The following is a 68,036-nucleotide window of genomic DNA, read 5'->3' as shown; positions in this document are numbered from 1 at the left end:
GTGTGTGTGACACACTGTGTGACACTGTGCCCCACTCACACTGTGGTGTGTGCAAGTGTGTGGGTGATTTGTGCACACAACACACCTGTGTGTGTTGTGACACACACAACACACCCACACATGTGGAGTGACACAAACACACTAACACCACAAACCCACTGACTGTGCCACACACACTGACACACACAAACACTGACACACACACAAACACACCCACTGACACACACAAAACCCACTGACACACTGACACACACAAACACACACACACACTGACACACACACACACACACAACTGTGTGTGACTGACACACTGCCACACTGACAACACACACACACACACTGACACACACTGACACACACACACACACACACTGACACACTGTGACACACTGACACACACAAACACACCCACCCACTGACACACTGACACACACAAACACACCCACTGACACACACAAACACACACACAACACACCATGACACCACAACCCACTGGTGACTGACACACTTTGGGTTGGACAGTGTACTGTTGGCCTGACACACTGACACCACAACACAACCAAACCTGTTACACACTGTGTGACACTGTGTGTGGTCCACTGTTGTGTGTTTAACCACTGACTGTCAACATGGGTTGGTGACTGTTGTGACTGTCCACACCTTTGGGTGACACACAATGGTTGTGTCACCACACTGTGTGTGCTGTGTGTGGATGACCTGTGTGACTGAACACACTGTGTGTTTCTGGGTGACTGTTTGTATCCTGACACACACAAACCCACTGAACACACACACACACTGTTCTGAGAGGAGAGAGAGAGGAGAGAGAGGAGACAGAGAGAGAGAGAAAGAGAGAGAGGTGAATGAAGGGGCGACTCCCCCCCTCCCACCCCCACTCACTCGATGGAATGATTTTACTGCAGTGCACATGCAAGGCAAACGCTGATGAATGGAGCGCATCTCCACACGCAGTGCTGATGTGGAAAAACTAGCAAAGCCGTGTGAGAATATAGCATCAAAAAACATCATTCATAATCACAAAAAAAAACATCTTCTTCTTCTTCTTCAGAGAAGAATGACAGAAGAAGGAGATTGCTTAGTCTTCATACTTAACTATTTTGAACGGTATGGTGCCGTTCTGGTGTTAAACTTTACAACTCAAGACTCCTCTTTACAATTAAATAGACTGAGGAGAAATGTGGACGCACTTTACATTTCCAACCTGCAGTGGTTTACTTCTTTCCTCGGCGCACACAGACACCACCACTGCACCAACACACACACTTGCATACACACAGACAAACACACACTGAGACACACTGGAATCACGCACACACACACACACTTGCATTACATTTCAAACACACACATACACATATGTGTAAACCTGTGTGGAACAAATACACCCACACCCCTGTGTATGTTAACACCTGTGTATCCACTGACCACACTCGACGGGGTGCTTTTTGTGTGGAACATACTGTGTACTGTTTGCCACTGGGAATGGGACCACTCACACACTGGACAGCACAGACTGACACACACATACACACAGACACACACACGAACAACCACACAACTCTTACACAGACACACTGACACACACACAGACTGAGACACACAGACACACACACACACACACATCAAACAGCTCTTGCAGACGCGTTTTGTGTCGCTTCCCTGTGTAAACACTCGGATGAGGCTGTGTTCATAGGGGACACCTGTGCAAACTGACCCGTTTCAGGGTTTTTTTTTTTTTTTTTTTTTTTCTGTTGTTTGGCCAGAGAGGAATGGCTTAACGGAGGAGGCTGGGGCTCTGTGTCGCTTTTCCTTTGTGCAATGCACGGGCAAGACATGATCCGGCATGACAGGTAATACAGCGTCTTCTACACAATACCGCAGAGCACAGCATTCAATCAATAATAATAATAATAACAATAATAATAATAATCATAATAATAATAACAATAATAATAATGCAAGTGGCATCTACGTGTGCAATACCCGACAGATTTCGGTCGGTACACACCCCCATTTCACTCAAACGCAACATAGCTTAACCCTACCCCCCCCCCCCCAAAAAAAAGAAAAAATGAAAATCACAGAGAGAGAGAGAGAGAGAGAGAGAGAGAGAGAGAGAGAGAGAGAGAGAGAGATAGACACACACACACACACGCCTTTCAAATAAATAAATAAAAACACACTGAATGTAGCTAAACAATTTTTTATTTATTTAAATAAATCTATGCCAGAAGGATCTTCCTAGAGCTCTTTCTCACTTTCATATATATATATATATATATATATATATATATATATATATATATATATATATATTTCAATTTTAAAGTTAGGTTAATATCCAAGCATACATTGCAACACCCGTCTTAGCTGCGTGCTTCCCTGCAAATCACCCCCCGGTGCAGAACCGCACGGCACGGCACAGCCCTGGCAAGCTCCAGCTTTGCTCTTCCCTTTCGGTACAATGCCAGATGCATGCATGAGAGGTTATATAGATAGACAGATGGATGCCTTACGCTTCTCAGCTCCTGTGTGCGGTCCTTCATGGTGACAGACGCCCGGCAGCAGGTCGTTCTCTGGTGGTGAGGGTCTGGCCGGCGCTCGCTCGATCGTGTGTCTCTCGGTCTTTATTGCTATTATTATTAATATTATTATTATTTATTTTTGTTTTGTTTTGTTCCCCGCTGGCGGTGCTGGGTAACAGGGTAAGGGGGGGGATGCAGTGCTGCGGCCGCTGAAGGTGATTCTCACCCTGGTGCTGATGCTGCAGAGCGATGCAGGGAAAAAGCACTGCGCCTGCGCGAGTGACTCACACACACACACACCACACACACACACACACCACACACACACACCACACACCTCTCCTCTCTCTCGTGAGAGGAGAGCAGAGAAAGAACAGGCGCCCCACCTCCTCACACCCCACCCCCCCCTTCTTCCTCCTCCTCCTCCTCCTCTCTCTGTCTTTGTCCACCGTCACTCTCTTGCCTCTGCAAATGCAAAGGGCTGTGGGTATTGCAGTTTTCTCCTGCCTTGGTTCGTTCTCAGTGATGGAGCGGTAGATGGTAGCGGGTCTTCTTATCAGTTTACGTGCAGCTACTTGACATCACCACAGAAACTGGTGGTGGTTCGTTCAAAGCATATATTTGCATGAATGGCATTTTAACCACAGACTCACTGTCTCCTAGTCCCTCCTCTGCTCTGCCCACTAGAGCCAGCCTCTCTCCCAGTCCCTCCTCTGCTCTGCCCACTAGAGCCAGCCTCTCTCCCAGTCCCTCCTCTGCTCTGCCCACTAGAGCCAGCCTCTCTCCCAGTCCCTCCTCTGCTCTGCCCACTAGAGCCAGCCTCTCTCCCAGTCCCTCCTCAGCTCTGCCCACTAGAGCCAGCCTCTCTCCCAGTCCCTCCTCAGCTCTGCCCACTAGAGCCAGCCTCTCTCCCAGTCCCTCCTCTGCTCTGCCCACTAGACGCCAGCCTCTCTCCCAGTCCCTCCTCAGCTCTACCCACTAGAGCCAGCCTCTCTCCCAGTCCCTCCTCAGCTCTACCCACTAGAGCCAGCCTCTCTCCCAGTCCCTCCTCAGCTCTGCCCACTAGAGCCAGCCTCTCTCCCAGTCCCTCCTCAGCTCTGCCCACTAGAGCCAGCCTCTCTCCCAGTCCCTCCTCTGCTCTGCCCACTAGAGCCAGCCTCTCTCCCAGTCCCTCCTCTGCTCTGCCACTAGAGCCAGCCTCTCTCCCAGTCCCTCCTCAGCTTTAACCACTAGAGCCAGCCTCTCTCCCAGTCCCTCCTCTGCTCTGCCCACTAGAGCCAGTCTCTCTCCCAGTCCCTCCTCTGCTCTGCCCACTAGAGCCAGCCTCCCTCCCAGCCCCTCCTCTGCTCTGCCCACTAGAGCCAGCCTCTCTCCCAGTCCCCTCCTCAGCTCTGCCCACTAGAGCCAGCCTCCCTCCCAGCCCCTCCTCTGCTCTGCCCACTAGAGCCAGCCTCCCTCCCAGCCCCTCCTCTGCTCTGCTCCACTAGAGCCAGCCTCTCTCCCAGTCCCTCCTCTGCTCTGCCCACTAGAGCCAGCCTCCCTCCCAGTCCCTCCTCTGCTCTGCCCACTAGAGCCAGCCTCTCTCCCAGTCCCTCCTCAGCTCTACCCACTAGAGCCAGCCTCTCTCCCAGTCCCTCCTCAGCTCTACCCACTAGAGCCAGCCTCTCTCCCAGTCCCTCCTCTGCTCTGCCCACTAGAGCCAGCCTCTCTCCCAGTCCCTCCTCAGCTCTACCCACTAGAGCCAGCCTCCCTCCCTCCCAGTCCCTCCTCAGCTCATATGTACATAGAAAATGGTCTGCCAGCCAAGATGCATGTATTTTATTTGACAGACTGTAAAGAAAGCCGTTTCTCTAATTGAGATTCATGAGGTGGACCTGCTCCCTGCAGCAGGCATTGTGACTGGATATAAATCGACTGCATTAGCAGAGGCCAGGCATTGAGAACAAGATAACAGCGGAGCTGCATCGAGTCAGCTTGCGTGAGGTCAGGAAGACTGGACTGAGGCGCAGGGAAATGTTTGTTGCAACTATAGAACATATTAAACAAAGCAATCATCACCCTTACAGATGATTCCCACAGTAAAAGCACAGCAGAAGGTAATACTGTGCAAGCACAGGGAAGCATTGTAAAGCACAGAGAGGTCTGGTAAAGCATAGGGAAGCATTGTAAAGCACAGAGAGGTCTGGTAAAGCATAGGGAAGCATTGTAAAGCACAGAGAGGTCTGGTAAAGCTTAGGGAAGCATTGTAAAGCACAGAGAGGTCTGGTAAAGCATAGGGAAACATTGTAAAGCACAGAGAGGTCTGGTAAAGCATAGGGAAGCATTGTAAAGCACAGAGAGGTCTGGTAAAGCATAGGGAAGCATTGTAAAGCACAGAGAGGTCTGGTAAAGCATAGGGAAGCATTGTAAAGCACAGAGAGGTCTGGTAAAGCATAGGGAAGCATTGTAAAGCACAGAGAGGTCTGGTAAAGCATAGGGAAGTAAAGAGAGGTCTGGTAAAGCATATTTAAAAAACAAAAACAAAAAAAAAACAAAGTAAACTACCTTATAAAAGTTTGCCATTAATAATTAATCATTTCAGCAGACGCTGTTATGCAAAGCGACTCGCAGAGACGGGGGGGGGGGGGTCACTTCCAATAGGCACTACCACACTATGAAGGACAATGCAAATTACTGAAAGGCAGCTTGATATCAGTGGCGAAGTTATATAAAAAAAAAAAGTGACAATACGACCCTAGAAAACACGCTTTGAAGGACTGAAAAAAAAAAAAATCGTTGAAAAACGCATTTCCCCTTTTCAGGGCAGTGTAGAACCGGGGCGCCATCTAGTGGACACTTTGTATATCTCAGCTGAAAAAATTTAACCCTTTCACAGTCCTGGGGTTTTTTTTTTTGTTGTTGTTGTTTAGTGTTTTTTTAATTTACTATGAAAACAGACCAACATTATTATTATTTTATTATTATTATTATTTTTTTTTTTTTTTAACACTTTAAAAAAATATAAATAGTACAGTGCAAAAATCAATAAAATAAAAAATAAAAAATTCTTGACTGAAAAAAAGTTCTCAACTTACTTGATACAGTAGAAACAATAAAACACAAACATATTTACAGCTCTTAAGGAAATAACAGAATATTATAATATTGTAATATACGCAAAATAAACAAACACAAAAACAACAACAATTAGAAGCTGAACACAGAGGCGAAAAAAAGTATTTATTTTAATACAGATAGTATAGATAAATAACAGGTTGTCTTTAAGATGGGAATCGTGTCTATAGCCCTTTGATGGGGAGCTGTAATCAGTTGCTGGCTTAAGCTAACCCACTTTAAAACCTTGCAAAGAATTTGCCACAATATAACGTTACTGGTCCAAACGATCAGAACTTCGCACACGTACCATTCTGAACAGTTCTGAATTCCCGAAACTAAGACTCTTTTTGTGGAACTGTGGACAGAGACAGAGGCAGGGAAACGAGACTCCTATTGCACAGCAGTGTGATCCAGTCCAGGTTTTACAACCAGCTTGATCAGCCCCCAGTCTCGGTAACAAGCTCAGGTGTGTCTTATTATTAAACTCCTAGTGAAAGCAGGACTGGATCACACTGCTGTGCAGCGGGAGTCTGATTATTAAACTCCTAGTGAAACCAGGACTGGATCACACTGCTGTGCAGCGGGAGTCTGATTATTAAACTCCTAGTGAAAGCAGGTGGATCACACTGCTGTGCAGCGGGAGTCTGATTATTAAACTCCTAGTGAAACCAGGACTGGATCACACTGCTGTGCAGCGGGAGTCTGATTATTAAACTCCTAGTGAAAGCAGGACTGGATCACACCGCTGTGCAGTGGGAGTCTGATTCCCAGCCCTGGTTTGTGTAACCCTGAAGATTCAAAGCCACACAGAAAGAAACAAATGACAAATTAATGTATTTGGAAGCTTTTATTATAAAACCGATGAAGTACAGTGTAATGCAGCACAATATTTTACATATATATATGAGAGAGAGAGAGAGAGAGAGAGAGGCTTCAGTGAGTTACAGGGAAATAATTCCATCTCGGGCTTCTGTGAATTCATAACCCATAAATTACAACACAGATGGTCGAGTTTGTAAACTGTCACATATGATAGACAAAGAGAAGGAGATGCGACACCTTTTACTGAACTAAATAATAATTATTCACAAGCTTTCAAGACCTTGAAGGTCTCTTCTTCAGGGGAAAGACGGGAAAGAGAGATTGGCGTTTATATTCATTCTGAATCATTCTGAATCACTACAATTTTTATGCAAGGGAAAAGATATCTGCAGAGAGCCGGGATGGATTCCTGCAACTCTCTGAAGAGGCGCGTCTGTTATTTTTTCTGATCCTCGGACCCCCCTGCGATGCTGATGTTGAAGAAGACGAGGTTCAGAGGGTCAGTCGGGTGTTTTTTTTAAGTGTCGTGTTTCGGGGCTGTGCAGGCGGTCCGTCTCGTTATCCGTTAGCGCTTCGGCTTTATCCCCCCCCCCAACAAAAAAAAATAGAATCTTGCAGGTTTCTGCATTTCCACCTTTTGTCCACTGGGGGCACAACAAAAAATAATCAGGCAATGCAGATGCCCCCCCCCCCCTAACCCTGAAAACTTTTGAACCCAGTGTGTACACTGTCACAATTTGCATAACTGCTAACAATATTCAAACTGAGTATCTGGATAAAGTTGAGCTGGCAATAACTTTAAATCACCCTAGATAGACATCTGCTCAGGAATATATAATAATAACAACAATAATAATTATAACAAAAGGTCTCCAAGTGTTCTCTAAGACAGAGTTGGCCACCGGACACAATATGAATGAATCAATCAATAAACATGTATTTCTTGTCATGATGCATGTGCATCAACTTGAACTGAACAGGTATGAGAAAAGCAACAGGCAAGTGTAAATAAGACTGTAATAATAAAATAACAGACAAACTAACGTTATCAAACTAACCGAATAAACCGTTAAGTGTGATGAGGAATTAACAGGTTACAAAACAGTACTGTATCCGTTGTGAACAAATCGCTAGCGGTTCCAAGAAGATATTGTTCCAAGCGAACTTTCTGTTCCTTTAGCCGGAGCGTTTACAATGGGAAAAATCAGCTTCACCACGAGGGTGTTCGCTTAGGAGAAGTGTTCTCTCAGGAGGTGTGTTCCTATACGCGGAGACGGCTGTACCAAGTTATTTAAAAACCTCTAACATGTCAAAAAATAACAAAAGGATGGTACTTTGAATGTCATTTCATTTGGTAAGGGTACAGTTAGCACATGGTGGTACATTGCAGCTGCCCTACACTTGTGCCACTGTCTGTCTGCATTGCCACTGAAGATCATTGAGGGTATAGTTGGCACGCTGTGGTCCCATTCTACCAGCCTCGCTCCATTGCAGATGCCCTAATTTAGAGATTGTGTTTATTTTAATTTGCCCTGAATTATAAACTCATTAAAAGAACATGCACAGATATCCGAAGAGCAGATTCCGGATTCCGGAACAGACCGGTTCCGGATTGTAGAGGATTGGAACGCGCCATTCGTCTCAGTGAGGGGGGGGGGGTAGGAGCTGAAAACCAGACTACAAAGTAGCGCCGGTTTATAGATGAATTAAACAGGCTTCACTGCTAATAAAATCGCTTACTTTTATTCAAATATTCTGTTCTCCCTCCACCCCTGTATTAAACAGTATCTGCCCCATCAAGCTGATACTTGATCTGGTTCAGCTCGTCGATCTCCTGCCTGTGGCGGTCAGTCTTGTGGCCGACCAGACTCCTGTAAAAGTGAAGAGCAAAAGCCACGAACACAAAACCCACGGGGACCATGATCACAGTGGAGACCAGCGCCACGCTCCAGCCAGCTCCTGGACCCCCCGCGGGAGAGGAGGGGGCTCCCAGGGGCAAGAACTTGACCCAGCACAGGAGCACCACCTCGGCCAGGAAGAGCAGGATGCCCAGGGCGGTGGAGAAGCCCCAGGCCAGCTCGATGTAGTGGTGCATTCGCTCATGGGGAGACTCGCACACAGAGTTCAGGTTGTGGATGTTGCTGACCGCCTCGATGTGGGGGAGGATGCATGTGCTGACCATCAGGGCGAAGAGGTGGACGGCCACCAGCACCGTCGTGCACACGCTGAACGCCATCAGCAGACCACTGGGGTAATCGTAGTCGTTGTCAAGCTGCACTTCCACCATGGCCACCTGCAGGGGGAGACAGAGAGAGTTTTGAAAGCAGCGATGTGCTCTGTTGCATAAATTCACCTTAATAAGTCCACTAATTAGATGTGTTTATTTTGTTTGTTGTTTGTTTGTGGCTTTTCGAAACAGGTGCAGATTTGCAAAGATTATAATTTATACCATAATGTTGGATTCCACACAGCAGTGGGTGCAGGGGATGGGAATCAGACTCCTGTCGCACAGCAGTGTGATCCAGTCCAGGTTTTACTGCCAGCTTGATCAGCCCCCAGTGTGTCTAGGCAACAAGCTCAGGTGTGTCTTATTATTAAACTCCTAGTGAAAGCAGGACTGGATCACACTGCTGTGCAGCGGGAGTCTGATTATTAAACTCCTAGTGAAAGCAGGACTGGATCACACTGCTGTGCAGCGGGAGTCTGATTATTAAACTCCTAGTGAAAGCAGGCCTGGATCACACTGCTGTGCAGCGGGAGTCTGATTATTAAACTCTAGTGAAAGCAGTGAAACCAGCGGGAGTCTGACTGGATCACACCGCTGTGCAGCGGGAGTCTGATTATTAAACTCCTAGTGAAAGCAGGACTGGATCACACCGCTGTGCAGCGGGAGTCTGATTATTAAACTCCTAGTGAAAGCAGGACTGGATCACACCGCTGTGCAGCGGGAGTCTGATTATTAAACTCCTAGTGAAAGCAGGACTGGATCACACTGCTGTCTGATTATTAAACTCCTAGTGAAAGCAGCGGGAGTCGGGAGTCTGATTATTATTAAACTCCTAGTGAAAGCAGGACTGGATCACACTGCTGTGCAGCGGGAGTCTGATTATTAAACTCCTAGTGAAAGCAGGACTGGATCACACTGCTGTGCAGCGGGAGTCTGATTATTAAACTCCTAGTGAAAGCAGGACTGGATCACACTGCTGTGCAGCGGGAGTCTGATTATCAAACTCCTAGTGAAAGCAGGACTGGATCACACTGAGGTTCCAGGTTTCACATATATTCTGGGAACTTATTATTATTATTATAAGCGTTTTAATATCGTACTCTGCAACAGTGCGGTTTATAAATGCACACGTGTCCAAGCAATTAAACACACTGCCCATTACAACCTATAAACCTGCACTGGTTTTTATTAATAACGCTTCTTACATTATTATTAATTGTTATTATCAGTTAGCAATTCTACATCAGGAAACGCGTCATCAGCTAGCGCGTTTCAGTATTACGCAGTACAGTTATCAAGAAATAAAGAAACCTGGCGAAGTATAAAACGTTATTATGATTACTTCCAACTGATAAATTATATATATATATATATATATATATATATATATATGAATGAAAAAAAAAAAAAAAATATATAATATACAAAAAAAAAAAAAAAAAAAAAAGTTATAAAAACAAAAAATGGTTTTTTTTTTTTTTTCGATCAGCTGCTCTCTTGGTGAGGGGGGCCGAGGGGGGCCGACCGTGGGCGGACGTGGGGGCGGGCCTGACTGGGGGGCCGTCCGTGGGCGCGGACGTGGGGCCGGGCCTGACCCCCCCCCGGCTCCCCTCACCATCGCAAACCCGGAGAGGAGCGCAGATGTCCGGCTGGACGCTTTCAGCTTGGCCCGGCTCAGGTACAGCTTCCTCCAGTTCAAGGCGTGCACCGAGTGCTGGTTGGCGGTCATCAGGTCGAGGTAGGTGCTGGTCACGAAATCCCGGTAAGTCGTCGTTACCGAGCCGTCTAGGTCCGGCGAGTCGGCCCCGGGCCCCGGTTTCGGCTGCTCGATTTCACCGACCACTCCGCGGGGCGAGGCGGAACAGACAGAGGCGGCTCCGGGATGCATCGGGGCCAGAGTGGCGCAGTCGGTCAACCGGCCTGTCCCGGTTGTTGAGGTGCTGCAAAGGCAGTTGGCAACACCGAGAAAAAAAAATAATAATAATTACCCCAAAAGCGTAAAAAGTTGCAATGCAATAATCTCCAGTCACCACCAGTAACTGGAGACTGGCAACATTACCGGAGCGTCAGAGCTGGGTTGCATCATAAGGGAGGGAAAACGGAGTCAAAATCTGCAGAGGACAGCTCCCTTAAAAGGCAAAACGCACTTTATTTTGGGTTTTTTTTTCCCAGATGTCGTGTAAAAGTTGCCCTATCACCCCACTGCCTCTCTCTCTCTCTCACACACACAAGGGGGCAGAGCACGTCATAAAATACATGAATATTCATGAGCGCACCCTGCGTAATTTTAATGAGATTAATTTGGGTTTTCGTATTTATGACGCTTTGCTGATCGAGTACAGATACCCAGTTAATATTACACAATGGAGCTATGTGTCTCAGACGTGTATTTATAGTGTAAATATAGAATGATCTCACTCAGCTCCATAGAGTCCAGTGAAAGCTGCTGAATAATGTTCCCTTGTTAACATATTGAATTGCACCCCCTCTATATAGAATGAACTCCCTCAGCTCCATAGAGTCCAGTGAAAGCTGCTGAATAATGTTCCCTTGTTAACATATTGAATTGCACCCCCTCTATATAGAATGAACTCCCTCAGCTTCATAGAGTCCAGTGAAAGCTGCTGAATAATGTTCCCTTGTTAACATATTGAATTGCAACCCCTCTATATAGAATGAACTCCCTCAGCTTCATAGAGTCCAGTGAAAGCTGCTGAATAATGTTCCCTTGTTATCATATTGAATTGCACCCCCTCTATATAGAATGAACTCACTCAGCTTCATAGAGTCCAGTGAAAGCTGCTGAATAATGTTCCCTTGTTATCATATTGAATTGCACCCCCTCTATATAGAATGAACTCCCTCAGCTTCATAGAGTCCAGTGAAAGCTGCTGAATAATGTTCCCTTGTTAACATATTGAATTGCACCCCCTCTATATAGAATGAACTCCCTCAGCTTCATAGAGTCCAGTGAAAGCTGCTGAATAATGTTCCCTTGTTAACATATTGAATTGCACCCCCTCTATATAGAATGAACTCCCTCAGCTTCATAGAGTCCAGTGAAAGCTGCTGAATAATGTTCCCTTGTTAACATATTGAATTGCACCCCCTCTATATAGAATGAACTCCCTCAGCTTCATAGAGTCCAATGAAAGCTGCTGAATAATGTTCCCTTGTTAACATATTGAATTGCACCCCCTCTATATAGAATGAACTCCCTCAGCTTCATAGAGTCCAGTGAAAGCTGCTGAATAATGTTCCCTTGTTAACATATTGAATAAAACATCCCCTCTAAATAGAATGAACGACCTCAGCTTCATAGAGTCCAGTGAAGTGAAATTATATTTTAATAAGCGAGTTAAATTTTAATAAACAGCGGCGCAGGGGAATGTTTACGATGCGACTCCTCACCGGAAGTAGAATGTGAGGGGATAATTACAAATAAAAACCGGAACCATAATTTATAAAGTGACGAGAGAGAGAGAGACGTTTTTTTTTTATTTTAAGGAATTTGTTTAAATTAAAACTATCCCAGCGAAACGAAGGAGAAATACGACCTAGTATTTAACCGGCGTGTTTGTCAACAAGTGAAATTATATTTTAATAAGCGAGTTAAATTTTAATAAACAGCGGCGCAGGGGAATGTTTACGATGCGACTCCTCACCGGAAGTAGAAAAGTCTTCTGTTTACAAAGAGACCAGGGAGCGAAAAAAAAAATAAAATCTTTTTTTTTTTTCATAAATTACTTTAAATGTTTTTTTGTTTGTTTGTTTTTAAACCGGCATGATGATTGCCGCGTTTAGATTTATTGCAAGCGTTTGTTGAGTTAGGAGGCTTAGGAAAACGCAGAGGTAAGCTTTCGCTAAAAAAACAAACAAACAAACAAAGAGATTTATAATCGTTTTAAAAAACTATTTTTACATTGTTTTTTTTTAAAAGATATGTATTTATTATAAGTGAGGCGGATGCTAAATTACGTGATTTTGACGTCCTGATTGAATAATAATAATAATAATAATAATAATAATAATAATAATAATAATATGCTTAATAGTTCAGCCCTGGTCACACAAGTTTTGCATCACCCCCTTTATATAGAACAAACTCACTCAGCTTCATAGAGTCCAATCAAAGCTGCTGAATAATGTTCCATTGAAACAAGACTCCCGCTGCACAGCAGTGTGATCCAGTCCTGCTTTCACTAGGAGTTTAATAATCAGACTCCCGCTGCACAGCAGTGTGATCCAGTCCTGCTTTCACTAGGAGTTTAATAATCAGACTCCCGCTGCACAGCAGTGTGATCCAGTCCTGCTTTCACTAGGAGTTTAATAATCAGACTCCCGCTGCACAGCAGTGTGATCCAGTCCTGCTTTCACTAGGAGTTTAATAATCAGACTCCCGCTGCACAGCAGTGTGATCCAGTCCTGGTTTCACTAGGAGTTTAATAATCAGACACACCTGAGCTTGTTGCCTAGACACACTGGGGGCTGATCAAGGTGGTAGCAAAACCTGGACTGGGTGACCCTGCTGTGCAATAGGCGTTCCATCACACTTTGAGATTAAGTATATACCTAGGGGAACACATGCAGTCTATATCAGTTTGAAGAAAAAAATTAACTTTTTTTTTTTTTTTTTTTTTTTCCAGGTCAGAGGTGCTTAAGAGAAGCCTCCTTGTCTTGGTTTGCGCCTGTGTGCGTCGACAAGGCAAGCATCAGAGATGGAACCTGCCTGCATCAAAACAGAACCACTTGAACTTGAACCCGTGGGTCTTAAACAGGAGCCAGGACCTGTCCACACCGAAGAGGACCTTCGGGACACCGTCCTCCTCAAAGAGGAAGCACTCCGAGTTGTCCACGTCAAAGTGGAACCCGCGGAACTGGATCCTGTCCACGTGGAAGAGGACCCTTTGGAACCAGAAACTGCCCACGTCAAAACTGAACCAGCACCCGAGGACGTGTCTGAAGTGGATCCTGCAGAGACTGTTGCGGAGAGTATAAACGAGCTGGGGCTGATCCTTGTTAAAGAGGAGGCACACGAACCCTCTCCACCCCTGCTGCCTCAGACTTCATCCTCCAGCCCGCTGCCCAAGCGCCCGGGCGGGCTGTTCCAGTGCAGTGAATGCGACAAGAGCTACGTCGACGGCAGGAAGCTGAAACGCCACCGGCTGGTCCACGCGGACAAGCCTCACGGCTGCCCGGTGTGCGGCCGGCGATTCGCTCGGGCGGCCAACCTCTCCAGGCACAGGGAGAGCCACTCCGAGGAGAAGCGCTTCGCCTGCGCGAAGACCCGCCCGGAGTCCCACGCCGGGGGGGAGCCATACGACTGCCCCGAGTGCGGCAAGCGCTTCTGCTACCTGCGCAATCTCAGAGCCCACCAGCGGATCCACACGGGGAGAAAGCCGTACCTCTGCACAGACTGTGGGAAGAGCTTCAATCACTTGGGGACGCTGAAGTCCCACCAGCGTGTCCACACGGGATCGAAGCCCTACGCTTGCAAAGAGTGCGGGAAGAGCTTCAAGCAGCTGGGGCACCTGAACACGCACGGGCTCCTTCACACGGGGGAAAAGCCCCACTCTTGCGAAGAGTGCGGGAAGAGCTTCAAGCACACGGGCACCTTGGAGTCGCACCGGCGCCTTCACACCGGGGAGAAGCCTTTCCTTTGCAGCCTCTGCGGGAAGAGATTCAGGCACGTGCACAGCTTCAAAAAGCACCAGCGTTTTCACACGGGGGAGAAGCTGTACCACTGTGACGGCTGCAGCAAGACTTTCACCTCGACGGTGAAGCTGAAAAGCCACCAGTGCAGCTTCTGAGAATCGACGGGCGCGGGGCAGGGCCAGAACCATCCGTAAAGTGGAATGAAAGCTTGGTGAATAATGTTAACATCTTGAATAGCATATGTGGTTTTCCAGATACTTAACAGGGGAGGAAAAATACTTTTTTTTAAGTGAACATGAAATACTTACTGGACTTCCTTTGACTACATCACAATGTTAAATAAAATATCTAAATTATATATATATATATATCTATCTGATCTTCAGCAACGTCAGTTTATTATTGAACATGTGTGGTTTTTCATCTTCCATGAAAAGGGTTTATAAAAATGTTAGGGTTGGGTTATTAGAGACATCTTTTCTCTGCAAGTGACAGCCTTTCTCTGATAATGAACCGCAGGTAGACTTAAAATTCTGCGCAGGTCTTTCGACTTGTGTTCTGTGTCATTTTTATGGTCCAGTTGAAATACTGATGCTCGGTGGTTACTATGGCCAAAATCACATTGATCAACACTGCGTGTGAAAACAGGGAGTCTCATCTTGTGATTAGTAAATAGCTTTGAAAGGGTAGCTCCAAAAGTCACCTTGTACACTGTCAGTGACATGAGATATATTATGCTACCTATATATATATATATATTATATATATATATATATATAAAAGTATATATATCTATTATATATATATACTTATGTCTATCATTGAAAACTGAGAGACTGATAAAGGATTTGTCGCTCTGAGTCTAAGACAGTAAGGTCGAAAAGCAAATTTTTTTCATGTTAAAATGTAGTTACCGCGGCAACGAGCGATGCGATATGTCATATGTCTTTTTAGAAACGTGTTCTAGTTCACGTTTTGAGGACGCCACGACAAAAATGAGAGCGTCAGATAATTTGGTGTTTGGTTATGCAGCTGGCTATTCACAAAGCACTGTTTGCAATGTGGCAGGAATTTGAAATTTATCTGTATATAGTATATTGATTAGAAAAATGAATCAATAAAACAGTCATTTAAAAAAATCAGATTTCAGTTAATTTGGATGGGACCTTGGACTGACTGAAAATTCTACAATTTGCAAAAAAAAGCACTTTTGTTTGTTTTTAAAGAAAAACTATAAACATAACATGCATTATTTAAAATACATAAAATGCACACTGACACACACACATTGACACAGACACACACTGACACACACACACACACACACACACACACACACACACACACACACACACACTATATGTATATATTAACCCCGCTGCATTCCCAGCAGCCCGTCACTTCAACAGTGATGGGCTGAACACATCGCAGTCTCTGTGACCAGTCAGTGCCGCGGAACACATGCTGCTCGGAAAAAACAAACGGAACGAGAGTTTATCTTCAAACTGGGAGCTCTGGAACCTGTGGGAATGAGCGTCCTATTCGAATAATCACGACACGCCGGCCGCAGAATTTCTGTATCATTTCAATAACTTGAACAACGACAAGTTTACTGCACTGTGCTCGCTTTTCTTTATAAAGAGATGAAGAAACATCCTGAAAATAAAAGATTTTAAAAAACCTTTATATATAACATATTAGGTATGGGGACAAAAAGTGCTAGCCATCTTCTTTAATGATATTATTATTATTATTATTATTATTTATTTATTTATTTATTAGCAGTCTCCCTTATGCAGGCCGACTTACAGTTGTCACAAAATATCACATTTCAGATCAGGAGCCGTCACAAAATGCAGTGAAAACAGTATCGCAAATAAAATCAGATTAAAATAACAAAATAAAGAATTACAGTGAATAATTCCACATGAGAGCGAGTTCGACTGAGAGCAGTTAAACGCTATCGCTACCCCCACGTCTACTGACTTTTGCACCGCGCTCTGTTTTGTAAAGTCGAGGAATTACACTGGGGCAGAAGCATTAGTGGAATCTAATGAGTTACATCGAATCTCCGCTAGACGGCAGAGTTTGTGAGGAGAGTGGGAGGTGATCGATAAATGTTCTTTTTCTTGTAGTTCTGTAGCTGGGCTTGAATCCACTGCTAGAACTTTGTTCACCTCCTTTGTTTAGGTGTGTTAATAAAAACGACCAGCTGGTGGCGCAATCTTACCACCGCATGAAATAAGTCCCACTGATCAGCCAGTTCTGGTAAAAGTCAAGACTATTGGCAAATCTCAAGATTTACCGATACATGTCAAGAATAACCAAGAGTCTTTGTATTATCTCCGAAAAGCCTTCTATATTCATAATTCCAGACGTTTTACTGCAACATGTGTATTAGTTCTAGCCATCAAATCAACAGCTACTTAGGGCTGAGTTTGACATTTTCTATATTGCCTGCAATGCACAGGAGATGTGTCTGCCACTGGCATAGAGATGCTATTAGATAAATTGCCTTCTAGTGCAAACCTGTAAGCTTGCTGGTTAGAGAAAAGGGGTCGTGCTACCAGGAGGTTCAAATCCCAGCTCAGCCACTGACTCGCTGTGTGTGTGTGTGACCCCCAGCGTTATTAGTAAAGCAACAGCCAAGGTATTTGTGATACTGTGGTGAAAATGTGGTGAGGAAAACAAAATTCAGTTTTTTTTAATCGCGTGTCGAGAACTATGCAGTTTGTCACGATGGAAAATGTAACCAAGCAAGCAAGGGAAACAAATTCAAATAAGACTTAGAAAAGCCTATAATCGAAGTGAACTTGTTATCCTCAGAGTAAGAACATAAGAAAGTTTCCAAACGAGAGGAGGCAGTTCGGCCCATCTTGCTTGTTTGGTTGTCAGTAGCTTATTGGTCCCAGAATCTCATCAAGAAGCTTCTTGAAGGATCTCAGGGTGTCGGCTTCAACAGCATTACTGGGGAGTTGATTCCAGACCCTCACGATTCTCTGTGTAAAAAAAAGTGCTGCCTATTTTCTGTTCTGAATTTCCCTTTGTCTAATCTAATTGTGACCCCTGGTCCTTGTTTCTTTTTTCAGACCCTTGGGTCGACATTGTCAATGCCTTTTAGGATTTTGAATGCTTGAATCAGATCGCAGCGTCGTCTTCTTTGTTCAAGACTGAACAGATTCAATTCTTTTAGCCTGTCTGCATGTGACATGCCTTTTGAACCTGGGATAATTCTAGTCGCTCTTCTTTGCAGTCTTTCTAGAGCAGCAACTGTTCATGCAAACAATCGTTGATCTCAGTGACTTCACAAAAGGGATGTAACATTGGCTAGTTAGTTATAAGGATTGGCTCAGAGTTAGGGCTGCACGATAGGGCTATTGGAATGGAGCCTGAAATCAGGCACTGATGATCGGGCGAGGGGGGCTGGTGTCGATCGGGCTGATTCCACCCTTCAGAGTGAATTAAGAAGCAGCTGCTCGGGTTTGCGTGGGTCGCTGTTCTCCGCAGAGTCTGAAGAAAAAGCAGCGATCGTCACAAACCCGAGCAGCTGCTTCTGAAGGCTGAAATCAGCCCGATCGACGCCAGCCGCCCTCGCCCGATCGTCAGCCCCTGGTTTCTGCAGAGAGATCCGTCCAGACAATCCAGTAACCGGTTCGTACAGCTGTTAAGAAGTGCGGTTTAAGAATTCTCTTTAACGCTATTAATAAACATGTGATTGATTCATAATATTAAGTATGTGAAGAGTGCCTGTTAGCAGCTCTCGCTGTAATGTCCTTTTTGAATTATTGTCTTGGTAAAGGATAAAGCTGTATCGCAAAACTCTAGACTTATATAATAAGCAGGCTCAGTAAAGACGGCAAGGTTTGAAATGTGCATCTTTATTGCTAAAAGCGCTTTGCAATTTTCTTTTTAAACATACAAAGAAACAAATCAAGCGAACCCAGCCAGCTTCCTCTTCCACACCCAGGAGCTCCATAGTGGATGTCGGCGTGCTACCAGTCTCTGGTGGACAGCGGCCAGCACTGCAGGTGTCCTCTCTGACGCAGGGTCCGCTGTAGCGCGATGAGGAGAAACAGACCCGGTTGGTTTTGTGTCCCGTTCTGTGGAGCAATTGCTACATATAAGAAGGTGCTAGCTGAAATGTTTCTCTAGCTGACGTTTGAGCATTTTGCAGTTAGCACCCTATATAGTGGGGGAAGCATTATAACACTGCTAGAATGAGTTAGAGATAATAATGCTTTTTCTAATGAAAATCTAAGTATGGAAATTTTACAGCTTTGGTTTGCGTGGCTTTTAAAGTAAAAGTCACTTCGGGGAGGGGAGGAGTGGGGAGAGTCTGTCTTGCGTCAATCACTGATCAGCCAATACATTTACTAACCAGGGGTAGTTTCTTCAATCCTCATAAACTAGCCGTAAGCAAAGCCTGCAAGCATGACTCTCAAACTGGGTTGACCCGACTCTGGTTCCTTCCAGGCTGGCTACTCTTCCCTGCTGCGGTTGCCGCTGGCGCTCGAAGGGTCCAGCCCGGAGTAGCCCTTCATCATCTCTGCCACCAAGCTGCGAGGGAGGGGCACGGCGTTCCTGGACACGAACCTCTTCATCAGCTCGGCGCTCATGGGCGAGGGCACGTACTCCCCGCAGGTCGGGCCGCCCAAGCTGGGTCCGCACTCCAGGGTGTAGGAGAAGAAGAGGTTCCCGTGATTGAGGGCGCACATCTCGCTTAAGTTGGATCCCCTTCGAGGTTTGATGGAACACCTCCCCAGGAGGTCGTTCCATCGCTTGTACCACACGTTATCTTCGTCCCACACTTCGAACTTCAGCTCTTCCGCCAGAGACAACGTCACTGGCCCGAAATCAAAACTGACTCCCCAGACCGGGTTGTCGTTGTTGTAGATCACGTTGGTCTGCACCGTTTTGCTCTTGTAGGAAACTTTGACAAAGGCGTCGGTTTTTGTGGTCGTGTCGCCCCACAATCCTGTGGCTTTGGTTACCACCACGATCAGCTTGGCCAGCCCCGGTTGTGTCGGACAACACTGACTGTTAATGTCAGAGCTCTCTTGGCAGACGCAGGAACAGGAGTCCCTGGCGCTAGGAGAGGAACCGCCTTTGCAATGGCCGGAGCAGGTCTTTAAAAGAGCGTTCTCCAGGATGTAGTCCTGCAAAGCCTGCTTCAGATTTTCCTTCTTAGGGCCCTTGAAGCGGACCAGGTTGTGAATTGGGAGCAAGGAGTAGAAAATAACACCTGGGGTGGTCTTTAAGCTCTCCATCCACTGCTGATAAGCTGCGGGGTCCGTATCCCCGGAAAAGAGAAGATCCGCATTGCTCACCTGCCCACCAGTGACCTCCAAGTGGCGATCACTGAACAGGCTGTGGAAGTTCTTGGCGGTCCCCAGCTTCTTCTGGTCCTTCTTGCAGTGGTGGGCTTCGGTCTTGACGTTGGCAGCCTGCCCGATGGTGGTGGAGGCTTCGAAGTCCAGGCAGTCCTTCACCTCGGTTTCGGAGAGTCCTTTCAGGGACGCCTCGCAGGTTCGGATGGAGGTGGTGCTCATCACCTTCCCCCCCAGCTGCACTTGCTTGATGAAGTGAGTCCCGTAAGTGTCGATCAGACCGCGGTAGCTCGCTCGGGTGTCCTTGTCGTAGGTCTTGGGAAGGCTCTTGATGGACTTGGAAAATTCTGTATGAAGCTGAGGAAAATCCACTATCCTGTAACTGGGAATACAAGCATGGGTGGGGATTGGATGGGAGAGAGAAAGAGAAGTCAAGAGTATATCATTAAATGTTTTTCGGAATGTTTCATTTTGTTACGTCGAAGGCTGTCCTGCCTTGCTCGGATTTACTGAGGCAGGAAAGGGTGAAAAGGTGCCCACGATGTTTAAATTCTGCTATAGTCTTTGAGCACCTGCCATTCTCCCCCAAGCAAACAGTCTGATGGCTTTGTTATGCGCCAACTAGATCGCGATCCAGCTGAACAATTTTTATGATCTACTTTAGCGTGATCTCTGCTGTATAATTACTTGTATGCTTCTACAGCGGCTTGACTAATACCCTAGTATGGTAGATTTTGTATAATTTTGTACAGTTTTCCTTAGATTTCCATTTTACAAAACGCTGCAGGGTGGAACCTTTCTGGACCACCAAGGGACGGTCGTCAACAACGGCGCGGCTTGGGAATCGCGGTTCTAATTCCGTCCCAAGCTGCTTTCTTACCTGTAATGGGTGCAGTGAATCTCGTGACTTGCGAAGCTGAACTTGTCCTTCTTGGTTTTCTCCATCGAATACCGCGCCAGGTTGGACTTGGTGCCAGCCAGCATCATGGAAGCCTGGAATTTCGGGTTGGCGTTGATATCCAGCCCTACCTTCCAGTTGTTCTCCACGCTGGACGCGCTGTCGTTCACCAGGGACTCGCTGGAGTCATAGACGGTGCTGGAGACCTTCATCTTGCAGTGGGACAGGGCCCGCCAGTCCACCACGGACAGGGGCAGCTTCTGAGCCACGTTCTCCAGAAAGGGGTTCTTGCAAAGGGTGCAGGTCCTGTCTTTCCTCTTCCAGGAGTTGACATCGATGACGTAAGCGCCCTTGCGTTCCATCTTCACGATGTCGAAGCCTTCTCCCGCCAGGTTGTACCCTGGCACGAAGTCGGCTTCTCTGCACTCGGCGGCCGTGCCAGTGGTGCAGGCTTCCGGGAGGGCGGGGCGGGACAGGAAGTGAAGGGTCCAGGACAGGAAGTAGAAGACAAGCTGCCCGATTCGCCCCTCCATCGTCTAGGCTTGTTAGACTGGGTGGGAAACTCTGCTGATTGTGCTGTCAATCTTAAAACACACAAATCAAAAAAAAAAACACTCACACAAACACTTAGTCCCTACTTTTCTAACTGGGACATAGTAAAAAGACAATACAGATGACCGACACTCGAATAGACCTCTTGTGGGATTGTCCGACTGTTCTCAACTTTCCAGTTGTGACAGTGTACTAAACGGGAGTAAATCCTTTTTAGGAGTCTCCAGCCAAACCGGTCCTGAGGAACTTTGTCATTCAGTGGTCGAGCTCGCACCTATATATATATATATATATTATATATATATATATATTATATATTTCTCTAATTTGAGGGGATAGCAGAGTTAAAACTGATTTTCTGGCACTGTACTTCACTGTAAGCAATTTGTGAATTAATACCACTGTGTCTGAAACTAGAGATATAACCAAAACGTTTTGCGTCCTCCTTCTATATAGAATGAACTCCCTCAGCTTCATAGAGTCCAGTGAAAGCTGCTGAATAATGTTCCCTTGTTAACATATTGAATTGCACCCCCTCTATATACCCCCTCTATATAGAATGAACTCCCTCAGCTTCATAGAGTCCAGTGAAAGCTGCTGAATAATGTTCCCTTGTTAACATATTGAATTGCACCCCCTCTATATAGAATGAACTCCCTCAGCTTCATAGAGTCCAGTGAAAGCTGCTGAATAATGTTCCCTTGTTAACATATTGAATTGCACCCCCTCTATATAGAATGAACTCCCTCAGCTTCATAGAGTCCAGTGAAAGCTGCTGAATAATGTTCCCTTGTTAACATATTGAATTGCACCCCCTCTATATAGAATGAACTCCCTCAGCTTCATAGAGTCCAGTGAAAGCTGCTGAATAATGTTCCCTTGTTATCATATTGAATTGCACCCCCTCTATATAGAATGAACTCCCTCAGCTTCATAGAGTCCAGTGAAAGCTGCTGAATAATGTTCCCTTGTTATCATATTGAATTGCACCCCCTCTATATAGAATGAACTCTCTCAGCTTCATAGAGTCCAGTGAAAGCTGCTGAATAATGTTCCCTTGTTATCATATTGAATTGCACCCCCTCTATATAGAATGAACTCCCTCAGCTTCATAGAGTCCAGTGAAAGCTGCTGAATAATGTTCCCTTGTTAACATATTGAATTGCACCCCCTCTATATAGAATGAACTCCCTCAGCTTCATAGAGTCCAGTGAAAGCTGCTGAATAATGTTCCCTTGTTATCATATCTTGCTTTGGAGTTACTCGCTGCGATTTATGACTTTTACATTTTTTTAAGCAATATATTATTTAGTAGTTTCTTCGATTTACACGCTGCTAATTCAAAGATTTAAATAAAGTTCAAATCGTTTTATTTTCAATCTGAAAATTCTGGTTGAAAACGTTTTGGCTGCAGCTGTAGATTGCAGCCAGGGTGCTTCTGCAGCTGTTGTGGGCTTGCTGAATTCTCCAGCTAGCTGTCTGTCAGTCAACGCAAACACCGAGCTGTCAGCTGACAGCTCTTGGTAGTGCAGGATATGGTCAAAGCTATGTTTACTGAGACCACGATGTGCTTATTAGAACAGGAAAAGAGGGTTTGTAGGTGAGATTTACAATCCTCAGCAGTGCACACTACCCAAGTCTAACTAACAAATTCACAAGCAGTTATAGCTGCTATCAAAACAGGGCTAAGGCTACAATTTCGTTGAAATGTGTCCATTCCCGTGTGATATGTAGGAAATTCACACTTATTCACACGCCTGTATTACGTTCCAGGAACCTGGATTAGTTCGACAGTAAGCAACGTCTTTCAAACCTGATTTTTCATTTATTGTGGTTCTCGTGCAGTAGACTGGACACCAGCAGTGCCTCCAGTTAATAATAATAATAATCTTTATATAGCGCCTTTCACAGTGGACCACCATCACAAAGCGCTTTACAAGAGACTAGGGTGTGTGAGCTGTGCATCAGCTGAGAGTCACTCACAACAACGCCTCACCCCAAAGACAGAGCACAAGGAGGTTCAGTGACTTGCTCGGGGTCACACACAGAGAGTCAGTGGAACTGGGGTCCTGCTGGTTAAAAGTCTGTTTCTTTAAGCGCTGGACCACACAGCCTCCTAATTAGCCACAGCGACATTAAACAGTCATGAAACATCAATGCTGAATTAATAACAAGCAAAGAAGATAGGATTGGCTAAACAGCTACATCAGTTTCTCTAGAAATTAGGTCCTATATACCAGCAGTGTGCTGATGTATTCTTATTGCAGAATAATGTTACGCTAACGTACTGAATAACATAACATTATAGGAGGCTGTGTGGTCCACTGGTTAAAGAAACAGGCTTGTAACCAGGAGGCTCAAATCCCAGCTCAGCCACTGCCTCCCTGTGTGGGATCCCGAGCGAGTCGCTTCACCTCCTTGTGCTTTCGGGTGAGGCGTTGTTGTGAGTGACTCTGCAGCTGATGCACAGCTCACACACCCTAATCTCTTGCGAAGCGCTTTGTGACAGTGGTCCACCACGAAAGGCGCTATATAAAAATAAATGTTATTAATGTGGCATTTCGAAATCTAACATTAAATACTTACTGTGCTGCTATTATGGCTTCCGGCAGATTTTTTTGCGATATCATTTTGTAGTTTCTTTGACTGCATGTGGCTAGAGAAAGAAATTCTAAATTATGTTAATATAGATATACATTAATAATATTTATTTATTTAAATGAATGTCTCAATCCTAGAGTTGTAGGTGATGCTACACTTATCTGTGCAGCACATGATCTTACATTTTTCCTAATTTGATCGCTAGCACTGCATTACCTTATAACCCTCAGTGTCCTTTTTACCAATCGAAAGCCCCCCCCTTTTTTTTTTCTGAATCGATTTTCATTTAATTCCATTCCGCAGAGGTGAAATTGCACCATTCGGGGCGAACGCTTAAAATCACAAACCCTTTGTGTAAAAGAAAAAAACAAAAAAAAAACTTGTCTTTGACTCACCTCTGTGTGTCCTGCAGAGGTAGAAGCAGCCAGGAGAGTGATCAGAGGATTTGTCTGCGTCTTTATAAGCAGGTGTTTGACAGACTGAGGCTAAACCACCAGGCTTGAACCGTTGAAGAAAATTGGACGATTCACCACAGGTTTTGACCAAACTTTACACCCCCTCCCCCAGTGCATGCTTTTGTTCTTTCTGCATACTGTCATAACTAGACCCTTCATCGAACTGATAATTTCCTTGAACAGTTTGCAGATTTCAAGTTAGCTGTAAGATTTTATAAGCAACGTGAACTGCAACTGTTTAAGAGCTGAAAACAAGTCAAAAGGTCTGTTTAAGCAAATTATCAGTTCAATGAAGGGTCTAGTTGAGTAATTGAGAGCTGGGTTGGAATGAAAACCAGCAGCCACAGCAGACAGAGGGGTCCCCAGGACCGAGTTTGAGAAGCCCTGCATTAGAACATTGCGGAAATAGAAGAACAAAACCTCAAAACTCGAACAAACAAATAAATAAATAAATAAACAGGCATGGTAAAGACACCTAGTTTGATGAATGCATTATTTTTATTGCCAAAAAGCATTTAGAAATAAACAGCGGTACAGACCGTTTAATGTTTACAATCAGAGATCTTTGAAGAAGTCACGAGGGTTGACAGAACGCTAATGTTCACAGAGCAGGGATGTTAGGGGTCTATTTCCAAAAATGTTTCTGATTCTAAAAAGATGTAAGGATACTGGCTATTAAAGACCCTTGATCCTTTTCCATTGATCCATTTTGATGGTGTTCTAAAGAGGTGGGAAGTGGAATCCATTCCTCTCTCTTTCAGTGTATTCCAGTCCAGAATTTTGTCCCAACCTCAATCAATCTAATTGAAAGTGTAGGTTCAATGAAGCAGTTGGAGCAGGTTGGAACAAAGCTGTGGGCTGCTAAATCTGGTAATTAAACAGCCACGGGCTGGAATGGATCTAAAGAGCCATGAGTGAGGAACACTGCTTTAGTGGGGAAAAAAATCACTTCGGGGGGGGGGGGGGGGGATATTTAATCTAATCAACGAAAGGGGGTAGGGGGGGGGCTATTGCCAAGATCCTTAAATCTAATAAGAAGTAAGGACATGGAATTTAAATTTGAGGTTTGCATAATGTCCTAATGCTGTTGCTAAACAGTGAAAAATAAGGTTTGCACTCCTTTAAAGCAAAAATCACTTTGATCCTCACAAACTAGCCGTAAGCAAAGTCTGCAAGCATGACTCTCAAACGGGGTTGACCCGACTCTGATTCCTCCCAGGTTGGCTACTCTTCCCTGCTGCGGTTGCCGCTGGCGCTCGAAGGGTCCAGCCCGGAGTAGCCCTTCATCATCTCTGCCACCAAGCTGCGAGGGACGGGCATGGCGTTCCTGGACACGAACCTCTTCATCAGCTCGGCGCTCATGGGCGAGGGCACGTACTCCCCGCAGGTCGGGCCGCCCAAGCTGGGTCCGCACTCCAGGGTGTAGGAGAAGAAGAGGTTCCCGTGATTGAGGGCGCACAAGTCCTCCTGGGACCCTTTCTCCAGCTTCCGAGAGCAGCTTCCCAGAAGGTCGTCGTCCCACCCGCTGTCTTCGTCCCAGACCTCGAACTTCAGCTCCGTGGCCAGGGTGAGCGTGACGCTCCCGAAATCGAAGATCTCATTCCAGCGCGGGTTGTCGTTCTCGTGCACGATTTTGGTCCGCCGCATCGTGTCCCCCAAGAAGACCTTCACGAACCCGTCAGTTTTGGTGTGGTAGTCGCCCCAGAGTTTCTCGCCCTTGATCACCTTCACCGTCAGCTTGGCCAGCCCCCTCTGGGTCGGGCAGCACATGCTGTCGATGCCCGCGCCGCTGTGACACACGCAGGAGCAGGAGTCTCCCAGGTTGCTCCGGGACCCCGTGGCGCATTTCCCGGAGCAGCTGCGTTGGAGGCCTTTTCCCATGATGTACTCGACCAAGGCCTTCTTCAGGTTATCCTTGACGGGGCCTTTGAAACGAATCAGGTTGTGCAGGGGCTCCAGTGCGTAGGAGATCATGTCCGGGGTGGTCTTCAAGCTCTCCATCCACTCCTGGTAAGCGCTGGGGTCCGAGGTGGTGGAGAAAAGGAGATCGGCGGACATGGCTTTGCCCCCGGTGATCTCGGTCTGCCGGTCGTTGAAGGAGTCGTGGAAGCACTGTTTGTTGCTGCTCCTCTTCTTCAGCTCCTGGCAGTGGTGGACTTTGGCCTGCATGTCCACTGTGACCTTGCCATGCACCGTGGCCGAGGCTTCCACGTCAAGGCAGTCCTTCACGTCGTTGGCGGTCAGCCCGTCCAGCGCGGTTCTGCAGGTTTTGATGGAGGTGGTGCTTTTTACTTTGCCGCCCAGCAGCACCTGAAACGCATTCAAGAAAAACTTCTAGTCTTAGACACATTTAGGAGTTACAATACATATACATACATATATATGTAGTGCTGAAAAACGCGTCTTTTGTTTGTTTGTTTGTTTGTTTGTTTTTATAGTCATGTTTTAAACTAACAAAGAGATTTGTTTTTGAAGAAGAAGAAAAAGGAGTTACACAGATGATCTTTTTGAAGCAAATTGCTCGACCATGAACCATCTACAGAAAATCTTTTGGTAAGCCATCTGCACTGAAAGTTTGGCTGAAAGAATTTTGAACTTTTGCAATGCTGTAGAGACTCGATGTTATGTATTAATGTTTTCCACGATTATAACAACTTTGACTGGTGTTAATACAGCTTTGTTAAGGTGAGAATAAACCAAGCATGTCATTCTACCAATCTTTAATTCACATTGATCTTCAAAAACTTGTGATCCCAACAACTCAACGTAAACTAGACGATGATACGATAATGATGAAGGAGCTATTTGGATGAAGGAGCTATTCCCAGTATGAAATCACCATAGTTTTCCATGTCTTCTTAATATGCTTTATCCTACCCTCTCTATTTATTTATTTGTTCGTTCTATTCTTTACCATACCTTTTTGGTTTTATAACGGTGGCCGATGCTCAAAGAGAGGTTTTTGAAGACGCTGAAACATTTGTCGTTGAGTCTGTGTTTCTTTCAAAATTCTGTGCAAGATTACTGATAGGCGCATATAAATAAATAAAAATCAATAGCCAAAGCTGGGTTGTTTTCGCGTCTCTTGGTTTTTGAGACATCTGGTCCTCACCTTCTTCACATAGTGCGTGCCGTACGTGTCGATCAGCTTGTAGTACAGGGGCTTGCTCTGGCCGTCGTAGTTCCTTGGGAGTTTTTTCACGGTGCAGCCAAACTCTCTGTGGAGTCTGGGTTCGTCCACTACCCTGTAACTGGAGACAGGAAAGCCACATTTGTGCATTTTACGACATTGACTCAATTGAATCAATGTTCCTAAATACCTCAATATTTATCCGCAAACATCCTCTGCATGCAAAACAGCAGCTTTTTACAAGTATTTTTTTTTGTTTTCTTATGCCACCTATTTTCACCTCCGCTGCCTAGTATGAATGTAATTTCTATCTTTCTCCTCTGCTGGACTTGCCTGACCTCAGCGCCACGTCACTGGATCCTCGGCTGATGCTCTATCCTTGCACTGTTGCACTGCTAATAATCTGTCACTATAGATATAATCCTAACTTGTTGCCTCCTAGTTCATATTGGATTCTAGCAGTGTTATTATTATACACGGCATCCAAGTTCATATTGGATTCTAGCAGTGTAATTATTATACACGGCATCCTAGTTCATATTGTATTCTAGCAGTGTTATTATTATGCACGGCATCCTAGTTCATATTGGATTCTAGCAGTGTTATTATTATACACGGCATCCTAGTTCATATTGGATTCTAGCAGTGTTATTATTATACACGGCATCCTAGTTCATATTGTATTCTAGCAGTGTTATTATTATACACGGCATCCTAGTTCATATTGGATTCTAGCAGTGTTATTATTATACACGGCATCCTAGTTCATATTGGATTCTAGCAGTGTTATTATTATACACGGCATCCTAGTTCATATTGGATTCTAGCAGTGTTATTATTATACACGGCATCCTAGTTCATATTGTATTCTAGCAGTGTTATTATTATACACGGCATCCTAGTTCATATTGGATTCTAGCAGTGTTATTATTATACACGGCATCCTAGTTCATATTGTATTCTAGCAGTGTTATTATTATACACGGCATCCTAGTTCATATTGTATTCTAGCAGTGTTATTATTATACACGGCATCCTAGTTCATATTGTATTCTAGCAGTGTTATTATTATACACGGCATCCTAGTTCATATTGTATTCTAGCAGTGTTATTATTATACACGGCATCCTAGTTCATATTGGATTCTAGCAGTGTTATTATTATACACGGCATCCTAGTTCATATTGTATTCTAGCAGTGTTATTATTATACACGGCATCCTAGTTCATATTGTATTCTAGCAGTGTTATTATTATACACGGCATCCTAGTTCATATTGGATTCTAGCAGTGTTATTATTATACACAGCATCCTAGTTCATATTGTATTCTAGCAGTGTTATTATTATACACAGCATCCTAGTTCATATTGTATTCTAGCAGTGTTATTATTATACACGGCATCCTAGTTCATATTGGATTCTAGCAGTGTTATTATTATACACGGCATCCTAGTTCATATTGGATTCTAGCAGTGTTATTATTATACACAGCATCCTAGTTCATATTGGATTCTAGCAGTGTTATTATTATACACAGCATCCTAGTTCATATTGGATTCTAGCAGTGTTATTATTATACACGGCATCCTAGTTCATATTGTATTCTAGCAGTGTTATTATTATACACAGCATCCTAGTTCATATTGGATTCTAGCAGTGTTATTATTATACACGGCATCCTAGTTCATATTGGATTCTAGCAGTGTTATTATTATACACGGCATCCTAGTTCATACTGGATTCTAGCAGTGTTATTATTATACACGGCATCCTAGTTCATATTGTATTCTAGCAGTGTTATTATTATACACGGCATCCTAGTTCATATTGGATTCTAGCAGTGTTATTATTATACACAGCATCCTAGTTCATATTGTATTCTAGCAGTGTTATTATTATACACGGCATCCTAGTTCATATTGTATTCTAGCAGTGTTATTATTATACACGGCATCCTAGTTCATATTGTATTCTAGCAGTGTTATTATTATACACGGCATCCTAGTTCATATTGGATTCTAGCAGTGTTATTATTATACACGGCATCCTAGTTCATATTGGATTCTAGCAGTGTTATTATTATACACGGCATCCTAGTTCATATTGGATTCTAGCAGTGTTATTATTATACACAGCATCCTAGTTCATATTGTATTCTAGCAGTGTTATTATTATACACGGCATCCTAGTTCATATTGGATTCTAGCAGTGTTATTATTATACACAGCATCCTAGTTCATATTGGATTCTAGCAGTGTTATTATTATACACGGCATCCTAGTTCATATTGTATTCTAGCAGTGTTATTATTATACACGGCATCCTAGTTCATATTGGATTCTAGCAGTGTTATTATTATACACGGCATCCTAGTTCATATTGGATTCTAGCAGTGTTATTATTATACACGGCATCCTAGTTCATATTGTATTCTAGCAGTGTTATTATTATACACGGCATCCTAGTTCATATTGGATTCTAGCAGTGTTATTATTATACACGGCATCCTAGTTCATATTGTATTCTAGCAGTGTTATTATTATACACAGCATCCTAGTTCATATTGTATTCTAGCAGTGTTATTATTATACACAGCATCCTAGTTCATATTGTATTCTAGCAGTGTTATTATTATACACGGCATCCTAGTTCATATTGGATTCTAGCAGTGTTATTATTATACACAGCATCCCAGTTCATATGGATTCTAGCAGTGTTATTATTATACACAGCATCCTAGTTCATATTGTATTCTAGCAGTGTTATTATTATACACAGCATCCTAGTTCATATTGTATTCTAGCAGTGTTATTATTATACACGGCATCCTAGTTCATATTGGATTCTAGCAGTGTTATTATTATACACGGCATCCTAGTTCATATTGGATTCTAGCAGTGTTATTATTATACACGGCATCCTAGTTCATATTGTATTCTAGCAGTGTTATTATTATACACGGCATCCTAGTTCATATTGGATTCTAGCAGTGTTATTATTATACACGGCATCCTAGTTCATATTGGATTCTAGCAGTGTTATTATTATACACGGCATCCTAGTTCATATTGGATTCTAGCAGTGTTATTATTATACACGGCATCCTAGTTCATATTGTATTCTAGCAGTGTTATTATTATACACGGCATCCTAGTTCATATTGTATTCTAGCAGTGTTATTATTATACACGGCATCCCAGTTCATATATTCTAGCAGTGTTATTATTATACACGGCATCCTAGTTCATATTGGATTCTAGCAGTGTTATTATTATACACGGCATCCTAGTTCATATTGGATTCTAGCAGTGTTATTATTATACACAGCATCCTAGTTCATATTGTATTCTAGCAGTGTTATTATTATACACGGCATCCTAGTTCATATTGGATTCTAGCAGTGTTATTATTATACACGGCATCCTAGTTCATATTGTATTCTAGCAGTGTTATTATTATACACGGCATCCTAGTTCATATTGTATTCTAGCAGTGTTATTATTATACACAGCATCCTAGTTCATATTGGATTCTAGCAGTGTTATTATTATACACAGCATCCTAGTTCATATTGGATTCTAGCAGTGTTATTATTATACACGGCATCCCAGTTCATATTGGATTCTAGCAGTGTTATTATTATACACGGCATCCTAGTTCATATTGGATTCTAGCAGTGTTATTATTATACACGGCATCCTAGTTCATATTGTATTCTAGCAGTGTTATTATTATACACGGCATCCTAGTTCATATTGTATTCTAGCAGTGTTATTATTATACACAGCATCCTAGTTCATATTGGATTCTAGCAGGTTATTATTATACACAGCATCCCAGTTCATATTGGATTCTAGCAACGTTATTATTATACACGGCATCCTAGTTCATATTGGATTCTAGCAGTGTTATTATTATACACGGCATCCTAGTTCATATTGGATTCTAGCAGTGTTATTATTATACACGGCATCCTAGTTCATATTGGATTCTAGCAGTGTTATTATTATACACGGCATCCTAGTTCATATTGTATTCTAGCAGTGTTATTATTATACACGGCATCCTAGTTCATATTGGATTCTAGCAGTGTTATTATTATACACGGCATCCTAGTTCATATTGGATTCTAGCAGTGTTATTATTATACACGGCATCCCAGTTCATATTGTATTCTAGCAGTGTTATTACTATACACGGCATCCTAGTTCATACTGTATTCTAGCAGTGTTATTATTATACACGGCATCCTAGTTCATATTGTATTCTAGCAGTGTTATTATTATACACGGCATCCTAGTTCATATTGTATTCTAGCAGTGTTATTATTATACACGGCATCCTAGTTCATATTGTATTCTAGCAGTGTTATTATTATACACAGCATCCTAGTTCATACTGGATTCTAGCAGTGTTATTATTATACACGGCATCCTAGTTCATATTGTATTCTAGCAGTGTTATTATTATACACAGCATCCCAGTTCATATTGTATTCTAGCAGTGTTATTATTATACACGGCATCCTAGTTCATATTGTATTCTAGCAGTGTTATTATTATACACGGCATCCTAGTTCATATTGTATTCTAGCAGTGTTATTATTATACACGGCATCCTAGTTCATATTGTATTCTAGCAGTGTTATTATTATACACGGCATCCTAGTTCATACTGGATTCTAGCAGTGTTATTATTATACACAGCATCCTAGTTCATATTGTATTCTAGCAGTGTTATTATTATACACGGCATCCTAGTTCATATTGTATTCTAGCAGTGTTATTATTATACACGGCATCCTAGTTCATATTGGATTCTAGCAGTGTTATTATTATACACGGCATCCTAGTTCATATTGTATTCTAGCAGTGTTATTATTATACACAGCATCCTAGTTCATATTGGATTCTAGCAGTGTTATTATTATACACGGCATCCTAGTTCATATTGGATTCTAGCAGTGTTATTATTATACACGGCATCCTAGTTCATATTGGATTCTAGCAGTGTTATTATTATACACGGCATCCTAGTTCATATTGTATTCTAACAGTGTTATTATTATACACGGCATCCTAGTTCATATTGGATTCTAGCAGTGTTATTATTATACACAGCATCCTAGTTCATATTGTATTCTAGCAGTGTTATTATTATACACAGCATCCTAGTTCATATTGGATTCTAGCAGTGTTATTATTATACACGGCATCCTAGTTCATATTGGATTCTAGCAGTGTTATTATTATACACGGCATCCTAGTTCATATTGTATTCTAGCAGTGTTATTATTATACACGGCATCCTAGTTCATATTGGATTCTAGCAGTGTTATTATTATACACAGCATCCTAGTTCATATTGTATTCTAGCAGTGTTATTATTATACACGGCATCCTAGTTCATATTTAGGTATTCTAGCAGTGTTATTATTATACACGGCATCCTAGTTCATATTGGATTCTAGCAGTGTTATTATTATACACGGCATCCTAGTTCATATTGTATTCTAGCAGTGTTATTATTATACACGGCATCCTAGTTCATATTGTATACTAACAGTGTTATTATTATACACGGCATCCTAGTTCATATTGGATTCTAGCAGTGTTATTATTTGCACTGACTATAAGCTACACTGTGTTTCAATATGAAGCTTGCATTGTAACCCTGCGCTGCCCTGGAACACCTGTGTGAGTCGCCTGGGATAAAGGCGTCTGCCAAATAAACGTGAAACGGTCACTTCTTGCACTGGACAGAGCGACTCTGTTGGTACTGAATTTAGAGATACTATTAACATTCACTATGGGGAAACTTTACCAAGCGGAAAAAAACAGCAAACGCTTTCCTGACCCTACCTGTAAAAATTGCAGGAGGTCTCGTGGCTGGTGAAGCTGAACTTATCGCTCTTGGTCTTCTCCATAGAGTACTCGGCCAGCCGGGAATGAGACCCCGCCAGCAGCAGGTTCCCCGACCCCTTCAGTTGTGTAATACCCAGTTCCGTTGACCAGTTGTTCTCTATGGAAGACGTGCTGGAGTTGACGAGGGACTCACTTGATTGATGGATGGTGCTGGAGATCTTCGAGCTGCACTTGGGAAGGGCCCGCCAGTCTACCACGGACAGAGGAAGCTTCTGAGCCACGTTCTCCAGAAAGGGGTTCTTGCAAAGGGTGCAGGTCCCGTCTTTCCTCTTCCAGGAGTGGACATTGATGACGTAAGCGCGCTTGCGTTCCATCTTCACGATGTCGAAGCCTTCTCCCGCCAGGTTGTACCCTGGCACGAAGTCAGCTTCTTTGCACTCGGCGGCCGTGCCAGTGGTGCAGGCTTCCAGGAGGGCGGGGCGAGACAGGAAGTGAAGGGTCCAGGACAGGAAGTAGACAAGCTGCCCCTTCATTATCTTGGAGAAACCGGGCTAGGCTAAGAAGTCTGTCAAGACGGGGGGAGGATAAAACTCTGAAACAATATATATATAAAAAAAATAAGATGTTTATTTTGCTCTTTAATAAAAATGAAGTCTATTATTATTAATATTGCAATGATCAGGAGCCAGGAGTTTGAGCAGGGTTAGAAACTCACACTACTCTGCCCTGCTGCTGCTGCTCCCAGTCCTGGGGTTCAGAGCTCCCCTCAATGAAGTCTAGTATTATTAATATTGCAATGATCAGGAGCCAGGAGTTTGAGCAGGGTTAGAAACTCACACTAGCCCTGCTGCTGCTGCACCCAGTCCTGGGGTTCAGAGCTCCCCTCAATGAAGTCTAGTATTATTAATATTGCAATGATCAGGAGCCAGGAGTTTGAGCAGGGTTACAAACTCACACTAGCCCTGCTGCTGCTGCTGCACCCAGTCCTGGGGTTCAGAGCTCCCCTCAATGAAGTCTGCTGTTATTATTATTATTATTATTATTATTATTATTATTATTATTATTGAGAATTAATTTGAGTACTGAACCCACTAATAGATCTTTTATTTAACATCATGCAATCAAAGATACTGGAAACTTGGAAAACTTCAAAGCGCTGGGTGTGGAATTCAGTATGTTAACAAGGGAACATTATTCAGCAGCTTTCACTGGACTCTATGAAGCTGAGGGAGTTCATTCTATATAGAGGGGGTGCAATTCAATATGTTAACAAGGGAACATTATTCAGCAGCTTTCACTGGACTCTATGAAGCTGAGGGAGTTCATTCTATATAGAGGGGGTGCAATTCAATATGTTAACAAGGGAACATTATTCAGCAGCTTTCACTGGACTCTATGAAGCTGAGGGAGTTCATTCTATATAGAGGGGGTGCAATTCAATATGTTAACAAGGGAACATTATTCAGCAGCTTTCACTGGACTCTATGAAGCTGAGTGAGTTCATTCTATATAGAGGGGGTGCAATTCAATATGTTAACAAGGGAACATTATTCAGCAGCTTCACTGGACTCTATGAAGCTGAGTGAGTTCATTCTATATAGAGGGTGATGCAAAACTTTTATCCATCGCTGTAGTACCAGTGTAATTTTATGCAGTACTAACTTTAGTATATACTAACTTTCTTTTGAATGCAGGGTATATTTAAAATAAGAACACAACATATACTGGGTGCATAGTTAAGAAAATCGTGGTGTACAAATAGAACGATGGAAGAAATCACAGCATGAAAGATGAACTTAAGAAAACTAGAGACCCCCCCCCCCCCCCCCCCCCCCCCCCCCCACCCACCCCACACACACACACACAACACAACACCCGGGATGGGACGAGTCCCACTACCTCTCTCCTCTGGAGCCTCACGTTTTGCATTATTTAAGGCAAACCTAAGTGATAATAATAATATTAATAATAATTTTCTTTACTGTAATAATTAAATCAAACTAAAGCAGAAATTGCATTACATCAGGTACCAATAAACTATTAAAAGCGCCACCCCTTTGCTTAAAAACCTTGTCTGTGACTCACCTAAGTGTGTCCTGCAGAAGCAGAAGCAGCCAGGAGAGTGATGAGAGATTTCTCTGTGTCTTTCTAAGCATGTGTTTGCGATAGCCTTATAGATACTAGACACTGTCTGATTGGACACATTTTCAAATGCACCAACCACCAAACGCTCAGAAGTGCCACATTTAAAAATAGCAAATGAGACTTAAAAAAAGACAAAACTGTGACTCCTCTGCGCCAAAAACTGGCAAAGCAAAAATATATGTAAAGCAATTCATTCTAAAGATAACTCAAAAAATAAATGGTATAGATGCAACAGTCTGATGAATGCATTATTTTTTTATTGCTAAACAGCCCTTTAAAATAGATTGATCCTGTGTCAAGAAAGTCTTTGACTGCAGCAACCGAGAACGCCATCACAGACGGGAGGCAGGTTTTGATTGAAGTGATGCTTGACTTGTTTGCTGAAGTGGGTGCTGTACGTTTGTTTGTTGTAGGGCTTGGGGAGCATGGCAAGAGCCTTCGAGAACTCCTGGTTGATCAGGGGGTCACTTGCAGGGCTGCATCTGTTAATCAAAAAAGGTGCAAGAGGAATTAGTGGAAGGGAAATAAGGTTGAGGACTCCCTTCAGCGTTACAGAATTACTGAGGGCTATCTGCAGCTCTGCTTGAAAAATCTGCTCATCCACTTTCTCTCTCTCTCTCTCTCTCTCTCTCCTCTCTCTTGATCTCTCGATCTCTCACTCTCTCGATCTCGGTTAATTCCCAGTTAGCTAAGTAGGGAGAAATCCTTTGTGTGGGGAGAGGGAGTTAGTTATGTGAAACTGTGTGTGTAACTGTGTGTAACTGAATTCCGACTGTAAACTCTACAGTGCAGGCGAGTGCCCTGCCAGTATGGTTTTGTGTTTGTTTTTATTTTGGCCCTCGTGTCAGTCGAGTGGCTCCTGTACTTTGTTAATAAATGTGCATGCGAGGGGTTGAACTGCATCTTAAAAAAAACCCCAAAAAACAGACTGAGGCTGGAGATAAAAAGAGACTTAAAATCATACAGGATATGGTCAAGGATGATAGGTTAGGACAGGAAAGAGCAAAGCCAAAGGCTGTGTTAGGTTCTCATGCATTTGTTTTGGTCACACACACACACACACCACAGTTCCACCACATCATGACTGTCACTCATCACTCGGGGGTTGATATCAGCGTCCAATTGGCTGGGCGTGGCCCAGGTCTAGGTTGGCCAGGGGGTCCTCGGCTCACCAGCGCCCCCCTGTGGTCCAGCCAGGTGCCTGCGGACTTGCCTACAAGCTGCCCGGAGCTGTCCTCCAACACTGTAGCTCTGAGGAGGCTGGATGGCAAGTCTGCGGGAGTAAATAGCAAAAAAGGTGTTATTTAAACAGTTTTGGGGGGGGGCGACACACGACCCCCGCTACTTACTTCCGAGTTTAATAAGAAGGACACGACAGGTTCTTTGTTGCAAAAATGTTTTATTTCAAAAGAATGAATTTCCATTGGTAGAGGAATGTGTACACAGACACCCCTTTCAATACATTCTTTAAAATATGAATAATTATATTAGAAAAATCACACAGTTAATAGGAATTATATTTGTAAAACAAAAAGACTGTACACACGTAGAGACCTTCTTCCATGTGATCCAGCTCCTGTCCTGATTCAAAGATACTTAGAAAAACATATTTCGAAGCCTAATTATAGACATATTTTGTAAATGTATTGACAGACATGTTTGTGATTTTGTTATCGTCTGTCTTGCCGAAAACTAGAAAAATCAATAGACAGTTTAAAAAAATAGTTGAAAATACTCCCTTCATAGAAAATTGTCTGTATGACTGTATGGACGACCTGTCAAGGATCAGTTTTAGAGTTTCCTAGATGCCCAATTAATGCCGGTCTAGGTCTAGCTCACCTGGCTAACTGATTTCCCTCTATTGTAGCAAAAAATATCTACAGCCAAAAGAGATCTCGTTCACCTTGTTGATGATGCAGAGTTCACCCCTATAAGTAAATAAAAGCATCTGCTGAATGACTCATTAATAATAATAATAATAATAAGAAGAAGAAGAAGAAGAAGAAGAAGAAGAAGAAGAAGAAGAAGAAGAAGAAGAAGAAGAAGAAGATAGCATTGGATAGTTCAAGTTGAGCACGAATTGGGGTCTCTCAAACCAGCTGTAAAACTAATCCTTGATAGTCTAACTTGTGACTTCAGAACTTGGGGGCGATACCCCTAACTTTCCCACTAGATAGGGGGGGCTTCTTCATTTACTGACTCGCGCATGCTGGTGTTGGAAGGGAAAGGAGAAAGGATGGGAAACACAACTCCCATGGACGCTAGCATCTCTGGAGAAATTCTCCTGGAGTTCCTCGACACGAAGCTGTTCATCAGCTCGGCGCTCACTGGGGTTGAGGTGTACTCCCCGCAGGCCGGGCCGCCCAAGCTGGGTCCGCACTCCAGGGTGTAGGAGAAGAAGAGGTTCCCGTGATTGAGGGCGCACAAGTTCTCCTGGGACCCTTTCTCCAGCTTCCGAGAGCAGCTTCCCAGAAGGTCATCGTCCCACCCGCTGTCTTCATCCCAGACCTCGAACTTCAGCTCCGTGGCCATGGTGAGCGTGACGCTCCCGAAATCGAAGTAGTGATTCCAGCTTGGGTTGTTGTTCTCCGGCACGACCGAGGTCCTCTCCACCCTGTTCCCTAAGATGACCTTCACGAACCCGTCCGTTTGGCCGTGGTAGTCACCCCAGAGGTTTTCGCCCTTGATCACCTTCACTGTCAGCTTGGCCAGCCCCCTCTGGGTCGGGCAGCACATGCTGTCGATGCCCGCGCCGCTGTGACACACGCAGGAGCAGGAGTCTCCCAGGTTGCTCCGCGACCCCGTGGCACATTTTCCAGAGCAGCTCTGCTGGAGGCCCTTTTCCAAGATGTAGTGAACCACAGCCTTCTTCAGGTTATTCCTGACGGGGCCTTTGAAACGAATCAGGTTGTGCAGGGGCTCCAGTGCGTAGGAGATCATGTCCGGGGTGGTCTTCAAGCTCTCCATCCACTCCTGGTAAGCGCTGGGGTCCGAGGTGGTGGAGAAAAGGAGATCGGCGGACATGGCTTTGCCCCCGGTGATCTCGGTCTGCCGGTCGTTGAAGGAGTCGTGGAAGCTCTGCTTGTTGCTGCTCCTCTTCTTCAGCTCCTGGCAGTGGTGGGCTTTGGCGGCCCCCTCGGCCTTGTCGCTCACCGTGGCCGAGGCTTCCACGTCAAGGCAGTCCTTCACGTCGTTGACGGTCAGCCCGTCCAGCGCGGTTTTGCAAGTTTTTATAGAGGTGATGCTTTTTACTTTGCCGCCCAGCAGCACCTGAAACATATATATAAATATACATATAAATAAACAGTCAGCACTCACATATCACATATTATAGAAGGCTGTGTGGTCCAGTGATTAAAGAAACAGGCTTGTAACCAGAAGGTTACAAATCCCAGCTCAGCCACTGACCCCCTGTGTGTGACCCTGAGCGAGTCGCTTCACCCCCTTGCGCTGCGTCTTTGGGGTGAAGCGTTGTTGTAAGTGACTCTCAGCTGATGCACAGCTCACACGCCCTAGTCTCTTGTAAAGCGCTTTGCGATGGTGGCTCGCTATGAAAGTTGCTATGTAAAACTAAAGATTATTGTTAAAGGTTATATCCGACTCTATAACAGGGGGCAGTTAAAAGAGAGCGACCTGTATCTGGTTATTTCAATTTGGCCTGTTTTAATCCTCGTCCGTTTTTTTCAGGGAACACAAAGAAAACCCGAAAGAACTGCTTTAAAACAAGTATGCTTTGGCTTTCCATTTTAGAGACATCTGGTCCTCACCTTCTTCACATAGTGCGTGCCGTACGTGTCGATCAGCTTGTAGTACAGGGGCTTGCTCTGGCCGTCGTAGTTCCTTGGGAGTTTTTTCACGGTGCGGCCAAACTCTCTGTGGAGTCTGGGTTCGTCCACTACCCTGTAACTGGAGACAGGAAATCCACATTTGTACATTTTACGACATTGGCCGAGCCGGGAATTTGTCCACAGTAAAACGCAAATGGGAATTTTCCCGGCAAGCCATTGTAAACCATCGATTAAATTCAATTACACAAACCAGGTAAGAAATAACACACACACACGGTTGAGAACAAGTTCTATCTATACAAGGCAGATTTATGGGTTACCCACAAATCCCTGGGATTTTAGTTACCCACAAATCCCTTGGATTTCAATTACCAACAAACCCTTTGCCACCAGTCGGTACCTTTTTTCCCACCATGCCGCGATAACATTTACGATAGTTCGCCATGATTTTTTTCAATAGGCTTTACCCTCCTGCCCGGGCTTCACCACGAGAATCTGTGTTGAACCCTTAGCGGTCCGTTTATTCAGCGCTCGTCAGGCGCGTCGTGTCCAATTTATATTCACGCGCGCTGTTTAAAATATTGTTTTTTCAGAGTAAAACAGGTTTAAAAGGCTCTGAATCGCAAAAGGACACTCAGTACTGCATCTCCAGCCCCGCCCCTCGCTCGCTGTATTTTTCACATACCTCTTTATAGACGCGCACTCTGATAAATCCTCTCCTGATCACTCGTTTTATCACCAAACTCCTCAATAATGCGATACGAGTCGTTATTTTATTACTGTAACATCTCTGTAGGGGGTGGGGCTATGAGATACGCCCTTTTTTCGGTTTCATTCGGCCATTGAAAGGTTTTCTCTGTTTTTTCCGGAGACAAAAAACGACTAGAGACCTGTGCTTGACGTCTTTTTGTTGATGCCGGACAGGGTCCAAGACATCAGACTGGAAAGGGTTAACCACGCTTTCATTCTGCATTATTCTGCCATGTTGAACAAGTAAAAAAAAAAAAAAAGACAACAAACACTTTTAACTTGGCATGCCTTAAAAGGAAGCCTTTGGACTCTACCTGTAAAATCTGCAGGAGGTCTCGTGGCTGGTGAAGCTGAACTTATCGCTCTTGGTCTTCTCCATAGAGTACTCGGCCAGCCGGGAATGAGACCCCGCCAGCAGCAGGTTCCCCGATGCCTTGACGGTATTGATTTTCAGATCGAGCTGCCAGTTGTTCTCTATGGAAGACGTGCTGGAGTTGACGAGGGACTCACTCGATTGATGGATGGAGCTGGAGATCTTCGAGCTGCACTTGGGAAGGGCCCGCCAGTCTACCACGGACAGGGGCAGCTTCTGAGCCACGTTCTCCAGAAAGGGGTTCTTGCAAAGGGTGCAGGTCCTGTCTTTCCTCTTCCAGGAGTTGACATCGATGACGTAAGCGCCCTTGCGTTCCATCTTCACGATGTCGAAGCCTTCTCCCGCCAGGTTGTACCCTGGCACGAAGTCGGCTTCTCTGCACTCGGCGGCCGTGCCAGTGGTGCAGGCTTCCGGGAGGGCGGGGCGGAACAGGAAGTGAAGGGTCCAGGACAGGAAGTAGACAAGCTGTCCTTTCATCGTCGTGGGGAAAACCAGCGAGACTCGGAAAGAAAGGAAAACCAACAAAAAAACTTTCCAAAAGGTGCCGTCAATCTGAAAGAAATAAAAAATAAATAAACATCAGTGTCCTGCAGCAAGAGTTTGGTTGGGGAGGGTTGGCTGTTCCTGTCCGTAAGGAAGATGCGGATGAGAAAAACAGGAAGACAGGGAATGAGGGGGATGGGGGAGTCTGAATTAGGGGGGCACAGAAACTCATAGACATACTCTGAATCGCATTCACTTCTGAAAAGACTCCCAAAGGCTTCGTCACCTGTGGACTCCCTTTCTGTGGAGTGTGGTCTCATATACATTATTATACACGGCATCCTAGTTCATATTGGATTCTAGCAGTGTTATTATTATACACGGCATCCTAGTTCATATTGGATTCTAGCAGTGTTATTATTATACACGGCATCCTAGTTCATATTGGATTCTAGCAGTGTTATTATTATACACGGCATCCTAGTTCATACTGGATTCTAGCAGTGTTATTATTACACACGGCATCCTAGTTCACATTGGATTCTAGCAGTGTTATTATTATACACGGCATCCTAGTTCATATTGGATTCTAGCAGTGTTATTATTATACACGGCATCCTAGTTCATATTGGATTCTAGCAGTGTTATTATTATACACGGCATCCTAGTTCATATTGTATTCTAGCAGTGTTATTATTATACACGGCATCCTAGTTCATATTGTATTCTAGCAGTGTTATTATTATACACGGCATCCTAGTTCATATTGGATTCTAGCAGTGTTATTATTATACACGGCATCCTAGTTCATATTGGATTCTAGCAGTGTTATTATTATACACAGCATCCTAGTTCATATTGTATTCTAGCAGTGTTATTATTATACACGGCATCCTAGTTCATATTGTATTCTAGCAGTGTTATTATTATACACGGCATCCTAGTTCATATTGGATTCTAGCAGCAGTGTTATTATTATACACGGCATCCTAGTTCATATTGGATTCTAGCAGTGTTATTATTATACACGGCATCCTAGTTCATATTGGATTCTAGCAGTGTTATTATTATACACGGCATCCTAGTTCATATTGGATTCTAGCAGTGTTATTATTATACACGGCATCCTAGTTCATATTGGATTCTAGCAGTGTTATTATTATACACGGCATCCTAGTTCATATTGGATTCTAGCAGTGTTATTATTATACACAGCATCCTAGTTCATACCATACTGTGTTTCAATATGAAGCTTGCATTGTAACCCTGTTATTACAATATAATATTCGTGCCGTAAATCCAGTATACAATCGTCACAATAATATTGGTTAACCTGATCGTGAATAAAATCAGCAAGATGACAAAAATCGTCACGACCTAAAATACACGTGCAAAGTTATACTTCGAACTTACATTGGACGTATACCTAAGACGCATATATTTGACATTCAAGTATACCTAAGTGTATATAATATAAAATAATTCCATACTATTATTATTATTATTATTATTATTATTATTATTATTATTATTACTAACAATAATAATAATAATATCTGTGAGTTTCTATTATAACAAAGGGCAGATTTTTTTTAGTACAGAACAGGAAATTAAAAGACCCCACAGGAAGTTGCTCATGAGAAGATCAAAGTGTCAGTGGAAACAGGAAGTGAGGCGTGTGGTGGGTTAACTGCTATTTGGTTAGGGGTCGGAGGGGGGGTCTCATTCTCAGACTCAAGCATTTCCAGGAAAGAAAAAGACCGAGCCCAACCAAATAACCAGAAACAGCGTGATTCGCCTGGTGAGTCGTCCCCCCCACGCTACATTTGAATGAATGCAACCACAATAAGACGCTGTTCTTCATGAGATCTGTAGCCTTGCCGATGGAAAAGTCTCGCTGGATCTCTCGGCTTCATCACAAACCCCCCTGGTGGGTATTCTGTCATTGATCTATCCCTTATGAACGCTTCCTCCAGTAACAGCACAGCACAGTGTAATAAAACATAAAGCTTGGGAAAGCATAGGGAAGCATTGTAAACACAGAGAGGTCTTGTAAAGCATAGGGAAGCATTGTAAAGCACAGAGAGGTCTTGGTAAAGCATAGGGAAGCATTGTAAACACAGAGAGGTCTTGTAAAGCATAGGGAAGCATTGTAAAGCACAGAGAGGTCTTGTAAAGCATAGGGAAGCGTTGTAAAGCACAGAGAGGTCTGGTAAAGCATAGGGAAGCATTGTAAAGCACAGAGAGGTCTTGTAAAGCATAGGGAAGCGTTGTAAAGCACAGAGAGGTCTGGTAAAGCATAGGGAAGCATTGTAAAGCACAGAGAGGTCTGGTAAAGCATAGGGAAGCGTTCTCTCTCTCTCTTTCTCTCTGTAATACCTTTGATCTGGGACCACACCAGTGACAGCCACAGTCTATGAGTAATGAGTCATCCAGAGTGCTCTGCATTAACAGGGGTCTGCTTTAGTGGATGATGGTAGTGGATTGTGGAGTTCACGAGCGGTGACATTATTACTGCTGTTATTCTTAGTTTGATCGCTGTTGTTTCTTTCCTGTGAAAAAGTGTCTCTGGTCAGCAGTGTGCAAGAAGTGAAGCAGCAGCACCAGTTCTGCAAACAACCAAAAATTCTAAAAAAAAACCCCAAACCTCCGTCTGGCCTCTGTCACAGTCGCCTTTTATTTATTTATCTGCTTGTTCCTCATTCCGAGCGAGTTTTGAAAACCTGAAAAAGGATCCAGTTGAAGCTCGCTCGCAGGGAACACAACGTGCGCAGAAACCCCTCTCTGCAGGAGATTTAAAAAATAGAAACACAGCCGAAAAGCCCACAGCAAAACCTCAGCTGAACCCACATGCAAGAGAGTCAGCTGCAGCAGACTGAGACCACAGCCATCAATGCCTTTGTTCTTAATCTCAGTCTATATTTAAAATCGCCTCTACCCTCACAGAAATATAGCAGGGGGACATTTCATGTAATTTTGCAATCTTCCCTTGCTTGTGATGTACATTAATTCACCCTGGATTGTCTTGTCCTCTCTGTGCTTTACAATGCTTCCCTGTGCTTTACTAGACCTCTCTGTGCTTTACAATGCTTCCCTATGCTTTACCAGACCTCTCTGTGCATTACAATGCTTCCCTATGCTTTACCAGACCTCTCTGTGCTTTACAATGCTTCCATATGCTTTACCAGAACTCTCTGTGCTTTACAATGCTTCCCTGTGCTTTACCAGACCTCTCTGTGCATTACAATGCTTCCCTATGCTTTACCAGACCTCTCTGTGCTTTACAATGCTTCCCTATGCTTTACCAGACCTCTCTGTGCATTACAATGCTTCCCTATGCTTTACCAGACCTCTCTGTGCTTTACAATGCTTCCCTATGCTTTACCAGACCTCTCTGTGCTTTACAATGCTTCCCTATGCTTTACCAGACCTCTCTGTGCTTTACAATGCTTCCCTATGCTTTCACTGTGCTGCATTACACTTTGCTGTACTTTTAGTTAAAAAAATGACACCTTGAAAGCAGAATAAACATTACAACACACTCTCATGCACCTAATAAGCAAACCCCACTGTCACAGGACACTATTATAAGAACTGTTTCATACATTAGGTGTATGTAGTTACAACATCACAAGATGTACTGAACTAGAAAAAAAAATTACATATATATAATTCTAGCAAAACGTTTCTCGGCTGGTCTCATTCGTGACTTCCCCTTCAGTTCAATTGTCTTCATCTTTTAGTTTTTGATGACCTCTGAAAGGACAATGAAATTTAAAAAAATCGAATAAATTTGCAGCTTACCTCTGAATGTTCTAGCGCACTATAGCTGGGTCTCTACTGCCAGAGGATGTGAAGGTAGGTAGGTGAAATGTGGGGGGGGGTCATCTTATCTTGCTATTTATGTAACATGTGACTTCAAGACAGAGAAATTCACACCCTGCTTGTCGACAACAGCTGTGGTGAGATTTCTTGTGTCAGTTAGTCACTTGCTGAAGGTTTCCACATGAGATGAGTAATCTTGCTTTGGTCTCTATTGTTTGGTTCATTAGTTTCACTAGGGCTTTTAGAGAGGCTGTCACGTTTGCCACGATCAGTTTGCAAGGGTCGTTTCCCCTTGGTTTGTACTGTGCATGTAACGTTAGTTTATCAATGCTAGGTTTGGTTTTATTTTTTTGTTTTTTATATGCTCTGCCAGACCTCTCTGTGCTTTACAATGCTTCCCTATGCTTTACCACACCTTTCTGTGCTTTACAATGCTTCCCTGTGCTTTAACAGACCTCTCCGTGCTTTACAATACTTCCCTATGCTTTACCAGACCTCTCTGTGCTTTACAATGCTTCCCTATGCTTTACCAGACCTCTCTGTGCTTTACAATGCTTCCCTATGCTTTACCAGACCTCTCTGTGCTTTACAATGCTTCCCTATGCTTTACCAGACCTCTCTGTGCTTTACAATGTTTTAGACAAAAGTTTCTAAAGAATAAAAGAAAAACCTAGCAACCAGTTTTTTTTTGTTGACGCTCCAGTTCGTTTACATACCCCTACATCATTTCCAGCAATAAGGACCATCCTACCTAAAGTTTCTTGTAAATGTTTCATGTCAGTGAGAACCTCTTCCCCCGCCCCCCCCCCCCCCCCCCGGGGGGGATTTAACACCAGTTAACAAACCACAACCCTCACGTCTTGTTTCTATTGAAACAGCAATCCACAACTAAGCTTTGATCTCCCCCAATTTCCTGTGAGGGGATTACTTGAATATCTGCTGATTAGCAAACATCTGTCTGTCAAATATTTCACCAGAACACTTCACAGCTATCTGCGTGTCTGTCTGTCTGTCTATCTGTATTCTGGTCTAGATAGAGCAAAATATGGTGCAAAACTATCTAATCCGGCAACCGTGAGACTGAACTTGTGTGCCGGATTATAGCGACGCAGTCAAATCACGTACCTAAAAAAATTAAAATAAAAATGAGAACGGTAGAATTGACAAAGCATTTAAACACAAAAAAACCCTCTATTGCAGGTACATACAGCAGAAGTCCTGTCCGGGTCCACTAGGTAACTGTGTTTGCTGTGTTCATTTCAAACGTTACTTTACTTCGTTTTTGTTTGGTTTTTTTGTTGGTTTTTTTCTCAGTTCTGCAAAACAAAACCCTGTTAACCACGGAGGTGTGAATGTTCGAGAACATTTTGAACACTTTGTTCCAGTACTGCGTGCGTAACACATGTACTGTGCAAATGAAAATACAGACGTGGGTTTACCTTCCTATCTATCTCTCTATCTAGCCATCTATCTGTCCATCTATCTGTCTATCTATCCATCCATCTATCTATCTCTGCCTATCAATCCATCTGCCTGCCTGTCTATTACAATGCACACTTTAGTATTATAATGTATTTATCCTACCTATATTACTGGTAGCTGCATAGACATTTATGCAGAAGGTTTACAAATATGACAACATCATCAGTCCTCTTTATGGCGATGCTTCCCTATGCTTTACCAGACCTCTCTGTGCTTTACAATGCTTCCCTGTGCTTTACTAGACCTCTCTGTGCTTTACAATGCTTCCCTATGCTTTACCAGACCTCTCTGTGCTTTACAATGCTTCCCTGTGCTTTACCAGACCTCTCTGTGCTTTACAATGCTTCCCTATGCTTTACAAGACCTCTCTGTGCTTTACAATGCTTCCCTATGCTTTACCAGACCTCTCTGTGCTTTACAATGCTTCCCTATGCTTTACCAGACCTCTCTGTGTTTACAATGCTTCCCTATGCTTTACAAGACCTCTCTGTGCTTTACAATGCTTCCCTATGCTTTACCACACTTCTGTGCTTTACAGTGCTTCCCTATGCTTTACCAGACCTCTCTGTGCTTTACAATGCTTCCCTATGCTTTACCAGACCTCTCTGTGCTTTACAATGCTTCCCTATGCTTTACAAGACCTCTCTGTGCTTTACAATGCTTCCCTATGCTTTACAAGACCTCTCTGTGTTTACAATGCTTCCCTATGCTTTCCCAAGCTTTATGTTTTATTACACTGTGCTGTGCTGTTACTGGAGGAAGCGTTCATAAGGGATAGATCAATGACAGAATACCCACCAGGGGGGTTTGTGATGAAGCCGAGAGATCCAGCGAGACTTTTCCATCGGCAAGGCTACAGATCTCATGAAGAACAGCGTCTTATTGTGGTTGCATTCATTCAAATGTAGCTTCCCTGTGCTTTACCAGACCTCTCTGTGCTTTACAATGCTTCCCTATGCTTTACCACACTTCTGTGCTTTACAATGCTTCCCTATGCTTTAGCAGACCTCTCTGTGCTTTGTTATCTGCTGCTGTTTATCAGTATATTAAACTCTCAGAACATGGTCCATATGAGCTGCAAAACCCTGTGGGAACCCAGTGCAGGAAGCCCTGGTGTTAATATAAGTTTTGCAATTGCAACAGCTAGCCCCAGTTGCAATGTGCTTAACTTTGCCACTTTCACTAGGAATGCATGTTTGCAATAATTCCAGACGGTTTAAAACAGCAGGGGTAGAAATACAGCTCCCACGGCACAGCAGTGTGATCCAGTCCTGCTTTCACTAGGAGTTTAATAATCAGACTCCTGCTGCACAGCAGTGTGATCCAGTCCTGCTTTCACTAGGAGTTTAATAATCAGACTGATCCGCTGCACATCAAAGTGTGATCCAGTATATGCTTTCCTAGGGCTGTATTTTCAAATGACATCAATATAAAGTATTCGATAGAGTTTGCAGTAAATATTGTTGTTTTTTTTTTTTTTTTTTAATTATTCAATTTTTTGTTTCCTGTGCAGAACTAGCACAAGATCCGCTCAAAAGAGGAGAAAAAACAGACTTTGCAATTTCTCTAACACTTCATACTAAAATATGGGTGTGCTTGACTAAAATCTTGCAAGGATGAAGCAAGCAACACAATGCAAGGGAACTATATTGTAGTGTCAAACTGAACAGGCTTGTGGGGCTCTGTCTGTCTGTCTGTCTGTCTGTCTGTCTGCAGCTTTAATGAAACTAAACTATTTTCAGAATGCAGTAAACTAACACAGACACCAAGAAGAAGGGATTATATTGTAGTCTGTCCAGCTTTTCAGAGGAATATCTTTATTCTGGCAATTATCAACATTTGAAAATAAAAGTTTTCATTTTCTCGTATTGCATGTTGCATGAAAGTTGTTTCAAGGCAATTTCAACACTGTATTTTTCACGCGATCGGCAAAGCACAGGACTCATAAGAACAAATTCTCTGCTGTGCAGCACTTCGAATTCCCCCAGTCCAGTCCAAATGATTTTTTCGAGCCCAATCGTTCGCAGTTCCAGATTCATCATTTCATGTACTTTCAACGATAAGCCAATTTGTTTGAAAAATTATTTTAAAAAAAAAAGTCCTCTGTATTTATGTATTGCAAGTTTGTGGCTGATATTCTACTATAACTATTTAGAATTGCAAATCCTGCAGCATAATTTTGACTAGCATAAAACTGTAACAGAAAACCTCATTGAGTTATGATTTCAGCCAACAATATCGCAGGATCGCGTACACAGAAGTGACTCCGTCCCCCCCTTTTCTACTGCAGCGCCCCCTATTGAAAAGGGGTCACTTCTGCTCCTCGCAGTGCTTGCTGAAGTCGTCGGCTTCCTTATGCACCCCGATCTCCTCCCAGGTCACCTCCGCGGACTTCTCCAGGTAGACAGCGGCCGCTGTCGCTAGCGTCTGAAAAGTCGCGATGGGCACGGCCACGGGGATGGGCGTGGCCATCACGGGCTGATCCGGCAATCCCTCCACCCCACCTGGGGTGGGCAGGTCCCGGTGGGTCCTCTCATGCTTTCTCAGGTAGGCGGCGAACAGGAACCCCTTCCCGCAGTGGGCGCAGGTGTGGGGTCGCTCCCTGGAGTGGATCCTCTCGTGCTTGCGGAGCCCGGCCCTGTTCAGGAAGGCCTTGCCACACTCCTCGCAGGCGTGGCTCCGTGGTTCCGCGTGGCTCGCCTTCTCGTGCCTGCGCAGGTCGTCCGCGGTGGCGAAGGCGACGCTGCAGCGCGGGCAGGGGAACGGGACGCACTCGTGGGACCGCAGAGAGGCCCAGCTGCCGAAAACGGCCCGGCAGCGCTCGCAGCAGAAGCCGGATACTGCCCCGGACGTGGATTCTTCCACTGGCAGCTGCTGCTGCTGCTGCTGCTCTCCTCCACCTCCTCCACCTCCTCCACTTCCTCCACCATCTCCTCCTCCACCTCCTCTGGCAGGCTTTTCGGTCAAGTGCGTACGCTCGTGTTTGCGCAAGCTGGAGGAGACCACGAAGCACTTGCAGCAGAGGGCGCACTTGAACGGCCGCTCCCCGGAATGCACACGGCGGTGCTTGTTGAGGGAGGAGCGCTCGGCGAACGCCTTGCCGCACTCCTGGCACGGGAACGGCCGCTGCCCGCTGTGGACCAGCGCGTGCCGGCGCAAGTCCCAGGACGCCACGAAAGCCTTGTCGCAATCCGGGCACTTGTACGGCCGCTGGCCCGAATGGATCCTCTGGTGGACAGCCAGGTCCGCGGGCTGACGGAACCGCTTGGCGCACTTGTCGCACTGGTAAGGCTTGACCCCGGAGTGCGCCCTCTGGTGGCGGCGGAAGCTGGAAGGGTCGGAGAACATTTTGCCGCACTGCGGGCAGAGGAAGGGCTTTTCCCCGGAGTGCGTGCGCAGGTGGCTCTGGTAGGAAGAGAGCTGGGTGAACTCTTTGCCGCACTGCTCGCACCGGTAAGGCTTCCTCTCCGAGTGGATCCGGAGGTGGCAGGCCAGCGAGGAGGAACGGGAGAAGGCTTTGCCACAGTCGGAGCACAGGTAGGGCTTCTCCCCCGTGTGCGAGCGCTGGTGGTTCTTCAGGTCCTTCAGCTCGGTGTAGGTCTTGCCGCACTCGCTACAGGCGTAAGGTCGATGACCCTGGTGGTTCCGACGGTGTTTTCGGAACACAGAGGGGTCGGCAAACTCCTTCCCGCATTCCGTGCAGGAGTAGGGCTTCTCTCCCGTGTGGGACCTGTAGGAGAAGCAAAAGGGTTTGACAAAAAAAAAAATTATTGACGCTAACACAGACACTGAGAAGCAGGGATTATATTGTAGCGTCAAACTGAACAGGATTGTGGGGCTCTGTCTGTTTGTCTGTCTGTCTGTCTCTCTCTCTCTCTCTGTCTATCTGCAGCTTTAATGAAACTAAACTCTTTTCAGAGTGCAGTAAACTAACACAGACACCAAGAAGAAGGGATTATATTGTAGAGTCAAACTGAACAGGATTGTGAGGCTCTGTCTGTCTGTCTGTCTGTCTGTAGCTTTAATGAAACTAAACTCTTTTCAGAGTGCAGTAAACTAACACAGACATCAAGAAGAAGGGATTATATTGCAGAGTCAAACTGAACAGGATTGTGAGGCTCTGTCTGTCTGTCTGCCTGCCTGCCTGTCTGCCTGTAGCTTTAACGAAAATAACTGGATGTCTTAAAAATTGAGAAGGCTAAAAAACGACACAGACCTGACGTGAACCTTCAGCTTGGAGAGCGTGGGGTAGCTCTTGGGGCACTGGGGGCAGCAGTGAGGCCTCTCTCCAGAGTGCTGGCTCATGTGAATGCGAAGGCAGACGGCTTGCATGAAAGCCTTCCCGCACTCCGAGCACACGAAGGGCTTCTCGCCCGTGTGGCTGCGCGAGTGGTTCCGAAGCTCCACGGACGACTTGTACGCCTTGCGGCAGAGCGGGCACTGGAACGGGCGCGCGGAGGAGTGTGACCGCTGGTGCTTGGAGAGCAGCGCCCGCGTTTCGAAGGCCTTGGGGCAGTCGGCGCAGCGGTGCTTGCGTTCCTTGGCGTGGGTGGCGCGGTGAGGCTGCAGGAGGGCGAGGCTGGGGAAAGCCTTGCGGCAGACGGAGCAGCGGTAGGTGCGGCCGCGACCGCCCTTCCCGCGCCGGCCAGCAGGGGGCGTGCGGCCCCCACTGTCGTTGGTTTCTTCCGTTTTGTGGGCGGCCGGAGTTTTGACGGGTTCTGGTGAAGATGACATTTTTTTTTTTGGGGGGGTGGGGGGGGGGGGGGGGGGGTGGCGGAGGGTATTTCTGCGGTCAGGAATATAGAGAACGTGGCATTGTTATTGCAGGGCTGGGAATCAGACTCCTAGGACATAGCAGTGTGATCCAATCCAGGGTGGCATCAGCTTGACTCCAGTGTGCACTAGCAAGCTCAGGTGTGTCAGATTATTAAACTACCAGTGAAATCAGCCCCAGTGTGTCTAGCTGTGCAGCTCAGTCTGTTGATTATTAAACTCCTAGTGAAAGCAGGACTGGATCACACTGCTGTGCAGCGGGAGTCTGATTATTAAACTCCTAGTGAAAGCAGGACTGGATCACACTGCTGTGCAGCGGGAGTCTGATTGAAAGCAGGACTGGATCACACTGCTGTGCAGCGGGAGTCTGATTATTAAACTCCTAGTGAAAGCAGGACTGGATCACACTGCTGTGCAGCGGGAGTCTGATTATTAAACTCCTAGTGAAAGCAGGACTGGATCACACTGCTGTGCAGCGGGAGTCTGATTATTAAACTCCTAGTGAAAGCAGGACTGGATCACACTGCTGTGCAGCGGGAGTCTGATTATTAAACTCCTAGTGAAAGCAGGACTGGATCACACTGCTGTGCAGCGGGAGTCTGATTATTAAACTCCTAGTGAAACCAGGACTGGATCACACTGCTGTGCAGCGGGAGTCTGATTATTAAACTCCTAGTGAAAGCAGGACTGGATCACACTGCTGTGCAGCGGGAGTCTGATTATTAAACTCCTAGTGAAAGCAGGACTGGATCACACTGCTGTGCAGCGGGAGTCTGATTATTAAACTCCTAGTGAAAGCAGGACTGGATCACACTGCTGTGCAGCGGGAGTCTGATTATTAAACTCCTAGTGAAAGCAGGACTGGATCACACTGCTGTGCAGCGGGAGTCTGATTATTAAACTCCTAGTGAAAGCAGGACTGGATCACACTGCTGTGCAGCGGGAGTCTGATTATTAAACTCCTAGTGAAAGCAGGACTGGATCACACTGCTGTGCAGCGGGAGTCTGATTATTAAACTCCTAGTGAAAGCAGGACTGGATCACACTGCTGTGCAGCCAGAAATGTATTTCCATCCTTGCAGCCCTAGTGTAAATACGGCTCCTAATAACATCTCAATTAAAGTCTCACTTGGATATTTGAAATTAAAGAGTGCTTTCAAAATGTAACGTACAGTATCTATGCATCTCCCGGTCCTAAAATTTTGGGTGATGCCAGAAATGTATTTTTCACATCTATTGAACTGTTGAAGGAAAACGGTTAAATATGAAGAGAGATATTGTTTGTCGAACCAGACTTAAGAAGATGGAAATGTTATCAGCAGAGTATGGGGTTTGCCAATTTATATTCGTCTATTGGTAATACAGTCTCCTTAATAATTGACTTGAAAGAGTGCTTTCACCCTGGTGTGTACACCGTATCTCGTCATAAATCCTCCTACTTTTAGGACATCACGGTTAAAGACGCAGTGTGGGGGGTTCTGCGTCGTGTTCCTCGCCAATTCACTGATCGAGTCTGCAGTGGTGGTGGGGGTGACACTCCACTTCGCTGAGCGAGTCCCTACCCCTGTGTGTGGGGGTGTTTTCTCGTCGTGTTCCTCCCACTTCGCTGACCGCAGCACAAGGACGTCGACTCCCCCATTCTCTCTATAACAAACAGCTTGGCTGAATTTCTTACTTACAACAACGTCTCACCCCAAAGACGCAGCACAAGGAGGTGAAGCGACTCGCTCAGGGATGGGGACACACACCCCCCAAAGACGCAGCACAAGGAGGGGAAGTGACTAGCTCAGGGACGGACACACACACACACACACACACACAGGCTGAGCTGGGATTTGAACCTCCTGGTATCAAGACCCCTTTTCTTGAACCAGGGAGACCACGCATTACATTCTGAAGTTTCTTATGGAATTTAATAGAACAAAAATAAATAAATTTAGAAAAAACATTTTTTAAAAAGGCTGGACCCCTGCTGGTCAGCTGATTTTCATTCCAACCCAGCTCTGAATTACTGAACCAGACCCTTCCTCCAAGTGATCTTTTGCTTAATTAGACCTTTTTAATTGTTTTCAGCTCTTAAACAGCTGCACAGTTCAAGTTAGCTATAACATTTTACAAGGAACTTGAACTCTGCAGCTTTTTAGGAGCTGAAAACAATTAAAAAGAAAAACCAACACACACACATTTACATAGCACATTTAGTAATGTGCTATATTAATAATAATAATAATAATAATAATAATAATAATAATAATAGATTATTATAAAATGCCTCCGTTTATTAAATTATAGTATATTGTACATTCGAATATATTTATAAACTTAGTTTTTGCTACCGCATTTGGTAAAAAAAAAAAAACATGTTTACGAACCGTATATTTCTTTATGACAAACTGGAGAACATTTTTATTTTTTTTTAAATGACTAGTGCATTAAACATAACAAAAAACACATATACTCTAGACGCGAAACGCAGTCAAAAGCCGGCAATGCGTTAAATTCAGATATTTTTATTTTTTTAAACACAAAAATCTATATAGCGCTATAAAATAACAAAAAAATGATCTCAAAATGGCTGGCTTTAGGACCGCAGGGTGGAGTACAGATCCAAAAATACGCTCACGTACCGATAAACTATTAGTATTATTATTTTATTATCTACTTTGTATTGTTTTTAATTTGTTTGTTGATCGACTCTTTAAGTTCAGACGAAACATTTATTCATTTATCCTATTAATTTATTAAAACAACGCCGCGCAATGCAACAAAGTTACCCAAAATGGCTGGCTTTAGGACCGACCAGGCTAGAGATAACAAGGAAGGCTTTAAATAAAAAAAAATAAAAAGCTGCCTGTGATATCGTTGAGCTATTTAACCGTTGATATTTCGAGGTGTTTTAGACAATTGTTCTCTGCTTACCTTTGTAATGTATATATGTAGAGAATATATTATTTACTGGTGTTTTCGGGCTGAGTCCTGAGCCTTCTCTTGGTTTTGCAAAATGTCTACAGTCGGACATGAAAAAGGGAGAGACCTGTTAAAGGGGCTGTCTTTAGGTTTTGTTAAGGGAGGGGAGACGGGAAATGCTTTTTCTTTTTCTTTTTTGCTGGGGGGACCATGAACAAACATAACCACTCAACAAACTTTGAAAAAACAAAATAATAATTGAACAATTTCTCATAAAATGTGTGTTTCCCCCACACTCATATAGAAACACGCCTACGAACAGATATAGATAATGCTGTTATTATTATTATTATTTAATAATATAATAATATAATGGAATTATTAATACTCCGACACACTAGGCCAACAATTTTCCCGAAAAGTTCAATCCCAGCTCAGCCACTGACTCACTGGGTGTGGGGTGGGGGGGGGGGGGGGGGGGGGCTATGAATTAGACTTAAAAGTTCACAATGTCCCGTTCCAGTCCAGGACATGTCCAGCTTCATATTTAAACACAGTGTCGTTTACACTTTCACAGCAAATGTAATTCATTCTCCGAGCACTAGGTTTCGCTCAAGAGCGTCTCAATCGAGACTCCTTGAGGAGGTAGTCTCCACATCAACAAGTTTCTCCTTCCAATAACAAAACCTCTGCCTTCCTGTTTTGCGTCTCATCTGAGCTACGGAGCAGTCTCTTCCAATAGGACCTCGTTTGTTTTGCGTCTCAAGAAGGACGGAGCTACAAGGAGGTGAAGTGACTCGATCAGGGTCTCTCACACACACAGGATCAGCCCCTAGTGTTCTGTAAGATGGTCAGCGCTCCTTTAAAGGGAGGGGCCAGTGATCCTGTTAATAAAGCTAATAAGAGGTGAGAGAATGGATTTTAAAGATGGTCAGCACTCCTTTAAAGGGAGGGGCCAGTGATCATGTTAATAAAGCTAATAAGAGGTGAGAGAATGGATTTTAAAGATGGTCAGCACTCCTTTAAAGGGAGGGGCCAGTGATCCTGTTAATAAAGCTAATAAGAGGTGAGAGAATGGATTTTAAAGATGGTCAGCGCTCCTTTAAAGGGAGGGGCCAGTGATCCTGTTAATAAAGCTAATAAGAGGTGAGAGAATGGATTTTAAAGATGGTCAGCGCTCCTTTAAAGGGAGGGGCCAGTGATCCTGTTAATAAAGCTAATAAGAGGTGAGAGAATGGATTTTAAAGATGGTCAGCGCTCCTTTAAAGGGAGGGGCCAGTGATCCTGTTAATAAAGCTAATAAGAGGTGAGAGAATGGATTTTAAAGATGGTCAGCGCTCCTTTAAAGGGAGGGGCCAGTGATCATGTTAATAAAGCTAATAAGAGGTGAGAGAATGGATTTTAAAGATGGTCAGCGCTCCTTTAAAGGGAGGGGCAAGTGATACTGTTAATAAAGCTAATAAGAGGTGAGAGAATGGATTTTAAAGATGGTCAGCGCTCCTTTAAAGGGAGGGGCCAGTGATCCTGTTAATAAAGCTAATAAGAGGTGAGAGAATGGATTTTAAAGATGGTCAGCGCTCCTTTAAAGGGAGGGGCCAGTGATCCTGTTAATAAAGCTAATAAGAGGTGAGAGAATGGATTTTAAAGATGGTCAGCGCTCCTTTAAAGGGAGGGGCCAGTGATCCTGTTAATAAAGCTAATAAGAGGTGAGAGAATGGATTTTAAAGATGGTCAGCGCTCCTTTAAAGGGAGGGGCCAGTGATAATGTTAATAAAGCTAATAAGAGGTGAGAGAATGGATTTTAAAGATGGTCAGCGCTCCTTTAAAGGGAGGGGCCAGTGATCCTGTTAATAAAGCTAATAAGAGGTGAGAGAATGGATTTTAAAGATGGTCAGCGCTCCTTTAAAGGGAGGGGCCAGTGATCCTGTTAATAAAGCTAATAAGAGGTGAGAGAATGGATTTTAAAGATGGTCAGCGCTCCTTTAAAGGGAGGGGCCAGTGATCCTGTTAATAAAGCTAATAAGAGGTGAGAGAATGGATTTTAAAGATGGTCAGCGCTCCTTTAAAGGGAGGGGCCAGTGATCCTGTTAATAAAGCTAATAAGAGGTGAGAGAATGGATTTTAAAGATGGTCAGCGCTCCTTTAAAGGGAGGGGCCAGTGATCCTGTTAATAAAGCTAATAAGAGGTGAGAGAATGGATTTTAAAGATGGTCAGCGCTCCTTTAAAGGGAGGGGCCAGTGATCCTGTTAATAAAGCTAATAAGAGGTGAGAGAATGGATTTTAAAGATGGTCAGCGCTCCTTTAAAGGGAGGGGCCAGTGATCATGTTAATAAAGCTAATAAGAGGTGAGAGAATGGATTTTAAAGATGGTCAGCGCTCCTTTAAAGGGAGGGGCCAGTGATCATGTTAATAAAGCTAATAAGAGGTGAGAGAATGGATTTTAAAGATGGTCAGCGCTCCTTTAAAGGGAGGGGCCAGTGATCATGTTAATAAAGCTAATAAGAGGTGAGAGAATGGATTTTAAAGATGGTCAGCGCTCCTTTAAAGGGAGGGGCCAGTGATACTGTTAATAAAGCTAATAAGAGGTGAGAGAATGGATTTTAAAGATGGTCAGCGCTCCTTTAAAGGGAGGGGCCAGTGATACTGTTAATAAAGCTAATAAGAGGTGAGAGAATGGATTTTAAAGATGGTCAGGGCTCCTTATAAAGGGAGGAGCCAGTGACTTTGTTAATAAAGCTAACAAGAGGTGAGAGAAATTCTATATAGAGGGTGATACAAAACTTTTAGCCTGTGTGTGTGTGTGTGTGTGTGTATGTATATATATATATATATATAACAGTATTTCAGTAATTCCTATAATACAATACCACCAGAAACATGAAACTTCAATTATTTCATTTAATAAACTTATTAAAAAAAAAAAAAAAAAAAAAAAAAAAAACTTCCTTTTTTTTTTTGTTACAAAAAAAATCATTATCATCATTACTTTAGAACATCATCCTGAATTTTACTGAAGGAAACGTTCCAGTTAATGCCCTCAGCAATCACTTCTGTGGTGAAATCGGGTTACAGAGCCAACAAGAAGAATCACAGGGCTGGGAATCGGACTCCTGTTGCACAGCAGTGTCACCCAGTCCAGGTTTTACTACCAGCTTGATCAGCCCCCAGTGTTTTAACAAGCTCAGTCTTGATTCAGCTCCCAGTGAAAGCAGGTAACAAGCTCAGCGGTGTCTGATTATTAAACTCCTAGTGAAACCAGGACTGGATCACACTGCTGTGCAGCGGGAGCCTGATTATTAAACTCCTAGTGAAAGCAGGACTGGATCACACTGCTGTGCAGCGGGAGCCTGATTATTAAACTCCTAGTGAAAGCAGGACTGGATCACACCGCTGTGCAGCGGGAGTCTGATTCCCAGACCTGCTCGCGTATATCTCCAGTTAGGTTTCAAATGACGTTGAAAGAAATGTGACTTTTTTTTTCTTCTTTTTCTTTTTCAAACGTTGCTGTATTAGTTTAAGAAAGCCACTTTGAGATCATTTCACTGACACATTTTGTCCACCCCACCATCTCCTTTGTCTATCTACAGCTACTTTTTGCACCCAGAATTTTGGGGGGGGGGGGGGGGGGGGGGAATATGATATGAAGATAATTTAGATCTTTTATTTAACATCATATAACCCAACAAACTACAAAACAATATCGCAAAAAAAAAAAAAGAAAGGCTAACAGAAGCCATAATCGCAGCACAGTAAGTATTTCATGATAGATTTAGAAACGTTACATTTTTTAAAATTATTCAGCAGCTTTCACTGGACTCTATGAAGCTGAGGGAGTTCATTCTATATAGAGGGGGTGTAATTCAATATGTTAACAAGGGAACATTATTCAGCAGCTTTCACTGGACTCTATGAAGCTGAGGGAGTTCATTCTATATAGAGGGGGTGCAATTCAATATGTTAACAAGGGAACATTATTCAGCAGCTTTCACTGGACTCTATGAAGCTGAGGGAGTTCATTCTATATAGAGGGGGTGCAATTCAATATGTTAACAAGGGAACATTATTCAGCAGCTTTCACTGGACTCTATGAAGCTGAGGGAGTTCATTCTATATAGAGGGGGTGCAATTCAATATGTTAACAAGGGAACATTATTCAGCAGCTTTCACTGGACTCTATGAAGCTGAGGGAGTTCATTCTATATAGAGGGGGTGCAATTCAATATGATAACAAGGGAACATTATTCAGCAGCTTTCACTGGACTCTATGAAGCTGAGGGAGTTCATTCTATATAGAGGGGGTGTAATTCAATATGTTAACAAGGGAACATTATTCAGCAGCTTTCACTGGACTCTATGAAGCTGAGGGAGTTCATTCTATATAGAGGGGGTGCAATTCAATATGTTAACAAGGGAACATTATTCAGCAGCTTTCACTGGACTCTGTGAAGCTGAGGGAGTTCATTCTATATAGAGGGGGTGCAATTCAATATGTTAACAAGGGAACATTATTCAGCAGCTTTCACTGGACTCTGTGAAGCTGAGGGAGTTCATTCTATATAGAGGGTGTGTGATTCAATATGTTAAGAACATACGCTATGATAAGGTTAATCAACGTCCATGGTAAATATTTATTTTTTATCTGTGACTTGTTGGCAAAATCTCTATCTTAGTTGCAGACCTCTGCTGGATAACTCTAGAATTAACCAATTTAGGGGGGCTGGATAAATAAACTGTAGAAGTAAACAGTATCTGAATTAATAATAATAATAATAATAATAATAATAATAATAATAATAATAATAAAATAGCATTCTATGTAAAACCAGGTACAGCCTCTAATGTGTTACATATTAACTGCTGTCTTAATAAATAAATAAATACAAGAATACAGTTCTCTCTTGACATCACACCCATAAAACCAGCTATTATTGCTAAGATTATAAGACCTGCTTTGGGAAAGGTCAAAGTTCTGTTTGCCGATGCCGGAACTCGCTTCAGTGCTAGCGTGACTCCGTCTGCACTCAGAGGAGAGTTAAAACTATAAACAGGTTAGTAGGGGAAATGAACCCTCTAGGTCCCTCGGGCTGGGTGGACCGTCCCTTTCTCCAGAAGGCTCAGGGTCTTATTGTGGTCACCCAGAGGCTACTGCAACACGCTGGTGAGATGCCTTTGATCAGTAAAACCGTTTGCTCATTCTAAAAGGTGATCAGCTAGCTAGTCAAGGATTTCAGCACATTTAGTCAGCAAGGGGTCTGTCCGGGATAAAAACAAAGGCAATAATTGACTCCAGTTGTATAGCAGTGTGATCCAGTCCTGGTTTCACTAGGAGTTTAATAATCAGACTCCCGCTGCACAGCAGTGTGATCCAGTCCTGGTTTCACTAGGAGTTTAATAATCAGACACACCTGAGCTTGTTAGCTAGACACACTGGGGTCTGATCAAGCTGGTAGTAAAACCTGGACTGGGTGACACTGCTGGGCAATAGGAGTCTGATTCCCAGCCCTGTCCAGTCACTATTTCACCAGTATGCATGGGATTTCTGCCTCTGGCTATCTTCTGAAAAACTTGCTCCCAGATCAATGTAAATTATATTTCACTGCTAGCTGTTGTTACTGGTTACAAACGTTGGCTTCTGATCTCTCGCATCGTTAAATCATAGCATGAAAACCGAAATATAAAAAAAAAAAAAGAAAAACGTTTCTGGAAGTCTTTGATCAGCGTCCTCGAAGATCTTGCGGAGGAGTCACTGAACTGTCACTGTGATGTAGAGACACCTCGAAAACCCTGCAGGATTGGGGGGTCTCCAGGACCAGGGTCACCCCTCAGTGCTATATAAACCCCCATTCGTTAATCAAATTCCCCTGGCGTTTACAAGCACTCTGAGGGCATCTGGGTTCTATTGTTCCAGTACTAGGAAACGTATCTCGCTTTGCAGAGGGATTCCTAACTGCTAACTAATTCTGCTTTGTAAAATCAAATGAAAGCTGCTGAATAATGTTCCCTTGTTAACATATTGAATCACACACCCTCTATATAGAATGAACTCCCTCAGCTTCATAGAGTCCAGTGAAAGCTGCTGAATAATGTTCCCTTGTTAACATATTGAATTGCACCCCCTCTATATAGAATGAACTCCCTCAGCTTCATAGAGTCCAGTGAAAGCTGCTGAATAATGTTCCCTTGTTAACATATTGAATCACACACCCTCTATATAGAATGAACTCCCTCCGCTTCATAGAGTCCAGTGAAAGCTGCTGAATAATGTTCCCTTGTTAACATGTTGAATTGCACCCCCTCTATATAGAATGAACTCACTCAGCTTCATAGAGTCCAGTGAAAGCTGCTGAATAATGTTCCCTTGTTAACATATTGAATTGCACCCCCTCTATATAGAATGAACTCCCTCAGCTTCATAGAGTCCAGTGAAAGCTGCTGAATAATGTTCCCTTGTTAACATATTGAATTGCACCCCCTCTATATAGAATGAACTCACTCAGCTTCATAGAGTCCAGTGAAAGCTGCTGAATAATGTTCCCTTGTTAACATATTGAATTGCACCCCCTCTATATAGAATGAACTCCCTCAGCTTCATAGAGTCCAGTGAAAGCTGCTGAATAATGTTCCCTTGTTAACATATTGAATTGCACCCCCTCTATATAGAATGAACTCCCTCAGCTTCATAGAGTCCAGTGAAAGCTGCTGAATAATGTTCCCTTGTTAACATATTGAATTCACACCATTTGAAAAATGTCTCATTTTAAAATCGAACATGAAAAACTGTACCATTATGGCTTCCAGCAGAATGTTTTGCAATCATTTTTAAATAAAGTTAAATAAAAAGATCTAAATTGTGGTCATATATTTATTATTTGTTTTTTTTGTTTTTTTAATTATGTGTTTCAATCCTGAAATTCTTGGTGTTACTTTTGGCCCCAGCTGGAGATAGAGAGAGAGAGAGAGAGAGAGAGAGAGAGAGAGAGAGAGAGAGAGAGAGAGAGAGAGAAAGGGAGAGAGAAAGAGGAAGAGAGAGAGGGTGAGAGAGAGGGAGCGAGAAAGAGACAAAGAGAGAAAGAGAGAGAGAGGGAGCAAGAGAGACAGAGAGAGAGAAAGAGAGAGGGAGCAAGAGAGACAGAGAGAGAAAGAGAGATAGAGTGGGAGAGGGAGCGAGAGACACAGAGAGAGAGCAAGAGAGAGGAGTTGATTGGGCCAGCAGAGAAAGGCAACACTGCCACAGTATTTGAATGAAATTAGGACGACAGTTTACCATCTGGCAGTTCATGAGAACACAAAATTACCAGGGGGTCCCAGAAATGACTGAAGACACCATAAAAACAAAAACCACCCAAAAAAAAAAATCATTTATAAAAAAAAACTTTAAAAAAGCCAGCGCTAAACAGCAGGTTACGACTCTGCCTTGACCCGAGACAGCCCGGGGAGCCCTCCCAGGTCCGCTGAGGCTCCGGGGCCGATCCCCGTCGCAGAGAGGGGGGTTCCCAAGCCTTCCTCCGCTGGGTGCCTGCTCTCGTGAACCTTCTGATGGTGCCGGAGGTTGGACTTGCTGGAGAAGCACTTGCCGCAGAGGGTGCAGGAGAAGGGCTTCTCCTTGGTGTGGACCCTGCGGTGGCAGATCAGCTGGGTGGAGACGCGGAAGGCTTTGCCGCAGTCTTGGCACTGGTACCTCCTGGGCTCCGTGTGAATCCGCCTGTGGTTCTTCAGTGCCATGAGGTTGGAGAACTCCTTCTGGCAAACGACGCACGAGTACGAGCCCGTCTTGTGGCTGTTCTTGTGGTTGAGCAAGGAGCCCGCGTGGCGGTAAGTCTTGCCACAATGCTCGCAGGCGTGGGGCTTGTCCCCGCCGTGCGTTTCCTGGTGCTCCCGGAGGTCCTCCAGAGTCCGATGAAAGCTCCCGCACTTGTCGCACTCCAAGGCGGGGGGCTCCTCGGCGACTCCCGGGTCTTTCCGGCTGCCCCCCGGCTCCGCGCCTGGGGTCCCCTCTTCCTCCGGCCCCCGCGCCCCTCCTCTTCTCCCGCCCCGCCTCTTCTGGAAGAAGTAGTTCGAAGGCTTGGTCTTGTGCAGGGACAGGTGGTGGGCGAAGTTGGCCTTGCTGGCGAAGCCGCGGCCGCAGGGGGCGCAGAAGAAGGGCCGCTCCTTCGTGTGGACCCGGCGGTGACTCAGGAGGTGCGAGGAGACCCGAAAGGCTTTGCCGCAGTCCAGGCACTTGTAGCGTCTCGCCTCGGAGTGGATGCGGTGATGGTTCTTCAAGGCCAGCAGGTTGGAGAACTGCTTGAGGCACACGGCGCAGCGGTAGACGCCCGTGGTGTGGGTGTTCCGGTGGTTCAGGAGGGAGCCGGCATGCCTGTAAGTGCGGCCGCACTGATCGCACCTGAACGGGCGCTCGTCCCTTCGGCCGCCGACGGGAGACCCTCGGGTCGGACCCTCTTCTCCTTCCCGGGGGGTTTCAGGGGCTCTCTCCCTTTTGCTCCCCCCTTTTTGATTCGCCCCGAATCCACAGCTGTGACGCCTCAAACTCCTGCCGCTCGGGAATCCTTTGCCGCACCCCTGGCACCGGTGCGGGACGTCCCCCACGTGCAGCTTCTGGTGGTCCTGGAGGGCGCTGGAGAGCCGGAACGCTTTGCCGCACTCCGGGCACAGGTAGGGCTTCTTCTGGGTGTGGATGCGAAGGTGGTTCTTCATGGCCATGGGGTTGGAGAACATCTTCTGGCAGACGATGCACTCGAAGGTGCCGGTTTTGTGCGTGTTTTTATGGTTGAGGAGGCTGCCGGCGTGGCGGTAGGTGCGATGGCAGACATCACAGCGGAAGGGCCTGTCATCCGGGCCGCGGGACGAAGCTGTCGCGCCCTCGTTCGGGCCAGACCCCGGACGCTCGTCCGGGGAAGGGAAGGCCAGCCCGTAATTTGCGCACGCCGAAGAATCTTCTTCTTCCTCCTCCTCATTCTTCTTCTTCTTCTTCTTCTTCTTCTTCTTGGGCGTGACGTCTAACGCGTTTTCCGAAGTCGGCGGCGTGTTTCTCTGCTTCCTCGCCCTGCCAGTCTGCCGTGGGGCTCTACCAACTTTTCCGCAAGGGTGACCAGAAAGCTGCTTCTTCCCGCGGAAGGCTTTCCCACAATCCGGGCAGCGATGCTTCTTCACGCCAAAGTGGACTCGCAGATGGTTCTTCATTGCAAGCTGGTTGGGGTAAGTGTTGTTGCAGACGGCGCAGTAATACTGACCAACCTGATGGGACTTCTTATGGTTGACCAGACTGCCGGCGTGCCTGTAAGTCCTGCCGCACTGACCGCAGCAGTACGGCCGCTCCACAGAGCCTTTTGCCCGCCCCGCCTCAGAATCCGACCGCCTTTTACCCCTAAGCCTGACCTGGGCTGGGGCGAGTTGCGGGCTGTTGGTTTTGAGCTGTTCCTCACCAGCAGAAGGCTTGCTAGCATTTGTGGATCGGGCTTCCTTCCCCTGGTGGATTTCGCTGCCATAGCCCAGATTCCCAAGGTTATTTTCCACCCAGCTGTCAGTCAAGGCCGAGCCTGGGTAACCCCGTTCTGGGAGGGGCAGCGGCTTGCCGTTGGAGGGGCCATTGCTGGCTTGCATGAGCTGCTGCAGCTGGTTGCTGAGGTGCTTGGTTTGCTGTTTGCTTTCCAGGTGCATCCTCTGATGATTGACCAGCTGCTTCTGTAGCTTGAAGGCTTTGCCACACTCCAAGCACTTGTGTCTGTCAACAAGAACGGAAAGAGAGAGATCAGGGGTGTCAGAAGCGGGCAGTATCGACACTGCAGGGATGGGAATCGGACTCCTATTGCACAGCAGTGTCACCCAGTCCAGGTTTTACTACCAGCTTGATCAGCCCCCAGTGTGTCTAGGTAACAAGCTCAGGTGTGTCTGATTATTAAACCTAGTGAAACCAGGACTGGATCACACTGCTGTGCAATGGGAGTCTCATTCCCATCCCTGCACTGTGAATCATTTAGCTAAAGGAATGTACACAAATACCAACACACACACACACACACACACACACACACACACACAATTAATAGCAACTCAGGACCAGGGAAGAGATTAAGGATTCAGAAGTCCTAGTATTTCTAGTACAGGAGATTTCAGAATCAGTGGTGGTATTGCTTCACAATTTACAATGCTTCACCACACTTTCACAGGGCTATATTACTTTGCTGTGCTTTCGTAGTGAGAAAGTTTTACAAGGGTTAGTTTACCGTGGTTTGTTTATTTAATGTTTACCATACAGTCAGGAGAGCGCATACCTCTGTACCAGACCTCTCTGTGTTTTACAATGCTTCCCTATGCTTTACCAGACCTCTCTGTGCTTTACAATGCTTCCCTATGCTTTACCAGACCTCTCTGTGCTTTACAATGCTTCCCTATGCTTTACCAGACCTCTCTGTGCTTTACAATGCTTCCCTATGCTTTACCAGACCTCTCTGTGCTTTACAATGCTTCCCTATGCTTTACCAGACCTCTCTGTGCTTTACAATGCTTCCCTATGCTTTACCAGACCTCTCTGTGCTTTACAATGCTTCCCTATGCTTTACTTGGGTTTTATTACACTTGGCTGTGCTTTTACTGCGAGAAACTTTTATAAAAAAAAGGTAAAAAAGAAAGCATTTTGCTTGCAAAGCCTTGCCCGGCAGTTTCGTTCTGCTCGACTTACCGCTTGACATCAAAGTGGACCCTCTGGTGGTTTTTCAGAGCCAGGAGGTTGTAGAAACGTTTCTGACACACGAAGCAGCGGAACACCCCGGTCTTGTGGGACTTCTTGTGGTTGAGGAGGCTGCCCGCGTGACGGTACGCGCGCCCGCACTGCTCGCACCGATAGGGCCTGGCATCCGCGTCCGGACCCCCGGCGGGGTCTTCCGAATTCAGGGTACGCGGCGGGTCGCTCGGGAACGCGCCGGAACCCGGCTGGCCGGCACAGCGATGACTCTCCAGCTCCCGGTAATTCCCATAGACGACAGCGCCGCATTCTCCGCAGATGTGGCTCTTGTCCTCGCCTTCGTTTTCCTCACCCTCTTTGGAAAGGGCCTCGTCTTCGGAAAGGCTCCGGGGCGCGTCCGCCCTCAGGAAATCCGGGAAAGGGCTCTCGTGCCTCGTCAGCTGGTGCCGGGTGAAATCGGCTTCGTTCAGAAAGCTCTCGCCGCACGTGCTGCATATCTGGAGGTTGCTCTCCTCCTCCTCCTCCTCCTCCTCCTCCTCCTCCAGAAGGCCCCCGGATGTGTCGGGTTCCGGGAAGCACAGGGAGGAGTGGCCCCGCCTCGGAGAGTCCTTCGCTGGGTGCGTGTGGAAGCGCAGGTGGCTCTTGAGGGCAGACAGGCTGGAGTAACGGTTCCCGCAAACGGAACACTGGCACACCTCCGACAGCAGCTCCCCGCGTTCGCAGAGCTCCCCCTCGCCTGCGCTTTCCTCCGCTTCTAAGCTTTTCTGGGAAGGGGATTTCTTTCTCCTCCTGGAACCGGCCAGACCGTTCCTCTCCCCCCGACCCAAGTCTTCGCCCGGGGTCCCGTTCTGGCCAGGGCACCGGTGGCTTTTGATGCCCGCAATGTCGGCGTACGTCTCCCCGCAGTCCGCGCACATGTGCCTGTCTGCTTGAAGATGGGCATCTGTCATCAGCTCTTCCACCTCTTCTTCCTTTGGGACGCCGTTTTCGAGATGCCCAGATCCCTCGAAGTCATTCTCCGCTCCCAGCGGCTCGCCGGGCCCTCCTTCTGTCTGGCAGCCACTCGGGGGCGCCAGGGCGCTGAAGTGAGACACCAAGTGCCCCTTCTGCTCCAGCTCGTTCTCGAAGCCCTGGAAGCCAATGTCGCCACTGTACGAGTTCTCCTGGCCCCCCAGGTCTCGGCAGTCCACTGGTTCGTTGGACAGCCAGTCCGGCAGGTCTAAACCGCCACTGCTGAAGCTCAGAGAAGGGGGCTTGGATCTGTGAATCCGGAGGTGGCCTTTCAAGGCAGCCAGATTGAGGCACTGCTTCCTGCAGATCGTGCACTGATAGACGCCGGTCTGGTGCGACCTCTTGTGGTTGACGAGGCTCCCAGCGTGCCGGTAGCTTTTTCCACACTCCTGACACCTAAACCTGCGTTCGCCCTCGACCGTAACGGGGTCCCGGGCTTTAGCTTGGACAACGGGGTTTTCAGCGTTCCGGTTGTTTTCGGTTTTGATCCAGTCCGTCTGGGGGTCTAGTCTGGGCGTTGTTCCTTTCTCCGCTACCTCCTCCTTCACCTCCTCCTGCTCCGCCACTCCGGAGTCGTGGGTCAGGTAGTGATCTTTAAGGCGTTCCAGGTCGGAGTAACATTCCCCGCAGAAGGCGCAGACGTACGCCAGCCCGCTCGGAGGTTCCTTGTCCCCTGAATCGGCTGTCGCTCCAAAGGGCGCGCTTTCAGGGGGCGGGCGACCGCTTTCCCCTTCGTCGTACGGATAAGAGGAGGAGACGCTGCCGCTTTCCTCTCGGGATCCGTCGGGGTGGCCCAGGGCCAGGGAAGAGCTGTTGTGAAGGACGATGTGATCTTCGAACTCGGACTCGCTCGCGAAAGCCACCTGGCAGAGGTGGCAGAAATTGGATCTCTCGCCATTGTTGCTGCCGCTATGCGACGGGTCGGAGTCCTCGAAGGACCGGCTGGGTTTGGATTTGGAGTGAATGCGCACGTGGCTGTTGCAAGCGGCCAAGTTGTTGAACTGCTTGAAACAGACGCGGCATTCGAAAGCCCCCAGCTGGTGCGACTTCTTGTGGTTGATCAGGCTCCCGTGGTGACGGTACGTCTTCTCGCACTGGACGCATTTAAACGGGCGGTCCTCCGAGCTCAGGGGCTCTGGGCAGGGTTCGGAAACTTTCCCCCTGGTCTTTCCTGGGCAGGCTCTCAGAGGAGTCGAGGTATTGCTCTCCGTGGGCCGAAAGCTATTAAGGTTCTCCATGAGCGCTTGGCCCGGCAGTTCGTTCCCGACGCTAGCCTCGAGGTTTCCTCCCCCGCGCCGGGGATCCGAGACGCACACACCCGGCTGCTGAAATCCGTCGGAAGCCTCCTGTCCGTCCAGGAGCCCGCCGGGATTCCCGCTTTCCAAACCGGAGGTGCCGGGATGCTGGAGTTCGCCGTGACCGGGAACGGCGTCTTCGTGGCACTTCTGGTGGACGGCCAGCTGAGACGCCAGCCTGAAAATCTTACCGCAAAGCTGGCAGTGCAGCCCTGTGGTGTGCAGACGCTGGTGGTTGCGAAGTGCCAAGGGGTTGCTGAGTTCCTTGCCGCAGACAGTGCAGCTGTACAGGCCCACCTCGTGGGTCTTGCGGTGATTCACTAGGCTGCCAGCGTGCCGGTAACCCCGGCCGCACTCGCTGCACTTAAACCTCCTCTCGTCGTTCGGCAGGCAGTGGCTCTCCGCGTGCTCCAAAAGATCAGGCCAACTGGGGCAGACCTCGTCGCACTGCTTGCACAGGAAGCCGTCTTGCCCTTCTCGATCCTGCATGGTCTTAAATAGTTTTTTGTTTTTTTTAATAAATAAATTTTAAAAGAATTTGAGAGGGGGGGAGGGAAAGGGGGGGGGTGTGGTTCTGTGGGAAAACTCGGTGTTGTAGCGTTTGTTTATTCAGCTCTCCTCTTTTTTTTTTCCCCGCCGCCTTGCAAAAAGGTTTAAGACTTTGCTTTAGTGGCGGTTTAGCTCAAAAGGGTTTTTTTTTCTTCTCCCCTTTTCCCAGGGAACGAAGGCAAAGCATGGCATGGTATACTCGGAGTTCGGGTGCTAAGGCATTTCCAGGGCGTTGACTGATCTGTGGAGAAAGGAAAAAAATAAAAAATAAGTTTTGCATCACCCTCTATACACAGAATGAATTCCTTTTGCTTCGTAAAGTCGAATGTAAACCTGCTGAATGTTCCCTTGTTAACATATTGAATTCCACCCCCTCTATATAGAATGAACTCCCTCAGCTTCATAGAGTCCAGTGAAAGCTGCTGAATAATGTTCCCTTGTTAACATATTGAATTGCACCCCCTCTATATAGAATGAACTCCCTCAGCTTCATAGAGTCCAGTGAAAGCTGCTGAATAATGTTCCCTTGTTAACATATTGAATTGCACCCCCTCTATATAGAATGAACTCCCTCAGCTTCATAGAGTCCAGTGAAAGCTGCTGAATAATGTTCCCTTGTTAACATATTGAATTGCACCCCCTCTATATAGAATGAACTCCCTCAGCTTCATAGAGTCCAGTGAAAGCTGCTGAATAATGTTCCCTTGTTAACATATTGAATTGCACCCCCTCTATATAGAATGAACTCCCTCAGCTTCATAGAGTCCAGTGAAAGCTGCTGAATAATGTTCCCTTGTTA

The 68,036-nt window shown here is 45.2% G+C and overlaps 7 protein-coding genes across 11 annotated transcripts in view; 1 reads left to right on the top strand and 6 right to left on the bottom strand.

Moving 5' to 3' along the window:
• LOC121306746 (syntaxin-1B) overlaps window positions 1-2,836 on the bottom strand; it is a 23,316-nt gene extending 20,480 nt beyond the window's left edge. The window contains exon 1 of the mRNA XM_041238651.1: window positions 2,538-2,836. Within this exon, the coding sequence (XP_041094585.1) occupies window positions 2,538-2,567 (30 nt within the window). The 5' untranslated portion in view covers window positions 2,568-2,836. The remainder of the gene's footprint in view (window positions 1-2,537) is intronic.
• Window positions 2,837-7,412: 4,576 nt separating this feature from the next.
• On the bottom strand, window positions 7,413-10,922 carry LOC121306877 (calcium release-activated calcium channel protein 1-like). Its single transcript, XM_041238859.1, has 2 exons — window positions 10,307-10,922; window positions 7,413-8,757 (listed from the first exon to the last, which is right to left on the bottom strand). The coding sequence occupies exons 1-2, from the start codon at window positions 10,577-10,579 to the stop codon at window positions 8,242-8,244; spliced, it is 789 nt and encodes a 262-aa protein (XP_041094793.1). The 5' UTR covers window positions 10,580-10,922; the 3' UTR covers window positions 7,413-8,241.
• A 1,250-nt stretch (window positions 10,923-12,172) lies between these two features.
• On the top strand, window positions 12,173-15,026 carry LOC121306781 (zinc finger protein 235-like). The gene is made up of 2 exons (XM_041238708.1): window positions 12,173-12,543; window positions 13,338-15,026. Exon 2 carries the CDS (start codon window positions 13,410-13,412, stop codon window positions 14,499-14,501), a length of 1,092 nt encoding a protein of 363 aa, XP_041094642.1. The 5' UTR covers window positions 12,173-12,543; window positions 13,338-13,409; the 3' UTR covers window positions 14,502-15,026.
• Window positions 15,027-18,215: 3,189 nt separating this feature from the next.
• LOC121306778 (perforin-1-like) lies at window positions 18,216-24,263 on the bottom strand. 2 transcript variants are annotated; one of them, XR_005948246.1, is made up of 4 exons: window positions 24,120-24,263; window positions 20,554-21,155; window positions 18,725-20,055; window positions 18,216-18,446 (listed from the first exon to the last, which is right to left on the bottom strand). XR_005948246.1 is itself a non-coding variant. In XM_041238705.1 (3 exons), the coding sequence occupies exons 2-3, from the start codon at window positions 21,102-21,104 to the stop codon at window positions 18,825-18,827; spliced, it is 1,782 nt and encodes a 593-aa protein (XP_041094639.1). In that variant the 5' UTR covers window positions 21,105-21,155; window positions 24,120-24,263; the 3' UTR covers window positions 18,216-18,824. The 2 variants fall into 2 exon arrangements, 1 of the variants encoding a protein (XP_041094639.1); XM_041238705.1 differs by having other exon boundaries at window positions 18,216-20,055.
• A 395-nt stretch (window positions 24,264-24,658) lies between these two features.
• Window positions 24,659-35,437, bottom strand: LOC121306780 (perforin-1-like). Of its 2 annotated transcripts, none has more exons than XM_041238707.1 (4): window positions 35,260-35,437; window positions 33,172-33,739; window positions 27,292-27,430; window positions 24,659-26,489 (listed from the first exon to the last, which is right to left on the bottom strand). In XM_041238707.1, exons 2-4 carry the CDS (start codon window positions 33,705-33,707, stop codon window positions 25,404-25,406), a joined length of 1,761 nt encoding a protein of 586 aa, XP_041094641.1. In that variant the 5' UTR covers window positions 33,708-33,739; window positions 35,260-35,437; the 3' UTR covers window positions 24,659-25,403. The 2 variants fall into 2 exon arrangements, with proteins under 2 accessions (XP_041094641.1, XP_041094640.1); XM_041238706.1 differs by having other exon boundaries at window positions 33,172-33,766; window positions 35,260-35,436.
• Window positions 35,438-37,313: 1,876 nt separating this feature from the next.
• LOC121306777 (perforin-1-like) lies at window positions 37,314-53,852 on the bottom strand. 3 transcript variants are annotated; one of them, XM_041238702.1, is made up of 4 exons: window positions 43,093-43,789; window positions 40,172-40,782; window positions 39,087-39,225; window positions 37,314-38,589 (listed from the first exon to the last, which is right to left on the bottom strand). In XM_041238702.1, the coding sequence occupies exons 1-4, from the start codon at window positions 43,159-43,161 to the stop codon at window positions 37,489-37,491; spliced, it is 1,920 nt and encodes a 639-aa protein (XP_041094636.1). In that variant the 5' UTR covers window positions 43,162-43,789; the 3' UTR covers window positions 37,314-37,488. The 3 variants fall into 3 exon arrangements, with proteins under 3 accessions (XP_041094636.1, XP_041094638.1, XP_041094637.1); XM_041238704.1 differs by lacking the exon at window positions 43,093-43,789 and adding an exon at window positions 53,713-53,852 and having other exon boundaries at window positions 37,315-38,589; XM_041238703.1 differs by lacking the exon at window positions 43,093-43,789 and adding an exon at window positions 44,518-44,909 and having other exon boundaries at window positions 37,315-38,589.
• znf646 (zinc finger protein 646) overlaps window positions 47,817-68,036 on the bottom strand; it is a 22,624-nt gene continuing 2,404 nt past the window's right edge. The window contains exons 2-5 of the mRNA XM_041238747.1: window positions 64,380-67,478; window positions 61,107-63,422; window positions 50,237-50,806; window positions 47,817-49,750 (exon numbers count right to left, since the gene is read on the bottom strand). Coding sequence (XP_041094681.1) covers window positions 48,331-49,750; window positions 50,237-50,806; window positions 61,107-63,422; window positions 64,380-67,177 — 7,104 coding nt within the window. The 5' untranslated portion in view covers window positions 67,178-67,478 and the 3' untranslated portion in view covers window positions 47,817-48,330. The remainder of the gene's footprint in view (window positions 49,751-50,236; window positions 50,807-61,106; window positions 63,423-64,379; window positions 67,479-68,036) is intronic.

The sequence above is a fragment of the Polyodon spathula genome, chromosome 50 (genome assembly GCF_017654505.1).
Source record: "Polyodon spathula isolate WHYD16114869_AA chromosome 50, ASM1765450v1, whole genome shotgun sequence".
In the NCBI taxonomy this organism is placed as follows: domain Eukaryota; kingdom Metazoa; phylum Chordata; class Actinopteri; order Acipenseriformes; family Polyodontidae; genus Polyodon; species Polyodon spathula.
The sequence above is the reverse complement of the archived record's forward strand: the minus strand, read 5'-3'. Positions and strand labels throughout refer to the sequence as shown.

Bases quoted from the DNA above. Each gene is read 5' to 3' on its own strand.
- LOC121306877 (XM_041238859.1), bottom strand. From the start codon at position 10,579: ATGCATCCCGGAGCCGCCTCTGTCTGTTCCGCCTCGCCCCGCGGAGTG. The intron at 8,758-10,306 runs GTGAGGGGAGCC...CTCCCCCTGCAG, and splicing joins TCCTCTCCGGGTTTGCGATG to GTGGCCATGGTGGAAGTGCA.
- LOC121306781 (XM_041238708.1), top strand. From the start codon at position 13,410: ATGGAACCTGCCTGCATCAAAACAGAACCACTTGAACTTGAACCCGTG.
- LOC121306778 (XM_041238705.1), bottom strand. From the start codon at position 21,104: ATGGAGGGGCGAATCGGGCAGCTTGTCTTCTACTTCCTGTCCTGGACC. The intron at 20,056-20,553 runs GTAAGAAAGCAG...TTGTATTCCCAG, and splicing joins ATTCACTGCACCCATTACAG to TTACAGGATAGTGGATTTTC.
- LOC121306780 (XM_041238707.1), bottom strand. From the start codon at position 33,707: ATGAAGGGGCAGCTTGTCTACTTCCTGTCCTGGACCCTTCACTTCCTG. The intron at 27,431-33,171 runs GTAGGGTCAGGA...TCCTGTCTCCAG, and splicing joins ACCTCCTGCAATTTTTACAG to TTACAGGGTAGTGGACGAAC. The intron at 26,490-27,291 runs GTGAGGACCAGA...AATGCGTTTCAG, and splicing joins GCACGCACTATGTGAAGAAG to GTGCTGCTGGGCGGCAAAGT.
- LOC121306777 (XM_041238702.1), bottom strand. From the start codon at position 43,161: ATGCAGAGCACTCTGGATGACTCATTACTCATAGACTGTGGCTGTCAC. The intron at 39,226-40,171 runs GTAGAGTCCAAA...TCCTGTCTCCAG, and splicing joins ACCTCCTGCAGATTTTACAG to TTACAGGGTAGTGGACGAAC. The intron at 38,590-39,086 runs GTGAGGACCAGA...TATATGTTTCAG, and splicing joins GCACGCACTATGTGAAGAAG to GTGCTGCTGGGCGGCAAAGT.